The sequence below is a fragment of the Equus przewalskii genome, chromosome 15, assembly GCF_037783145.1.
Source record: "Equus przewalskii isolate Varuska chromosome 15, EquPr2, whole genome shotgun sequence".
NCBI classification, from domain to species: domain Eukaryota; kingdom Metazoa; phylum Chordata; class Mammalia; order Perissodactyla; family Equidae; genus Equus; species Equus przewalskii.
In genome coordinates this window covers 18123210-18189060 of record NC_091845.1, presented here as the reverse complement: position 1 = coordinate 18189060, position 65851 = coordinate 18123210, and the positions used below count along the sequence as shown (strand labels likewise).

Here is a 65851-nt window from a genome sequence, read left to right as displayed (position 1 = left end):
TTTAATTCACACGTCAGAAGTTAATTACTATTATTTCTCCCTTATGGGTCATTCTTTTACTAAAAAAGAATTTTTCTTAAAATTTATCTACCACAAATTTTTATTTATTTTATACATACCCTAACTACTTTAAGAGTAATTTCACTCAGTTTAAAATGAAACAACGGATATGATAAGACCAATCAATGAATATAAAAGGCAAAAATCTGAACGAGAAATGGATGAATTCGAGTGAGAATTCTTGCTTGAAGAAAAATAGAGCAACGAGCACAAAACTTAGCTCTGCGATTCCCGGCAGCCAGGGCAGAGAGGAAACACAATGGATGAAACAACGGATTACTTCATCAACTTGAAGAAAGCATTCTGGTTTGTTTCACTTACAGATAGCTGCATAACATACCACCCCAAACCTGTGGCTTAAACCATGCAATTTATGATTTTTCAGGGCTCTTTGGTCGGCTGGGTAATTCTTTAGCTGGTCTTGCTTGGGCCCACACACGTGGCCACTCATAGCTGGAAGATCACTAGAGGCTGAGATTGACTGGGGCTGTTCACTGGGATGTCTTGGTTTGTCGCCACACAGCCTCTTGAGCCTCCTCACAGCATGGCAGTCTCAAAGCTGCACTCCAATAGGACGAGCCTCAACATGCAAGTGCTCATCCAGTCTCTGCTCAGTCATGCTCGCTAATGTCCCATTGATGAAACAAGTCCTATGACCCAGCCCAGAGGAATGCAAGGTAGGAATGTCCGAAGGCACGATCATGGGGTCCATGGTCTACCACGGTTTCTTAGGACAGGCCAATTTGGAAATCTGGGACTTGTTGCCACCTGTTTGTTGTTGCTTTTTTTTTTGAACCGCTCTCTTTGTGTTTCATATCCTTTTTACTACTAAATCTTGCTTCCATGTATTACATTGCTTTTTCTATAGTGAGATCATCAGCTCCTATCACTTGGACTTCAAAGACGTTGTTAGCCTGCTGCCTCTGGCAGCTCTGGAGTCATTTTCTCTGCCCTTTTGGTAAAATAAAACTTTAGCTATAGTCCTGCACGTGTTGTCCATGGATTCAAACACTTCAGCAGATCTCCTGTGAGCTGTGATGAAGGACTGGCAAAAGTTTTATGGAGTTGTAGGAGGTGAGGATCAGACCAACTGGGGGGAACATCTGAAGTGCAGACTCCTGGGCCTATCGAAACTTAATCCACAGCAAGCTGAGAGCATATGGGGCATTTCATGAGGACAAATAAAGACTGCTCTCTGAACTATACCCTCCTGCCCTTCTTCTGCCTTCTGACACTGATTTTTCTTTCAGTATTTTAATGACTTCTCTTTGGCCTATTTTACCTCTGTGTATACGAGAAGGGGTGAGAGAGTGGGAGCTACAACCAGATGGCCTTGGGTTTAATTCTCCTCTCACCTCTTTTGATAACTGTGTGATTTGAATAAATCACTTCACCTCTCTGAGCCTCTGTTTCTATGTGGGTTAAATGGAGTTAATATTTCCCGCCTCATATTATCTCTGTAAAGTTTAAATGAGACAATATAGGTAAAGTACAGTGTCTGAAACATAGTAAGAATTCTATTGTTACTCTTTTTATTTTATTTTATTTTATTTTTCCTTTTTTTTCCCAAAGCCCCCCGGTACATAGTTGTGTATTTTCAGTTGTGGTCCTTCTAGTTGTGGCATGTGGGATGCCACCTTAGCATGGCTTGGTGAGCGGTGCCGTGTCCGCACCCAGGATTCGAACTGGCAACACCCTGGGCCGCTGAAGCAGAGTGTGAGAACTTAACCACTCGGCCACGGGGCTGGCCCTATTATTACTCTTAATACTGCTGCTATTACTTCTTCTGCTGCTTTAGGTTGTGCTTAAGAGTAAAGCCAATGCAGAGGAAAACAGAGTTGAGACACAGGAGAGCTACTCAATTCCTGATGACATTGCTTGAGCACTTGGATCCAGCTGTGCCTGAAGCCATCTCCCTGTTGGACTTTTTAGTTCCTAGAGTTGACTGGTTCCCTTTTTGCTTTAGGCCAGCTGGAATTGGATGTCTGTCACTTGCAACAGAGATGTCCTGGCTTATGCAGGACCCAAAACTGCTCTGTATTAGTTTCATCTGATGAATGTGCTTAAAAGATGCTTGCTTCAATCCTTGGAGATTCTGATTTTGTTAGCTTGGGGTAGGGCCTGGGAATATGTATTTTTAGAGGAGCCTAAATGACTCAGATGTCACCAGCCTATACATGAGCTTTAGGGAACTGCTTCCTTAAATTATGAGTTCTTTATTTGGCCACCCCTCCAGGACCTTGTAAAGGGTCTGTACATAGAATGTCTTAAATATTAAAAATCTTAGTCCATTAAAATATTCGTTGAATTGAATGCACATTCCAAGAACATGAGTAATGAGACAGGACAGATTATCCTGATAGGCTGATTATATGGAATTGGCAGGATAGTTAAAAAGAATCAAATTACTTCCAGAAATTTCTAGCATTTTGGGGTAGGTACCTTGCTTGAATTAATTTAATACAAATTTAAAATGCTGTTTCACTTTCTTTTTCTAGCTTTAATGTTTTGGTTGTGATCCATTCATCATATGGCCTTGGACCCGTTTCCTGACATAATTTAATACTGCATTTCGGGTTTTTTGTTTCAAATTAAGACCTCGTTGCTACATATAAAGATTTCATGTTAGAGTTGCCCTTTATGATAAATTTTATTTCAGCTGAATGATTGTCTAATACAAGTTTCGGTCTCAGTCCAACCACATCAAGAGGTTCCCAGAGAAAACAGTTTCATACCTTCAGGATCCTGATAAATGGGGTAGGAATCCTCTCTTATTAAAGACACGCAGTCAAAGGTGCTACTGAGGAAAGCATTAACAGCACACGCTATCAAAATGGGAAGGAAATCAGAGCCCACCTGGAACAGAATTTGGCTTCATGTATTTGATGCACACTTGGGCGATTTCACGTTCTTGGCCCCACAAATGTTACAATGGCTCCTTTGGAAAAATGCATCTGAAGGTCTGTCCGGATGGATTTTTAAGAGTTGTAGACTAGAGCTGACAACGCAACCACAGAAAAAGATTTATTCCAAAGGCTTTCAGTGGGAACCACCCATCATTTGTGCTGAGAGGGAGGCCGTTTGGACGTGAGTCCTGAAAGATTACTTTTAAAAGCACCATTGCATTGATGGTTCGAATTATAAAGCTGAAGGAGGCCAAAGATAACTATATTCAAACCAGTGGAATTAAGTTAGAACTTAGAAAGTTACAAGCCAGAAGAAAAAATGCATGCATTCATATATTAGGTCTCCTTCTGATTAGATGCCCATAAAATATCAGGGTGAGACACATCATCCCATTTTAAACATCGCGACAAAATTTATACCCCCACAGATATCACTCTACGTGATCACCATCACCAGCTCCATCAGAGCCGTGGGTTCCCTAAGTGGAAGAGGCTGAGGATTTCCAGTAGGGAGGAAAATTCTCCGTTCCTCCTGCTAAAATGACACATCTTTTGAGATGGAAGAAAACTTAAGCATCGTATAGCCCAGAAATCCTTAACTCTGATTTCAAAAATCTGTTGCAGGGTGGAAGGGCTCAGTGGTTCAGGTTTACAGCATCTTTGGAACCCGTGAAACGTATAAATAAGATTTTGTGGTCTGCGCGTATATAAGATTTTATTGGGCAGAAGACCCTGAGAAAGATTAGGAGTCGTGAATTTTCTCCACTAGACCCATTTTACAGATCACTGACGTGCCCAATGTCACACAATGAGTTACTCAAAGAATTAGCTCCAAGTCTTTGGGTTACAGCTGACAGCTGGGACCTGTCTGTGAACTTGAGGCAGATGGAACAGGAGTTGTGAAGTGAAAACCCTAGAGTGAACTTAGCCCACAGTCCAGCTCTGTTTCACCCGCACGGTGTTTTAATGCATTAGGAAAAGTCACCAATATCCAGCTGCTTCTCAAAAGTTGCAAAATTTGGCAAGAGGGAGCCCACATTTCTTGAGCATGTGCCCTCCGGTTTGATCTAGTCCCTTCCACTCTCTCTTATCGTATGCTCAGCTGCTTCGCTTATTTACCCTGCGCTGCCTGATCCGTGTTAACACCTGCGTTCATGGTTCTAGGTACAGAGACTCCTGACACCTGCTGGGGCCCGTGGGAGGTTTACAAAGCTCCTTTAGGTCTGGTTCTATATCAGGATGGTTGTGGTTTATATAAAAACAAACAAAACCCAAATCATGATGGCTTAGAACAAGTGTTTCCTTCTTGCTCATGCTCCACGTCCATCAGGGTTGGGGCAGAAGCCTGCTGTTATAGTCATTTGGGCATCCAGACTGATGGAGGAGCTACCACCTCAAACACCCCCAGCAAGACTTCTGGATGGTCTCACACTGACAATGAAATGCTTTGGCTTGAAAGTGACACACGTGGCATCTACTCAAGCTCATTGGTCAGCGCTAGTCTCACGGCCTCATCCAACCTCAAGGGGGCGTGGGGCTGTAATCCTACAACGTGTGCAGAAGGCAGAGGCTGAGGAACATTTAGTGAGCACCACTGGCTCCTTCTGTCAGTCTAGCTGTGGAAACCTGCCCTGGGCCGTGAGCAGAGGATTGCTTTGGGCTTTTCACGGACACCTTTTCTACAGTGACAGAGCACTCAGTGTGAGGGACGTGAAGGCAGCAAAGTCTACATGCGGTTCAGGATGTCCTGTGGACACAGTTGTCAGGCTTTTGTCCTGGATTCAGTCTGCAGGTGTTTTACTGTGTGATATTGGGTGAGTGTACCATCTCTCTGTGCCTCAGTTTCCCCATTTGTAACTTGGAGTAAGAACACCGTCTTATGGGTTTGCGGAGGTAATTGCGTTAAGTGAACTTAGTATGTGTAAAGTGCAAGGTCTCCATCAACTGAAGCTGCTAGTTTGGGAGGTGGTACCTCTTAGTGGTTATAAAAGTGGGCTTGCAAGTAGCTGGATGACATTGGGAAAGTCACTGAACCTCTCTAAGCTTCGATTTCCTCATCTTAAAAATGGGAACTCACTGTGCCTGCTCCTTAAAGTTGCTATGATGGTTCAATGAGGTTACATACGAAAAGCACCTCACACAAATAAAGCACTCAAGAAATGTGGCATCTGTATTTTAAAAATATTTTTATGTGTATTAGTATGTAGATACTGGAATTCTTTTCTTTAAAAAAAAAAGAAAAAAAACCACATAATCATCCCGCCCTGCTGACCAATATCACTATCACTTGATTTGAGCCTGTTTTTGGCATAAAATGTTCTGACTTTACGACTTTCTTGGATATAAACCGCCCTGGTCAGGGCTCCAGGCCTCCGTGGTGTTTTCTGATGAGGATGAACACTGTTCCGAGAATTTGGCAGCTCTGGCGATCTTTGATCCACATGCACGTCTGTGCAGCAGTCAGAAATGTACAGCATGGTCCAGGGAGCCCCTGCCAGCGCTGATCAGAGCCAAGCCGCTTAAGCAGAATTATGGGGAACCTTTAGCATTATCTACCCAAATCCTCCCCGAGAACCAGTGAACACATTGACCCCAGGAAATCAAGCAGATTACTTTTTCCACAGATCTTATGAGTATCCCCGACAAGTAGATGCAGTAAGATAAGTAAGATAAGTAAGATCCCCGACAATAAGATACTTGATGCAGGCAAAGAAAAAAAATCAGGAAGTCCAGAGAGGGTTGTCTATACCCAAAACTTGAACCCCAGTTCCCCAAATGTCAGTCTTCAATGAAGGCACCAAAGGATGAGAAAGCACATCTTTTGGAGGGCTACTAAACACTTTATTATTCTATTGAATTCTCTAGACACTGCGCTGTGAGGTGGTTCTACTTGTTTCCATTTTAGAGATGAAGAAACTGAGGCCCAGAGAGGTTAAGCAATTGTCCAAGGTCACGCAAGATACACGGCAGATCTCAAATTTAAACCATACCTGACTAGCTTTTTCTACTATAGCATACAATTTCTCCTGCCAGGAAAAAGTTAGCTCTCAAATGTCAGCTCAGAGTCCCTTTGAAATGTGGCCTAGAGAGGTTACTAATTTTCCCAGAGAGATCAAATAATTTGCTGACGGTCCCGCAGCTAGTTAATGGGGAGCATTGTCTCCAAAGCCCGCGTTCTTGCCCTGATTCTGCGCAGCCTCCCAAACCAGGCCGAAACTCCGTCCAAATGTTGGCTCCTTAGGCTCCCCAGTCACCAGGGACCTAGGGACTCATTCAGGCATCTTCCCAACTCACTTTAGAACCAAAAGACTTATTTCAGATAAATGCGAAGCCTGGCCAGTTTTGCTGGCTTCGGAATAAAGAACTGTGGTCACGTCTCACTACCCTCTCTCACATGGGGACCACATAACGTTGCTCCCAAGCTGCCAAGAGGCTCTGCATTTTGAACCAGTCTGCCAGCCAAAGATCACTTTAATTTTTCATCTGCTTTTTAAGGCAACTTTCCACTCCCTAGCTCTGATCAATACGAGGTATGACACCAACCCTGCCCAGGCAAGCCGCTTCAAGCGGACTGGAAGTGAGCAACCCTGGATCCTGAGCCAGGGAGAGAGTGATGAGGTCAGCACATCAGGTTTCAGCCCCCAGGTTTCTCGACACAGGAGGGACGGGTGCCCCACAGAACCTGGCTCTCCCCCTACCCTGGGCGTGTCAGAGTCCTTCAGCATCAAGCTGGCAGAGGCTCTGAAAGCTTTTACGGAGGGACAGAGCAGTTTTCCCAAGTGATGGGGAATTTGTTTCAGAGGTGTCAAGAGATCCAAACCAGGCCTGACGCTTTAAACCCCAGCTGGCGCTCAACTGAAGCCCTTGGGGGTGGAGACACGAATTGGTGGTTCCTAGCGCCGAGGAAATAAGCCGCTGGCAGAGTATGGGATTGTACAAGGCCCTCACTATGTCTTGGGCAGAGTTTCCTTCGGCGCCATTCCATCAGGAAGAAAAACGATGATGGTGGTGAGCAGAGAAGGATGTTTGGAAGTGACATGATTCTTCCTGACTCCTGATAGTTCCTTCCCAGACAGGGCACGCAACGGACAGAAGCTGTGCTGGCCTCTCTGCCTCTGGACTGCCTCCACCCAGCAGGGACTTCTCTGATTGGAAAATTTGGGAAGGAAAAACTAGATCTTCCTTTTCGTCCTTCCAGGTGTGAACCTATGAGTGGAAACATGAGTTCTTCTCCGCAACTCCATGCTGTAAATCTTATCTGGCAACACTGCCTGGGCTGGTTGTGTTAATCTACCTGGCAGAGGGTGGCGGGTTGGGGGTTCCCAATTCCACTGCACCCACTTACCTGAAAATACAAAACGCGTCTTCCATCCTAGCCTTTGCCTGTCATACAAGTGACAGTGGATTTTCCAAGCTGGAGCTCTTTTCTCTTATTTCTCTATTTGTTCAGAATCCAGGTGGGGAAGGGGGTCACATTTATTGGGTCCCTGTGATGGTTAATTTTATATGTCAACCTGGTTAGGCTATGGTGCCCAGTTGTTTGGTTAAACATCACTCTGGATGTTGCTGTGAAGGTATTTTGTAGATGTGATTGACATTTAAATCAGTTGACTTCACGTAAAGCAGATTAGCCTCCATAATGTGGGTGGGCCTCATCTAATTCGCTGAAGGCCTTAAGAGCAAAGACTGAGTTTTCCAGAAGAAAAAGCAGTTCTGCCTCAAGACTGCAACACTGGATCCTGCCTGAATCTCCAGCCTGCCAGCTTGCCATCCAGATTTTGTACTTGCTAGCCCCGACAGCTGCAGCCAACTCCTTAAAATAATGATCTCTCCATGTCTCTATTCTCTGTCTCTGTCTCTCTGTTTGTCTGTATCTCTCTCTACATGTGTATTCTATTGGTTCTATTTCTCTGGACAACTCTAGCTAATACAGTCCTTTTAACACACCAACGAAAAAAACTAAGAACAGTGGCTGACATCACTGAGTCTTCCCTTAATCCTCCAAATTACTTACACGGTCAGCAACTGCATTCTTCCTATTCTTAGGGCAGTTAGGTAACTTGCTCAAGGCCATGCAACTTGTAAGTGGAGGTGCAGCATTTGAATTCAAATTTTCTTGAAACAATAGCTGATTTTTTTTTTTTTTGGAAGATTAGCCCTGAGCTAACATCTGCTGCCAATCCTCCTCTTTTTGCTGAGGAAGACTGGCCCTGAGCTAACATCTGTGCCCATCTTCCTCTGCTTTATTTGTGGGATGCCTATCACAGCATGGCTTGCCAAGGGGTGCCATGTCTGCACCTGGGATCCGAACTGGTGAACCCTGGACCGCCAAAGCGAAACGTGCACACTTAACTGCTGCGCAACCGGGCTGGCCCAGTGGCTGATATTCTTAACCATTATACCACACTGCCCCCAGAGCAGGAAAGAAAAGCATAGTCAGAGTTATGATATGGTCTATAATTAAGGTTAAGTTGGATATACCCATTTGATTGTGGTCAAGTGACGAAAATCTTTGTCCATTGATCGTCTTGGGCTGAGTGTTTATATTTCCAGGCCCTCTCTGCTTCAGGGCTGGATGAAATAATTACATGCTAAGGCTGACACTAATAGCCCAGTGCCTGCTCCTCTGGCCGGCCTCCTTGGTGTTCACAGGGCCTGGTTTGGCATGTGACCTGTGGTTCTCAGTGTCCCTTTGATATTTGTTACTCTAATCTTCACCCAGAATCAACAGTTCCCAAGGCTGGCTACATAGAGCACACATTCCCTTTTTTTAGTTAGGTCCAAAATTTGCTATTATAAAAACTTCCAAAATTAGCAAGAATAATAGCTTGAAGAAACAAAGGACTCTTCCTAGATCAAATTCGCCTTTGAGGATTTATTCATCCATTATTCTACTCATAAATTAATAGTCAGCCAGAAAGGTTTACTGAGAATTTATTCTGTGCGTGTGTTTTACTTCATTTTTCGATTCATTCAAAGTAATTATGGAACTCATGCTACATGGTCTCTCTTCCTAGGCAGGCTCTCCTAAATTTCTCCATCTTTCTCACAGGAGCTGTGTCCTCTGATGACAAAGGACCCCCTCCTGCTCTGGCTTTTCCATATCCACCTCTTGAAAATGTACCCAGCTTGTTTCTACTCCCTCAGAGCCTTGCTCTCCACTTTCCGTGATAATACTTAATTTGATAAACTAATACGGAGAAACAGATTTATAGATCTTGAATAGCATAATGGTTACTCCTTCCAAGTAACATATATTCATTTCAAGAAAGATCTTTTAGAACTACACCATCACGATGCAGAAGGACTGGCTTTCATGATGGATGTTTCAGGAAATATATCATGGGTGGTTTTGGTCAGATGAGCTTTCTTAGTGTCCTCCCAAATTTTATGAGAAGTCAGCAATGTGTCATCCTGCATGATGTCATTCTACTTGTTAATTGCAGGATTTTATCAGAAAACAAAAAAGAATCAAGTAAGTATGTATTTGCATCAAGAAAATAATTCGTGAAATATTTACATAAGGTATAAGATAATGGTTAAAACAGACCAAGAGGTTTCAAAGTGTCTTCTCTCCAGGTTCAGGAAAGTTTACTTTACCCGTATGACGGACTGAAGCGACCCAGTCAATATTCACTCTTCTTGTATTTTCTAGTAAGTTAACCAACATTTTGGTTAGGATGCCAAAAATGTGTCTAGCTAAAAGACTGCATTTCCCAGCCTCCACGCATCCAGCCAATGGTGTGTGTACTGGTTAGTACCCAGCCGTGAGTTTCTTCTAGGAGGGTTCTTCAAAGAGAGCTGACTCAGCCAGTAGGTGTTTGCCTTTTGCTTTCCGCTCTCCCTCCCGCCCAGAAAGCAGACATAAAGGCCATAACGCCAGCAGCTGTTTTGGAACATGAAGCAACACGGAATTGAAGTCACATGATAAGACCATAGAGCATAAAGATAGAAAAAGCTTGGGTGAGTAGGGAATTATTCCATCAGTATTGGACTACTTACCTCCAGAATTCTTTCAGGTAAGATAGAAATGCCTACCTGATTTGAACTACTCTAATTTTTGTTTTTTTTTGAGTGTCCTATGTGGTTGAACATAATTATAACTAGAGCATCCCTCAGGTGTATTATTGAAACCTATAAACTGTGTTATTCTAATAATGTTTCATTAATGAGCCAACCTGGGATCTTGAGTTTACTCACAGCTGACTGTTCCAGCCGGTTAGTGTGAGCAGAAACCAAGTTCCTGAACATTCAGGTCCTGGGTCCTGCTCTCTTATTCTCAACAGAGACCCTCAATTTTCTTTGCTGCATTGCTATTGCTATTCATGGGTTACCCAATATATTTTCAAAGAAGTCATTGTCCAGAGAATGTAACTTTCACTTTAAGTGAAAAGCTGTTCATTCCTCTTCATTTTTTTTTCTTTCCTCTGAAGTGCAGTAAAATTATGCCTGGTGTCATTTATTGTAATCCCCCCCCCCGCCCCCGCCCCTTCTCCTATACCATATCTGTCTGGGAGAATTGTAAAACATTTGTGACTCTCACTTGTCCTAATCAGGAATTAAATAAAAAGACATTTTGAAATCTTGGAGAGATTGAGGGTTTCTGAACTTAAACTGATCTGTTAAACCAGTTAGTTGAGCAAGGCCGGATGAGCCCGCAGGAAAAAATCATGAAAACTAAATTAAACTGAACACAAAAAGCAATTTGCCAGCAGCAAACCTAATTCACAATTTGCCTCCTCCGGAGAAGAGTATTCCGCCTTGGCCACGTGCCAACGAGAGCTCCGTGCGATAATCTACAGGATTGCACAATTCCTCTTAGGACGGTTATGAAAGGAAAAATAACATTTGTTCTGCCAAAGTATGTGGACTCGCTGACATTTGCTGAAATACAGATATCAACTGAGCGAAAAGTGAACAGGATGTTATCCTTAAGGTGCTTTAGAGAGCAACTATGTTACACATCTTTTCCACACATACATAAGGCGGCTTGAATTTCTGGTAACTGAGAGCGCTTGACTCTTGCAACTATTTCCAAGAGACCCCTGGTAGCTTTGGGGCCTTGTGAAGATCATCCCACGATAGACTCGACCTGGCGAGAAAGTGTTCTTCACAATTTTCAGTGATGTTTGTCTATTTCTCTCCTCGTTGCAGTGGTGATTTAGGGGGCTAGAATCTGGAGCTGTTGCTGGGGAGGGGAGTCAGCACACTTTAAATCAAGTGTACCTGTCAACTGAATTGCCTGATTCTGGACTGAACAAAAGAAACATGCTGGGAAAGGATGGGGAAAAGATGCCGTATATTACATCCTCTGGAGAAAATGGGCGGAGATTTTTAAATGATGGAGTTTATCACCAATTTATACTGGATGCTTTCATGGGAGAAGGCTCCGGGCATGGATTTGTGGAGGGCAAAACGCAAGAAATTTGACAGCTAATGGCGAATCTGAACAGTCTTGCTTAGAAGATCTGTTGTATTTCACTTACTCCTAGGCATTTCACTGTTGAAAGATTCAAATCCAAAGTAGGCTTGGAGGTATGGAAAGGAACTCGTTGCAAGCTAAGAAATGGAGTATAATCAAAGTTAAACATAGATGCGTGGTACTACGCAGATGGTAAAAGCATCTCAGAGTGAAGTCTGTCGAATAGCTCAGAAGCAGAAAATATGAGCAGTGATGGACAAATCATTCAGTAACAGAGTCAAAAAGGACTTGGCCCACCGTCATCAAACTATTAGAGGGTCAAAAAATAATCCACAGAAATCAGGAGATGTGTTTTAATAATATCTATCCCCATATATTTTAAGGATGATAGATACACGGGTGTGTGTGCATGTATTCCATATATATATATATATATACAGAAACTTATGATTGAGAAGACAACTGTGGAAGATTTCATATATACACAGATTGGATTTGATAGGCTCAAATTCATTGTTGACATTCTTTTATTCACTAGTAAATACAAGCACCTAGTTTAGACTGCTGATGTGTGATGTTGCAAGGAAAATGGTAGCCTTCTCTAAGCTGGCAACTAGGGTTTGAAGCTCATTTATAGCTGGGAGTGGGGTCAGTTGGAGGCTGAGAAACTATTAGTAAGTGAAAATGTCATGTTAGAAAGGGCCTTTGCTATCACAGTGATGTAAAATCTTACAGTTAAGCTGGAATGTTGCAGTTATACAGCGCTTTTTGTGTAGATGGGGTGGTTAATGAGATGAAATATATAGTTGTCGTTGAATCAAATTCAATTTAATTCACATCAATAAATACACAGACTGGCCCGGTGGTGTAGTGGTTAAGTTCACATGCTCTGCTTCTGTGGCTTGGAGTTCACAGGTTTGGATCCCTGGTGAGGACCTACACATGGCTCATCAGGCCATGCTGTGGCAGCATCCCACATACAAAATAGAGGAAGATTGGCACTGATGTTAGCTCAGTGACAATCTTCCTCAAGCAAAAAGAGGAAGATTGGCAACAGATGTTAGCTCAGGGCTCACCAAAGACAACAAAAATTTATGTATACAGTGCCCACTGTATGCCAGGTACTGTGCTAGTTGCTGTGAAGCCAAAAATAAATAAGTTAGAGCACCTGTCTCTAATAAACTTGCAGTCCTCTGAAAGACACAGGGAAGACACAGAAGATATGAGAAATAAGCCAGAAAATGATGTATGTATGTAATGAGACATATACCATTCCAGGACATGTACAAGGTAGAGAAATAAAATGATAAGGGAACAAGTAGCATTGTCTTGTGGGTGTGACTTTTTCTTTAGGGGTGGAGGAGGTGGGGAAAGTGAAAGCTCAAGGGAGAAATTTCCACCTGAGCTTTTTAAAGATGAGGAAGAGCCAGTCAGAGACATTCAAGGATGGAGAAGAGGAAAATAATGTAGGAGCATCAATGTAAATGTGTGCTTATTTGAAGGAAGGGAGTTAGAGCCAGATTACTCATTAGCATCTCTTTTAGACCCAGTATTAAAATCTAGAATTTCACAGCTCTCATTAAAGTTTTGGGTTTGCATATTCATCAGTTTCATTTTTTACCTTTTTTTGACACAACTCAACCAACAAGTTCATCTCATGCTTACAGTTTAAAGGATTTGCAAGATCATCTTTGATTTCCCCATACATAGTTATTCAACAAATATTTATTGAGAATCTACTATGTGCCAGGCTGTAAGGCACTATTCTAGGCACTTAAAGTATATCAATAAATAAAAGAGACTGATATTCTTGCCCTCATGAAGCTTACGTTCTAAGAGAGTGAGAGACAGACAATAACTAACACACATAATAAATATGTAAATATTATAGCATGTCAAAGGGCGATAAATACTAAAGGGGAAAACCAGAACAGGTTAGGTATGGGGTGGGTGTATGTCTCTGTTTGCCCAAGGCAGGCTCAGTTTATTACCATTGTCCCAGCATCATTATTAATAGCACCCCCTTTAACTCTAAATGACGTCCCAGTTTGGGTCAGACACTATATAAGTGAGTAACCATAGTTCCTAATGTGTGTGCATGCGTGTGTGTGCGCACCTGGAGGGCCACGTTACGATATTTAACATGGTAATCCAGGTAAGTCTCATTGAGGGGGGGACTTCTGAGCAAAGACCTGAAGGGAGTGAGAGAGTGAGCCACCCAGACACCTCAGTGAGGATTGTTCCAGGCAGAGAAGTACACAGGGCAAAGGCCTGAAGACTTCCAAGGAATGCAAAGGAGCCAGTGCAGCTGAAGTGGAATGAATGGAGGAAGAGCAATCGAGGACGAGGTCGGGAGAAAAGGGGCAGGGAGCCAGATAGGGTAGGGCCCTAAGCCACTGCATGGGAGCTGAGTTTTCTTCTGAGTCCGCTGGGAAGCTATAAATGTAGGAACTCGCTGGTTCCTGTATCAAAAGGACATAATCTGCCAGATCTTGCAGTAGTAACCAACGATTCCTTACAGAACTAGTTCAACAACTCTTGGGTTTTGGTTCTAAATGAGCTCTTTTTTAAAACATTTATTTATTTATTTATTCAAGTAATTTTATTGGGACTATAATGGTTTATAACGTTGTGTAATTTCGAGTGTACATTATTGTTTATCAGTTTCTGAATACACTTCATCGCGCTCACAACCAGCAGTCTAATTTTTTCCATCACCATATGTTCCCCTTTATCTCTTTCGCCTATGCCCCCAACCCCCCTCCCATCTGGTAACCACTAATCTGTTCTCTGTATCCGTGTATTTGTTATCTTCCACATATGAGTGAAATCATGCAGTATTTGTCTTTCTCTGTCTGGCTTATTTCGCTTAACATCGTACCCTCGAGGTCCATCCACGTTGTTGCAAATGGAACAATTTTGTCTTTTTTATGGCTGAGTAGTATTTCATGTATCTATCTATCTACTCTATCTATCTATCTATCTATCTATCTTCTTTATCCGTTCATCTGTAGAAGAGCACTTGGGTTGCTTCCACATCTTGGCTATTATGAATAACACTGCAATGAACGTAGTGGTGCATAAATCTCTTTGGATCATTGATTTCAAGTTCTTTGGATAAATACCCTAACTGAGCTCTTAAAAAAAGGATCACTTCTCCCACTTTGCTTCAAAGCCTTGCCTTCCCTTTCAAAGCATCTGCAAAATGGTAAGTTCTGTTGAAGTTTAGTTGCACAAATAGCAGCTTCTGTCTCGTAAATCTTAAGGATGGTTCTGATATGGAGAGTTCTGATTAATTGCAATGTGGTATGTGCACTACACCGAAAGAGCGAGTTTTGTCAAACACAGGCCTTCTAAACAGTAACAAATAAGTAATCAATATTTTGAATGGTAAGCTTACATTTTGAAATGGTGAATATTGTTGATGGTAGGACACCAAGTGGTGACATATTACTGTGAGTGGCAGAGTGAAGAGTCAGGAACTCTGCCCATGTCACTAACCATCCCTTAACCATTTAACCACCTATTAACCTCTCTGAGACAAATGCCATTGGTTGTAAATGGAGCATTTTATTGTGATTGCTGCTCTGTGTCTTGATGTTCACTGCGTTTTCAGCTCTGACATTCTGCGACTCTGCAAGTACTTGGAAAGCCAGGTGAGGGGATCAAGGCTATTGGACAGACAATTAGGATCCTGGGCTCTCATAGCACTTTCTACTATTGTTATGGTTATCTCAGTCCTCTTCTTTGCGTATGTGTGCAACCTGAGTTCAAGAACTGACATCTTGTTTTCCCTTTTTATTGAGTTCATAATAGTTTACACTGATGTGAGATTTCAGTTGTACGTTATTTCTTGTCTGTCACTACATAAGTGCTCCCCTTCACCCCCTGTGCCCACCTCCCACCCCTCTTCCTCTGGTGACCACTGAACTGTTTTCTTTGTCCATGTGTTTGTTTATATTCCACATATGAGTGAAATCATCTGGTGCTTGTCTTTCTCAGTCTGGCTTATTTCGCTTAGCATAATTCCCTCCAGGTCCTTCCATGTTATTTCAAATGGGATGAATTTGGTTTTTTTAATGGCTGAGTAGTATTCCATCATATGTATATACCACATCTTTATCCAATCATCAGTTGATGGGCACTTGGGTTGCTTCCATGTATTGGCTATTGTGAATAGTGCTGCAATGAACACAGGGGTGCAGATGTCACTTTAGGTTGTTGATTTCAAATTGTTTGGGTAGATACCCAGTAGTGGGATGGCTGAGTCATACGGTATTTCTATTTTTAGTTTTCTGAGGAACCTTCATACTGTTTTCCATAGTGGCTGCACCAGTTTGCATTCCCACCAGCAGCGTATAAGGGTTCCCTTCTCTACACACCCTCTCCAACATTTGTTATTTTTAGTCTTAGTGATTGTAGCCATTTTAACAGGCATAAGGTGGTATCATAGTGTAGTTTTTATTTGCATTTCCCTGATGATTAGTGATGTTGAACATCTTTTCATGTGTTTATTGGCCATCTGTATATCTTCTTTGCAAAAATGTCTGTTCATATCCTCTGCCCATTTTTTGATTGGGTTGTTTGTTTTTTTATTGTTCAGTTGTGTGAGTTCCTTACATATTATGGAGATTAACCCCTTATCGGATATATGATTTGCAAATATTTTCTCGCAATTTGTGTGTTGTCTCTCTGTTTTGATCCTAGTTTCTTTTGCCTTGCAGAAGCTCTTTAGTCTGATGAACTCCCATTTGTTTATTTTTTCTTTTGTTTCCCTTGTCTGAGAAGACATGATATTCGAAAAGATCCTTCTTAAGGAAATGATATCTTTTCTAACAATGCATTATTCTCACAGGGCATAATCCAGAGATGCTCTTATCATGATGATTAAGAACACAGGTATGGAAAAAATTGGAAAAAATAGTAACTACATCCTAAGGGTATCATTCTAAAATATAAAAATAAGACAGATAATAACAATTAATTTATTATAACCAATGTTGATTAAAAGTTTACTGTGAGTAAGGCACTATATTAAATGTTTTATAGGAAATCTTTTATTTAATTCTAAAGAAAAAAACAAACAAGACTCTATGGCTAGTTACTCTTTTTAGAGAGGGGGAAGCAGAACCAGAGAGAACTGAGTAAGTGCCCAAAGTTGTTCAAACCCAAGCAGTTGGCCTCCAGACCCTGCACCATCTTAACCGCCATACCCGACTCTCCCCAGTGCAGAGAGAGTTAGCGCAGCATCTGGCAATAGTGAGAACTTAATAAATGGAAGCTATTCTGATGACAGTTATTATAGCAGTGGGATTTCAATACCTGCTGGGTAACTGAATGGATCCATGAGTCATCTCTACGGAGGCAGTGAGGTGATAATTGAAATGAGGAAGAAATGAGCTCATCCAGGGGAAGAGGGCAGAGAAGAGCTGAGGACTGAAATTTGGAGGATGGATAACCGTATGCCCTAATGCACACCTGGATGGTGTTCAACGTGGAAGTGACTGTTCTCATAAGCTGCAGCAGAAACAAATGTTTCCTCTAGGGCTGGTGGAGAGACTTTTGGATTCTGCTCCCAACTCTTTAAAACCATTTCTCCTACTTTGCTTCAAAGCCTTGTCTTCCCTTTCAAAACATTTATAAAATGGCAAATCTTACCGCCAAAGAGTCCACTGAAGTTGAGTTGCAAACATAACCGCTTCTGTCTGGCAAAGATTAATGATGTTTCTCATATGGATAGTTCTGATTAATTGCTGTTGAAACTCTTGAGCTGAACGTCAAAGCTGGAGAACGAACTCTTAAATGTACTCAAAAGACAAGAGGTCTGTGTATCCTTGAACGTAATCCAATCAAAGAGATTGCAAAGGAAAACACAAGAGACAGTATTAAATTCATGGTGACATGAAAAATCCTTGTTCCGTTTGTGAAAAAACCACCAGGTCATCACTCTCTAAGTGAATGTCCTTTGATATTGACCTGCCTGAAATACAAAAAAAAGTCTTTCTAAAACATGACTCTTGACTTCACTTGCTCAAAATAAATCAGTTCTTGTAATCCTGGTTTGCAAGTCCTGATGCTCAAAGTCATATTAAAAGAACCAAATAAGAAAATTCAGTAAAAAAAATTGCAGCACTCAATTGCCTATAATGCGGATTGTTAGGTAAGGGTTGGTATCATCTGTTGGCAAACTGTCATCCTATTGAGACTAAGACTTCAGTCTTATTAAAGTTGTCCCAAAGGAACAACAGGGTCTTATCCCTGGACACTGGCACCTGAGTATTATTGGATGGTAATATCATAACCAGGCAAAATTAACCCAAATCAACTGTTCATAAAGCTCGAATGGGACTAAGTTGAATGATGTTACGAGCATGTTACTTTAAAAACATCTACCAGCATCACTGGTTCTTTCATCCTAACTAACTACTATGCCAGTTAAAGTTACCAATGATAAGGAGTAGGCTAAGTTTTTTCTTATTGGGCTAGTGATGAATATTCAATGTTAAATGCTACCCACAGATTCTTCCTATCCCTCGTCATCCTTCCCAATGTTAGGTAAAATGGGGTTTGTCCTGTGCCAGAATCACCTAGGATTCTGGTGAAAAATGTAAATTTCTGGGCTCCATACCAGAAATAGTGAATTAGAATCTGTGGGAGGTAGGGACAAGAATCCGCATTTTAAACAAAGTCCTCTGTTGGTGCGCAGGCATACAAAGTTTGAAATCATTGGGTAGGGCACAAAGACGTACTTGACTTCAAGCTCTGCCTCTAAATAGCTGTGTGAACTTGGACAAATCACTTAATGTTTCAGAGTCTCATTTTGCTCCTGAATAAAATGGGGATATTAACACCAATCTTGTTTACAACAAAGAGGTGTGCAAGTTGAAATGAGGTTACAGATGTGAGACTGCTTTGTAAACTACGAAGTGTGGTGTATGTGTAGGATACTGTTGTTGTCATGGTTGTTGTGTAGCCTTCCCCTCCTCCTCATCCATTCAGTTGGCTTGTGATACCATGGGCAGCAATTACATGCAAAACATGGACAGAGAATTGCAGAGGTGTTTGATATCTTGACTCTAGAAGTCTGTTTTAAGCTCGTAATTGTAGATTACTAAAAGGGATGCATCTGTCTTCAACCCTTTCAATGAATGTTGACTTACAAAATTTTCCTTTGTGATGAAGTCCATGTTTTGAATCTGCTCTATTTATTCATCTACTATGTGGAAAATGAGGTATAAGACCTCAGATGAAAACTAATCTGCTCTCAGCCAGCCATGATGAATTACAGTCAATAGCAATAGCTCTTTTAAAAACAGGAAAATACATCTGCTTTATGTACACATAGCTTAGAACTGACAAATACAATGAATATTTCTTGATTTTAAACCGTATTGATTGGTAAACACATTTGGTTCAATAAAATCTCTTAGGGAAAAATATATTCCTGGAAAACTCTATATGTTTTACATAGATGTATCTTGATTTTTAAAACTCTCAACAAAATGGGTATAGAGGGAACACACCTCAACATAATAAAGGCCATATATGACAAGCCCACAACTAGCATCATACTCAACAGTAAACAACTAAAAGCTTTTCCTCTAAGATTAGGAATAAGATAAGGAGGCTCATTCTCACCACTCTTATTTAACATAGTACTGGAAGTCCTAGCCAGAGCAATTAGGCAAGAAAAAGAAATAAAAGGTATCTAAATCAGAACAGAAGAAGTAAAACTGTCTTTATTTGCAGATGACATGATATCAACATAGAAAACCCTAAAGACTTGACCAAAAAACTGCTAGAACTAATAAATAAATTCAGTAAAGTTGCAGGAGACAAAACCAGTAAAGAAAATCACTTGTATTTCTCTAAACTAATAACAAAGTATCAGAAAGAAATTAAGAAAACCATCCCATTTAAAATTGCATCAAAAAGAATAAAATATTTATGAATAAATTGAACTAAAAAGATGAAAGACCTGTACACTGAAAACTATAAAGCACTCATGAAAAGAATTGAAGAAAACAAAAATGAATGGAAAGATAGTTCATGCTCATGGTTTGGAAGAATTAATATTATTGAAATGTCCATATTACCCAAATTACCCATATTACCCAAAGATCTACAGATTCAACATAATCCCTATCAAAATTCCAAAGGCACTTTTCACAGAAATCAAAAAAACAATCCTAAAATTTGTGTGGAACTATAAAATATCCTGAATAGCCAAAGAAATCTTGAGAAAGAAGAACAAAGCTAGAGGTATCACACTCCCTGATTTCAAATTATATCACTAAGCTATGGTAACCAAAACAGTATTATATTGGCATAAAAACAGACATCTAGATGAATGGAACAGAATAGACAGAAGAGCCCAGAAATAAACCCAGAAGTATATGGTCAATTAATTTATGACAAAGGAGACAAGAATATACCACAGGGAAAGGACAGTCTCTTCAACAAGTGGTGTTGTGAAAACTGGAAATCCATATGCAAAAGAATGAAACTGGATAACAATCTTATACTAACCACAAAATCAACTCAAAATGGACTAAAGATTTGAGTGTAAGACCTGAAACCATAAAGCTCCTAGAGGAAAATGTATAGGATACACTCCTTGATATTGGTCTTGGCAATGCTTTTTCGGATTTGACACCAAAAGCAAAAATGGACAAGTAGGACTATAGCAAACTAAAACGCTTCTGTACACCAAAGAAAACCATCAACAAAATGAAAAGGCATCTTATGGAATGGGGGAAAATATTTGCAAATCATATATCTGATAAAGGGTTAATATCTAAAATATATTTAAAAACTCATACAACTCAATAGAAAAAAAACCTCAAACAATCAAAATAAAAAATGAGCAGAGGATCTAACTAGACATTTTTCCAAAGAAGACATACAGATGGCCAACAGGTACATGAAAAGCTGCTCAACATCACTAATCATCAGGGAAATGCAAATGAAAACCACCATGAGATATTTCACATTAGAATGGCTATTATCAAAAAGACAAGAGATAAAAAGTCTTGGTGAGGATGTGGAGAAAAGGGAACCCTTGTGCACTGTTGGTGGGAATGTAAATTGGTGCAACCACAATGGAAAACAGTATGGAGGCTCCACAAAAAATTAAAAATAGAACTACTGTATGGTCCAGCTATTCCATTTTTGGATACTTATCCTAAGGAAATGAAATCACTATCATGAAAAGATATTTGCACCCCCATGTATATTGCAGCACTATTCGCAATAGCCAAGACATGGAAACAACCTAAATGTCCATCAATGGAAGAATGGATAAAGAAAGGTGATATATATATATATATATATATATATATATATATATATATGTAATGGAATATTATTCAGCCATAACGAAGAATGAAATCCTGCCATTTGCAGCAACACACATGGACCTTGAGGGCGTTATGCTAAGTGGAATAAATCAAACAGAGAAACACAAATACTGTGTGATATCACTCATATGTGGGATCAGGGAAAAAAAAATTAAACTCACAGATACAGAGAACAGATTAGTTGTTGCCAGAGGTGGGTGTTGGGGGTGGGCAAAATATGTCAAGGTGGTCAAAAGGTACATACTCCCAGTTATAAGATAAATAAGTCCGGGATGTAATGTACAGCATGGTGACTATAGTTAATAATACTGTATCATATATTTGGAAGCTGCTAAGAGAGTAAATCTTAAAAGTTCTTATCACAAGAAAAAAAATCTGTAGCTATATTTGGTGGTAGATGGTAACTAAACACATTATAGTGATCATTTCACAATATGTAAGTATCTCAAATCATTATGTTGTACTCCTAAAACGAATCCAATGTTATATGTTTATTATATCTGAATTAAAAAAAATAAAGAAGGAAAGAAAAAAATGATTTAGCTAAAAAAAAGAAGAAATGAGGAGGAAATGTGATATAGATATAACCAGATTATAATCTAAAAAGAAAAAGAGGAATAAGAAACAGTGTCAAGTTATTCTCAGCCTTAGAGAAGAAGCAAATTAATCAGATCATCTCATATAAACTGAGATAGTTTCCAAATAGTGGTTGGAAGGTGATATAACATATATATTGATTGGGAAATACCATGTACGTGGTAGATTGTAGTATTTTTTGAAATATTCACTGTTTCTCCTTCTAGACCCATTGCTCTCAGGCCACCCCCTATGACCTGTCCTTGCTGGAGAATACTTGTGACCTTGCTGATATCAGCCTTGGCCATGGGACTCGCTTTGGCCAAAGAAATGTGAGTAGAAGTGACCTGTGCTATTTTGGAGCAGTAGCTTTAAAATTTATTGTCTTGTCCTGCAATTATTCTTATCCTACTGCCACGAGAGGGGACCAGCTTCAGAGAAGGGATATTCCTTCAGCTGGGATCACAAATGAAGACAACATGGAGGAGAGCTGATGTTGACTGCCATTCCCATCTCACAGGAGTGAGACATAAGCCTTTATTTTTCGGAACCATTAAGACTTTGGTGTTCTTACTGTAGCAGAACCTAGTCAGACCTAACTCATGCAGTGTGCTTATTCTATTCCCCTCTCTCCTGTTTCATCTTCAATCCACACTTATATAATACTGATAGGAAAGTTTGGCCAAAAGATTAGCTAGTTTGATGCCTCTGACCATGACATTTATCACTGAGTGGCTGGGAAACAGGAACCCTCTTTCATGTGTTCAGTATAAAAACATGTCTCTAACAGGCTGAAATAAATGGAACCCATCAGGTGGATGGTGGATCAGGACTGTGAATTCACGCTTTGGCAGAAAGGAATAAAAGTATACATTAGCTATGGCAGGCTTTGTGGTATATTTATGATAGATCCTGATATTTTCTGTTGGCTTTGTTTGTGTTTTGGTATACCGAACTATATTTTATTTTTCTCTTTATTGGCTTTTAATTATCCATTCTTACGTAATTCTTTCAGTGGTTATAGTTCAATAGGCCTTGTTGATTTATGACAGTCTATCTCAAATTAGTACTTTTACCACTTCCCAAATTATGTAAGAAATTTAAGAGTTTAATTTCTTTTATCTTTCTCCTGCCTTTTGTGCTATGGATGGTGTGTATTTTACATCATACCTCACGAGCTACACAAGCTGCTATCAGTATTAATGTTGTAACAGTCAATATTCTTTGAGATTTAGCCCTTTTTTCCCTGTGTGGTGAGCTTCATTCCTCTTGCAGTTCCGTGCTTTTATCTGGAACTAGTCTCTTCAGCCAAAGAACTTCCTTTATAATTTCTTGAAGTGGAAGTCGGCTGGTGACAAATTCTCAGAGGTTTTGTCTAAAAATGTTTGGATTTCATATTAGTATCTGAGAATATTTTTCTTAGATATAGAAATCTAATTTGATTTTTCTTTCTTTCAGCATTTGAAAGATGTCATTCCATTTTCTTCTAGGTTCTATGGTTTCTGTTGAAAATCCAGCTCTTAAGCTTATGGCTTCTCCTTCAAAAATAGCGAGTCTTTTTTCTCTGGATGATTTTAAGATTTTCTCTCTTCCTTTGGTTTTCTAAAGTTTGACGTCAGTTTGTCCTGGTGTTATTTTCTTTATTTATCCTTCAAGGGTGTCACAGAGCTGATGGAATCTGTGAATTGATGTCTTTAATATAATGTCAGTATAAACACTTTGTAACCGTCTCTGAGACTAACGCTCCCATGAAAACCCTAAGCCAATCTCAAAAATTGAGAATTAGAAAAGAAAAAAATGGATAAGCTGAGATTTAATCAAAAGCCGAAAACTTATGCTATTCAAAGGACACCTTGAAAACACAAAAAGGGAAACCTCAGACTGGGATAAAATATTCCCAATACAAGTATCTGACAAAAGACTCAACCCAGGATGTATAAAGAACTCGTACAACTCAACAGTAAGAAGATAGAAAACCCAGCTTAAGGGGCCAGCCCAGTGGCGCAGCAGTTAAGTTCACACGTTCCGCTTCGGTGGCCCGGGGTCCGCTGGTTCAGATCCCGGGTGCAGACCTATGCACCGCTTGTCAAACCATGCTGTGGCAGGCATCCCACACATAAAGCAGAGGAAGAAGTGCACGGATGTTAGCTCAGGGCCAGTCTTCCTCAAAAAAACAAAACAAAACCCAGCTTAAAAAAACGAGGAGAGATTTTGAACAGATATATAAATGACTAATAAGCACATTATAAAGTGCCCTACATTATTGTTCATCATTGGAAACGTAAGTTAAAACAACAATGGGATATTACAACATGTTCACTAGAACGGCTAAAATTAAAAGTCTAATGCCACAGAATGTTGGTGATGAGCCTTTCGGACTTGCATACACGGTTGGTGGGAGTGTAAAGTAGTACCCCACCTTGGTAGTTTATCATAGATATAAACCAAGAACGTGAGGATGTTATGAGATATTGGTAGAGGTTTAGGAAAAATCTAACGTGATTCTTTTAAAAATGGTATATCTCATTCTCATTTATTCTCTGTACACGGCTGTGTGTATTGTTTCCTGTTTGGGGCCATTATGTAGGAAGCTGCTATGAACATGCATGCACAAGTTTTGTGTCGACATATGATGAGGATATTGAAAAATGGAAACTCTCATAGATTGTAGGTGGGAATATGATCGTGCAATCACAGTGATGAGCAATATTTCTAAAAATTGAACAAGTGAAAGAATTGCAGGGAGTACCTAAAAAACTGACTAGTACTCTTTCCTTTGAAGTTTGAGGTTTGAGGTAGCCTTGGAGAAAAACTCAGAAAGCAGCGTCTCCCTTCTCTTTGCAAATGCCATCTAGAGAGATAAAGATATTTAACAGCTGCTCTGGCCGGGTCACTGTCTACTCAGAACTGGTGGCGGGCCTGGAGGCCTTCTACTGTGCCAGGTGCACTGTGCCCTAGCCTGCTGGATCACAAGGGGTCCAAGCACTCCAAGAGGTCCTGAGAAAGGGGCCAATGGCAGTAGTTCAACTAACCAGTATGAAAGCAATTTTGTATTTTAAGAAGTGGTACAATACAACAATACAACTTACATTTAATAAGTGGTACCAGTACTTCCTGGCTTAATATCAGCCCTGGAAACCTCCTTCTAGTATATTTGAGGGTGTGAGGAAAAAAGCATTCATCTGAGGTTTGTCCTGAGCTTTACTCTCAATTCTTCCTGGGCCTCTGTGTTTTTCATTCTCATTGGATACTACTTACTCAAGACTATGTTCATAGTAGATAGTACTTCAGTGATATCGGATGACCTTCTGTCATTCATAGCTAGGAACCTAAAAATTGACCGTTAGATATTTCTGTCTTTGAAGGGCCTCCAACTACCATCATGGCCTCCACTGCGTGCCCACACCAGCTGTCATGTTGCCCATCCACCATCTTTACCCGTTACTTACGCACCATGCTTTATACGCTGTTCTGCTTGCATTAACTCCCAAATTCTTGCTTTTTTGAGAAGAAAAGTTTAGTTCTCTTTGTCTCACCTTTCCACCGTCCCAGCCATGAACTTCAATCATTAATACATCTACTCACTCAAGAAATATTTGGGCCCCTTCTAAGAACCTGGCACTATGGAAAAATGAGCAAAACTGTGCTGGGTCATTACTCTGATGGAGTTCATAGCCTTATTAGGGAAACAAATGTTAAAGAGACAATTACACTAGAAATGCCAGATTGAAACTATGTGAAATATGGGGGCAAGAGAGCAAGGACAGAATATAATAGGGAGATGGGGACGTGAGGGTGGGGAGCGACAGAGCGGCTTCCCAGATGAAGTGTTGATCACCCTGAGATCTGAAGAATGAGTGGGAGGTGGTCTTAGCTGGAACCCAAGCTTACTGACACTCCCTTAGTAGGCATAAGAGGCTGCAGATGGAGTAAATTGAAATCTTTCTTTATACACATAGCCAAAATACCTTAATATATGAAACCAGTGTCTAAGATGAGCCAGCCTTATTTTGGACTCCACACTAAGTGAGGTTCTTCTGAATTAATGATGATCGCTATTTCTGGCTTCATTGTTCCTCTGTGGGAGTTAAAGACTTATTGAGGAGACACAGACACTCATAAATGAACAAAGCAATTTAGCTCTATAGCCTGGGGATGTTATTGTCAAAATGCACTTAAAAAAAATTTAAGAGCAGCTTTCTTCCTCTTCCGTTGTATGATGGTGCTCCATTCTCCCAAGCCCTAACCCAACACACCACTCAAGCTTCTGAAACAGCTTAGTTCCTCTGGTCTTAAAATAAAAGAACTGAAGGGGGTGGGGGGCAAAGGACTTGAAAATTCTCTAGTAGGCTAAAATAATCTACTTATTAAGGAATATATTGGTATACATTTACATTATTTTTTTTAAAGGTAATGTATGTATAGGTTAGAGAAAACATAGTCAACAAAAATCGTTGCTGAACGTTTGGGAATTCCTAATGCGTTTGGAGTTTTTGGGTAATATGAAAACAGGAAATGAGTTGACCATTTGTGATGATGTCAGTGGGTTAATGGTTAACCTGACTACATAATTAATTTTAAGGTGACACTTCTAACTGCCTTCCAGATCAACCAGGTTATCCTCTCAGAGTTGACCTAGATTGGTGGGGCAGACGGAGCCCTCATTCACTTTTAGAGGTTCTTAAATCTTTAATTGCTTCCTGTCACATACTCTGGACCTTGACTTATTTCTCACTGTGCCATGTTTTACTCTGGGTGCTTATGAGATGCCAGAGGTTAAGCCTCAGTGGTACCCCTCAATGAGACCAGCCATTATGCAGGATACCGTACAGCCATAGCTTAATATGTGACCAGATTTCATTAAGATAAAATGGAAACAAGATTTTACACTTAAATATTGTGGAAATAAAGACCACCCAAACGAGAACAAGCAAAAGCTATCTATTCAGAGCTTACTAAAGCAAGAGAGTCAGCCCCCATCCCTTGTGTTTTGGCAGACTCAAAGGCAGGCAGAGGAAGGGGAAGTTTAGTAGAGGAAAGGAAGGCTTCAGGTGTACCCTGATTGGAGGCTGGTGGTGTGGAGAAGCTGTCGGTGAGCTAACCAGAAGATGGGCATCCTATCTGATTGCTTAAGGTGCACATTTAGCTTTTTCTGATTGTTCCAAAGTTGGAAGCAGGGATAAAAATTAGGGAAACTGTCAGTAAAAGCAAATAATAATAACAAGAATCAAGTCTTGACCATTTTAGGCCAACATTATAGGGGTTATTGTTTGGCTTCCTGGATTGTTACTGGAGATAGAAGTCTGACTTACAGATAGCCAGCTGATTTCCTGGGCTGGTTGCTGCAGATTGTGAGTTGGAGTTTTATTTTTATACATGGCCTGGCCAATCTATGTTTGTATATTCCATATCTCAGTATATTTACTGTGCTCTGTTGGTTTTATGAGTTTTGCAGTTCAGATACTTGAAGTGTGCGTGTGCTTTCTTTACACAATCCAAACACTGAGATTGGCTGTACCTCTGGCTTTTGAAAGTTTCCTGATACCTTATCATACAATTTAGGATATTTTAAGAGGTAGGATAAGAAAGTTTTCATTTTTATGGGGCCAGCCCCATGGCCGAGTGGTTAAGTTCTTGCCCTCTGCTTTGGCGGCCCAAGGTTTCACTAGTTCAGATCCTGGGCATGGACCTAACACCACTCATCGAGTCATGCTGAGGTGGCATCCCACATAGCAGAACTAGAAGGACCTACAGCTAGGATATACAACTACGTGCTGCAGGGGTTTGGGGGAGAACAAAAAGGAGATTGGTAACAGATGTTAATGCAGGGCCAATCTAAAAAAGAAAAATGTTTGCACTACAAAACCCAATTATTTAATCATATCTGGGCACCGGTAGGCAAAGCTAATTAAAATACAGCAGGATATAGTAGAATGGGAGAGACTGAAACCCTGATACTAAACTGAGCGCTGGGTGGACCAGGCTCTGCCAGGGGATCCAACTTTGATAAAGATCTGGGATGAAATCTAGTCTTAGAAGCAGAGAAAAAAAAAAATCAATGCTTACATTTATTAACTATTGTTAAATATGCTTTTACTTTATGCTAAGTGCTATATTAAGCATTTTTCTTTCACTCTTTTGTGTATTCCTTATTAAAATCCTATAAAGTCAGTTTTTAGACTATCCCTTTTTATAGATGAGAAAATTAAGGCTGAGAAAAATTAAGTATTTTGCCCAAGTCCCTACAGCCAATGTGGAGTAGAGCGGTACTGGAGACCAGCAGGCCCAGGCAGACTCCAGATCAAATTCAGGTTCCACCCCTTTCCCCTGCCTCCTTAGCTCCTGCTCCCAGTGGCCCATCTCACAGCCTAGAGCTGTAGGAGTTTCTTGGTTGGCAGGCAGCCCTCTTGGGTTCCTTAACAGCAAAGTGGCTCAAATTGTGGGGACTAAATAATCATGTCATCTTTACCCAAATTTCTTCTCCCTTGAGCAGAAAGAACAGAAAGAAACTTCAAGTGCATTGCCTATGCAAACATCATACCGGAGTAAGAAATTCCAGTCTCCCCCTCATTTCACGCATTCCTTCTCTCTATGAGTGGATGTGTCAAAATTTCCTTTCTCACTTGCATGTGAGTAGAGTGTGAAGTTCCGAGGGAGAAGAATGCAGAAAGGGACTGGAGCATTGGGGAAAGTCTTTGGCATCTGAATTTGACTTTCTCTCCACCCCTTTCCTATTATGACTTTGTTAAATTAACATCTGTTAAGTGGAGCACAGGGTGCTGGATGGTGAGCCATGGTTCAACAACAGACCACAAGAGAAATTAAAATAGAGAAGTTTATTACTCACAGGTCCTGGATGAAGTACACAGCATGCCTCAAGGGGCTAAATGAGGAGATCAAGGCAGAGTACAAAGAGAGAGCCAGAAAGAGGCAGGAGCTGGGGCACATGCCTTTATTTGGATCCGTGGGTGGAGTGACCTAGGGCTCCTAGGCTGGGGCCGGATTGGTCAATTCAAACCAAAAGAGCAGGGTTTTGGTAAGCCCCGCGAAAGTCTCATCTAAGTGGTGCCTAAGGCACACAGGTGCTGGGAGGCAGAGGAGATTGCTGATTGCAAGGGCTGTTGGAGAAGTCATATCAGGAATTTACATTTGCTTGTTACTCTGCAGGCTGCTAACTAGGACACGGGCTTACATGAGGAGGCTAATGTCAGTTTAAGGTCTCTGCAGGCCACTTGGCCAAACAAAACAGATACTGAGGCCACAATAGCATGTAGTAGCTTAGCTAAACTCCACATTTACCCCCTTTAGTAATCAGTTTATGTAAACGGAAACTAGCCAGTTGAGTTGGTTGACTGTGGTAGGGACTTTTCAGGCAACTGTTGGAAAGTCTGAGCTGCAAGTTGTTGTCCCACACTGTTGATAGCTCTCTTTAGATCGTGCAGTACTTAGAGTCTGTTTTCAACTGTTGAATTTTAATAAAATGATAAAATAAAGTTGAGCACATAGAGGTGTTTAGGGGTGGGCAGAGAAGAATGCTATCCTCTTTAATTTGGGAGCCTCAGTAATGAGACGATACCTGCACCAAGTCTTTATGAAGTGTACTTAAACAGCAAAAGGAGATTGGAGAAAAGCATGTGCATTGTGAAGAAGGGAATGACCAAAGCATGGAGGACTGAATAAGGAGAGGGATCATCCAGGTGAGAGGATTATAAGCAATCTGGTGTTACTAGAGTCAAAAGCTGGAAGTGGATGGTAATATCAGACTAGAGCTCCTTAAACACCCTATACTTAAATTCAGGATTATTTGTAAGGAAGAAGGGATGTTGAGAATGCAAGGAAAATCAAATGATCCCAAGCACTGTCAAAGGCAGCTGCAGAGATCAGCATTAAAACGCCAGGCTTCTCAGTGGCCATCAGCACTCTACCTAAACTAGCAAACATTCCTCTAGGCAAACTTCTTAAGAGGAGGGCACATTCTTAAATAAAAACATATTTCCAAGTGCTTCATCAAAATCAATGATCACTATCTTCCAAGCTGTTTAAGAGACTCATCAACAAATATAATGATTCCATACAGAAATTTTTTTGTCTTTGTAAACTCAGATTTTTTTGTTTTTGTCCTTTGATCATAAGTGAAGACTGTAACCACGCCTGGTACATTCAACTAGTACCAAGGACAATGCCTGGAACATTGGACACTGGGAAAAAGTTTTAAAAATGTCGAATGAGTAAATAATGATCTTTTTACTTCTCCAAAGGAAAAATTCTTGATGATGTCATTTGATTAATGAAATTACTTAAAAAAAACTAACATGATATATTTATCAGGAATATTTTATCCCAGTCTGTGGCTTCTTTTCATTTTTTTCAAAGATCTTTTGAAGCTCAGAAGTTTTAAAATTTTGATTATAGCCCAATTAATCAACGTTTTTCTTTTATAATTCTCAAATTTTGAGATTGACTTATGGTTTTGAAGGTGGAGGGTAGTCTCAGAGACAGTTGCAAAGTGTTTACCTTAACCTTCTAGGGCCTCAAATTTTAGGCATTGAAGTGAATGCTTCTACTTCCAGGCAGGATGTAGTCACTCAAAGCAGGCCAACACTCCCACTGCAAGAACTAACGAAGACAGGTAAGGTACCAAAGACATATATTTGAAGATCTAGGGGAGCCATAGAAATAACAAGGACGAGAGAAGCTGGAGCTCAGAGTAGGGTGGAGGGAACTTCAAATGGGAGCTGAGAATCACCAGTCCTTTTTTTCTCCTGGGGTATTTGCCGATTTAGGCAGCAGTCAGGCTAATGCTTTATCCAAACAGAGAAACTCTAGTTGAGGAAAGAGCAGACTTGAAGATCTAGTACTTGTGGGTACTTGATCCTGGCTGATGAGTTGGAAACTTGAGAAGGCCCGAATGGGGTTGGTTTTCCCCACAAGACAGACAGTGAGTTCTGGGGTGTACATGGGAAGCTGGGAGACTGCACAAAAGGATCCTAAAGTCAGAGTGAAACTTATAGTAATCTTGAAGACAAGTTGGAGAAACGGGGCTTTCTTGAAACACACAACCACTTTCTTTTTGTCAAAATTTGCAAGTTTTGAATCTTTAGAGATAGAATGTTAAAGAGCTGAGCGCAAAACTCCCAAAGAGCAGGATTGAATCTCCTGCCATTTTTTTAGGCCTAAAAAGTCAGGCTTGCAAATAAACATCAGAAAGGCCATGCCCTAGGAACAAGGATGAAGCAGCAGAGGATCAGATCTTACTGAGAATGCCGTTACAGTAGTGAAGTCATGGAAACAACCTAAGTATCCACCGATGGATGAATGGATAAAGAAGTTGTGGTATATATATTCAATGGAATATTATTCAGTCATAAAAAATGAGGACATTATTCCACTTGCGACAACATGGATGGACCTTGAAGGCATTATGCTAAGTGAAATAAGTCAGAGAAAAACAAATACTGTGTAATGTCACTGATTTGTGAAATCTAAAACAAAAACAAAAACAAAAAACTCATAGAAAATGAGATCAGACTTGTGGTTACCAGAGGCAGAGGATGGGAGGAGGGAGAATTGAAGGAAGATGGTCAAAAGGTACAAACTTCCAGTTATAAAATAAATAAATACTAGGGATGTAATGTACAACATGATAGCTATAGCTAACACTGCTGCATCGTGTATAGAAAAGTTGTTAAGAGAGTAAATCTTGAGTTATTACCACAAGGAAAATTTTTTTTCCTTTTTTCTTTTCTTTTTATTGTATCTATATGAGAAGATGGATGCTAACTAAATCTATTGTAGTAATCATTTCACAATATATGTAAATCAAATCATCATGCTGTATGCTTTAAATTTATACAGTGATGTATATCAATTATTTCTCATGAATTTGGAAAATGTAAGTTGTAACAAATTTGCCAAAGTACAAAAATTAAGTTAATATTTTCCCATGTCCATATCCTCTTTCCTTCTTCCTTTTACATAAGTTGATGGATAATTTATATACAAGAAATCAATCTCAAATGTAAAAAATAAAATAAAATATCAGAATAGTTTGTAATGTTTATCAATATGAAATATTTAGTAGAAATGTAAAAGCATATGTGGATAGGAGAATTCACAGGGAGGGCTCAATTATATCCTGTTTAATTCTTTAAGATAATGAACAAGTGAAATAGCTTGACAATGTTGACCAGTGGACATACGGGCATTCCTTATAATTTTGTTTATTCTTACCTGTATGTTTGAAATATCTCACAATATCATGTAAAAATAATCAAGGATCTTTAGTGCTTGGAGGAAATTAAACATGTGTTTCCAGGGATTTCTTTTCTTTTTTTTAAATTTCTGATGGTGGTAGGGAATGTGTGATTTAGCACTTTTCCAGTTATTTTTAATGCCATCCTGAGCTCAGAGCACCGCCTGTTCAGTGGAGCTATCCATACAAGTGGATTTGGCTGCACAAGTAGAAAATTGTATTTCTGTTTCCACTTGATCTAGAAAGTCAGCAGAACTTGTGAAATGCTCAGCTGACAAGAAAAAAACTCTACTCAAAGACTCCCCTTGAAAACTTAGGGTTTTATTTATTTATTTATTTACATCATTCCTAAATTGAGTTGCTTTTTCCTTTGGCATCTTTGTTCTGGAAGGAAATTACTTCTCTTAGTACTGGGTGACATTTCTGCCAAGTTTATCAGCCAACGCCCTCTTTGCTCAGAAACTTTTAGGTATTGCAAGAAAAGAAAGCTGCTTGCTGGGTGTCATCATAAAACTTATTTTCAGATGTGCTCTTTCCAGATGCCTAAACTTAATCTGACTGCATGGGATTGTTTCGCGTGATGGACGGCCCCCTCTAACAGCTGCAGGCTGCGAGGATTATCTGAAGTTATGGGCAACGCCAAACCCCACACAGAAAAATGAGTAACTTGTATTCATGAAAGTGGTTTTACTTCTTGCACAAATGGCCAACAATCTGTTATGTTAAAGGGTGTTGTGTATAGACTCATCAAGGGGAGAAGGTCATTTAAAAGAAAAAGAAAGCCATCAACTTGGAAATACGAGTATGGGGGAGGAGCAAGGATGGAAAGACATTAGTAGCAGCTTTTGAATTTACATTCCATGCTAACGACTTCTGTAATGCCCCTTTTATCAACAGGGTTTCCAAAATTTAAATTATTACTTTTCAAAGTTTTAAGTAAAAAGGTAGCTAGAATACCTGTTTGTTTTAAATGGGCAGAGAGAAATTTTATTATTCATTTCTGATTACTCAGTGACTGAGATTAGATGAAGATTTTAATGATCTAAAAGAGGAAATTAGATTCGATTACGCTGCATTTATCATGCCTCTCAGCAAAAACAGACCGAGGCCCTTCCTTTTTCTTTCCTCATCTTTTTCTTTGCCTGGGAAGAACATTTTATAGTAAAAATTTATGAGTAAAGACATAAAGCTGCAACCTAAGCAGATGATGTGGTAGTTTGACCTTAACTTTCATTTTAAATCAAGTTCAGATCACTTGAATGCCAAAAAATAGTAAATTGCAACTTTTTCCCCCTGCTCTTTATACTGAGTCACACATATATCTCTAAATACTATCATTTCCTTGGGACACAAGGACAATTCTGTACTTGCTATTTCCTTCTTGACTTGGGATCGAAATGGATAGCATTCTTTGTTACTATGGGAAGATCAACCCAAAATGTCATCAGAAATCTGTTAGAGGCACTCTTTACTTCATGGGGCCAGCGAAACTCTTCTTCCCATTACCAATAACTAGTTGGACAATAAACACAGGGAAAAGAACCAGTGGACTTTATCAAACCAAAGATAGACATTATCAAAAGTAACAATGGGCCCTTTAAATGATGCCTTCAACTGATGATACCGTATGTGGCAAAGATGAAGGAAAAAGAGCCCGTTTAATCACTGCTAAAAGACACAAAGTTACCAATTAGAAAATTTGCTACAGGAACTTGAATGGTGCCTGTGTAAGTAAGGGGCCCCGAAGTTTAAGCTTCATAGGACATCACCTTCTGCTCAAAAGCCTTAAAATGTGGATACCCTTTGGCCCAGCAAACTAATTCTCAATAGTATTAAAAATAACTATTCTAATAAATGTGCAAAGCTACACATTCAAAGATCACTCACAGCCTTGATTATGATATTGCAAGGTTTGGACCAACCTGAATATCTACCAATAGAAGATGGATTAAATAAATTATTACACAGCCATTCCAATAGAATGTCATAGTTACGAAAATGATAATGCAGATCTATACTTTAATAAGGTCCATTATGAACTGCTAAGCGCATAAAAACTAGGTTACCAAATATAAAGTATGAAAATACGTAAAATGTGATTCTATTTTGTAAATATTTATCCTCTGTGCAAGATGATGGGAAGAATAGATTTTGACTTAAATAGTTCAGAGGAGAAACAGTCTAAGTAACTGAACAAAATCTGTGCAGGATTAGATATCCATGAAAGAATCTTGACTAGCACTTCACACCAAACATAAAAATTAATTCTAGATTGATTTGGGATCTAAATGTCAAAGATAAAACAATTAAGCTTTTAGAAAAAAAATAGGAGAAGTTCTTCTTGACCTGGAGTAGGTAAAAATTTCTTAAGCAGACACAAAAAGTGCTTTTATAAAAGAAAAAAGATAATTTGCATTACATTTAAAGAACTTATATTCATAAAAGAAATACCATTGAGAGAGTGAAAACACAAGCCACAAAGTGGAGGAAGATATTCACAGAACCTAAATAAGAGAAAGGACTGGGAACCAGAGCATACAAAGACACTCAAGAAATCAACAAAGGAAAAAGCAGATGACATAACAGAAAACTGGGCAAAAGACTTGAACAGGTAGTTGACAAAAAAAATAGAGATACCCAAGCATAAGAAAAGATGCTCAGCTTCAATAGTCATCAAGGAAATGCAATTAAATGCTAATGAGATGTTGTTTCACACAACCAGAATGGCTAAATTAAAAAGAGAGATAATACTAAATATTGGTAAGGATATGGAACAACTGGAACTTTCATGTAGGAGTGCAAATAAGTACAATCACTTTGGAAATTCTTTGTCAATATTTACTAAAGCTAAACATAAGCCTACCCTATGACCTAATGATTCACTTCTATGTATGCAACCCCACAAAATGCATAAACTTGTTCATCGAAAGGCTTGTGCTAAATGTTCATAGTGGCACTGTTCATAACAGTCCCTAACTGGAAGCAATCCCAATGTCCATTCATAGTAGAATGGATAGTGCCATAGCTGTACAATGGAATCCTAGAAAGCAATGAGAATAAATAGAGTAATGACATGGGAAAATCTCAACACAATGTTGAGCAAAAGAAGCCAGACACCAAAGAACACAAATTGTATGAGTCTGTTTATGAAGAGCTCAGAAAGAGGTGAAAGAAATCTCTGGTTTTAGAAGTCACAGATTCCCTGTTGGAGGACAGTCACTCCCTGAATAAGCTTGAGTAGACATTCTGGTGCTGGTCATGTCTTATTTCTTGATCTGCGTGCTGGTTACATGGGTATATCCACCTTGTTAAAAAGAAATTGAGCCCTATCCTTACACTGTGTGCACTTTTCTGGTATATAGGCTATAGCTCTATAGAATGCGTATTTTAAAAAGGGGTTGTAAGGCCTTGAGATGCTACATTAACATACTGTTTCCACAACTCTAGTATTGTTAGTCTTGAAATAGCAGATGATATAGCTTACATGTTAAGATCAATTAATTCAAAGAAAGTAAATACAGCTCTTAAAAGAACAGAGAAAAATGTTTCTAATGACTCAGTTCTTTCTATTGAGGCGTTTGTCTACAGTGAGATCTAATATGTGTTCTCATTCTTGCTTTTGTCAATTGGAACCTCATTTGAATGTTTTCCACCTTTCCATTTTATTTTTTTCCCCATAGATCTTCTCTCTTTTCAATGAAATATTTGACTACATTTAAGATGACTTCATAAGTTGGGGACTATCACAGGACAAAGAATTACTAAAGAAATAGAGATTGATGGATCTTACCACATTCTGAATTTCTGACATTTCTAGGTTTCTTTGCAATTTTTAAGGGTGATGTCTTACATCAGAGAGGCAGTGCCTGAAACCAGATACTCTATTCAACGATTAGCTGCATTAATTATTAGCTTGTGCCAAGATACCAGTGGGCACCAGAGGAGCCAGCATGGTCCATCCCATCAGGGGTCCAAGTGGGGAGGAGTCTGAGAAAGCAATTAGGCAGCAGATAATTTTACCCAGTGGAGAGGGCCAAAGACCTCTAATAATACGACATATAAAAACAAAACTGCAGACAGGGGTCTGCGGTTTGCCAAAATGAATAAATAATATTATATTTCCAAAAATGACTGGTCAAATCTAACCTCGTGGAGAAACTGCTGGTGCTGATGCACAGACATTTCAAGTCATCTATTCTTCCTTCTGCAACATCCTCGGCTGCGAGCCATCAGGAAGGAGGCTGGTCATTCAAACTAATGTGTTTTTGGAGTAGCCGATTGGAAATATCTAGCTGGGTTAATGGTCCATAAGGAATAAATTGGTAGTTCAGGAGTCTGCTGATCTGACAAATACTTTAAGGCAAAGACTTCTCTTTTTGATAGGAATTATTATACTAGAAGGAAAAAAAAAAACTTCAAGTAAACACAGACTCATGCCAAAGTTATTTTTTAAGGCTCAGCAAATAATTCCTTCACTTCGCTGTATCTCATGGTCCTTGGTACACAAGATTGTAACACACAGGGGTGTCTTTAGATCCTTCTAGATTCAGATATATGGCCATGCCACGAGGGTAATTACAATAACTATTTTTAAAAGCATCTCCTATGGTCCAGGTTCCTTATACATAGATGTCATTTAGTTTTCAAACAACCCTGAAACTAACAACAGTAGTAAGAGAAGCTTTAAAAAGATCGCTCCCCATGCTGAGTGCTTGTGACATGCCAGACACTGCACTGGGATATAATTTAATATACTCTCAAGGTGTGATATATGTTTTTAAGAAAAGAATATGTTGGAATCCTATCATTAATGTGTTCAACTGCCATGAATTAAACCCCAGTCCCTTGGCAAAGTGAGAGAGGGAGAAAGGGAAGCCCAAGGAAGGAGAGGAGAAAATGACTCTTCAAAGTGACTTTGCTCTCTGTTCTCCAGAAGGATCTTCTGTTCAGGACTTGGTGTGAAGAGGAAGGTGTAGACCTGCCATTTCTTCCACCAGTCTGTTTCTTTGTTCCTCTCAGCGGGTGGGAATCACACCGGGGTGAGGACAAGTCAGGCATTTAAAGATGCGTTTTTTTTCCCCCACACACATGACCGCTAAAAGCAAAAAGTCTTAATTTACAACTGAAGAAGTACAAACCTTTAAACGATGGGCACTTGAAATGATGTTCATTTTCGAGAGTAATTTTAAATACCGTTGATTTTAGTGTTATGGTCTGACTTCAAAACCTTCCCTTCACTCTCACCCCACCCCCATCCACCCGTACTCTCTTAGCATGAAGACACTACTCCACTTGCTGTACTGAGTATAAATGCCCAAGTTGAGAAAATTACTCAGTGGCGGCATCGAGACGCTAACAAAATCCATTGGCTTCAAACCCGGCATGTTCCACTCACTGCATCTCTAATATGAGGTCCTCCTTTGGTGGCGCCGTAATTGTGGGCCTGAGGGCAGTGGTTCTCTCACTTAGTGCACACCCAGGGCCTTGTTAAGGAGGCATATATCTGATTCAGCTCTGGGGGCAGGGGTTGGAGGGGGGTGCTCAGCTAAGTGGTGCGTGGGATAAAATGGCTATACGTTGAGGAACATGGAACTGAAGACTCCAGAAGAAATTTTCTTAAACTGAAAAAAAAGTATCTCATCATCTAAGAAACACAGAATTATGATTTTTCCTACCCCCCTCCTGGGAGGATGTCTGAACAGAATCTCTGTCTTGCAGTCTGCTTTTCCCAGCAGACTTAAAGCAAACTTTCTTCCCGTTAATCTAGTGATACTATAATTTTATGATGCTGTCATTAAGGCACTGTTGCTAAGGAAAAGTTACTTGTGAATTTGTTAAACCCTCCTTCATTAAAAAGATGTGAACCCAGGCATTAACCACAGGAGGCATGTCTGTTTTTCACCTTTTCTTTACTGTAATACACTGAGAGGCATTTAAAGATGGTGGATGGATTGAAGCTTGAGTTGGGCAGCATGAGTTGTGTCTCTGAACCGGCCTCTAGAAGATGTGTGACCCAGAGAAGTTATTCTACCTCTCTCTGCAGCTTATTTTTGTATCACTCCAATCTCTGCCTCTGTCTGAAAATGGCTTTCTCTTCTTCTCTCTGGGTATCTCTAGTAAGGACATTTTCTATTGTATTTAGAGCCTGCTGGGATAATCTAGGATGATTTCATCTTAAGATCCTTAGCTTAACTTATAATTGCAAAGATCTTTTTTCCAAATAAGTTCACATTCACAGGTTCTGGACATTAGGATGTGAACACATTTTTTGGGGGACTACCTTTCAACTCACTATGCACCCTATTTTGTAATAGGGTCTTGTGTTTTTAAAACAAATAACTTTCATATACACTGTCTCACTTAAAATTTTAATTATCACAGCATCCCTGTGAATGAGGATGATGCCAGTAATCCAGTGAAGACTATGAAACTACTATGAGAGAGGGGGAGAGAAGGAAGAAGAGAAGAGAGAGTTCATATATGGGGATATTGAGAAAAATTTTCCTAGAACAAGGAAAAGCCTAAAATGAACTTGAAGGATGGGTGGAATTTTCAACCTTAGGTTTCTTTTCTATTTAACAGGGATAATTGGGGGCCAGCCCCATGGCCGAGTAGTTGTTTGTGCACTCCGCTTCGGCGGCCCAGGGTTTCACTGGTTCAGATCCTGGGTGTGGACCTAGCACTGCTCGTCCAGCCATGCTGAGGTGGCGTCCCACAGCACAACCAGAAGGATCTACAACTAGAATACACAACTATGTGCTGGGGACTTTGGGGAGAAGAAGAAGAAAAAAAAAGATTGGCACCAAATGTTAGCTCAGGTGTCAGTCTAAAAAAAAAAAAAAACAGTGATAATTCACATTATAGGCTTACTCTGAGAATTGAGAGACAGAATCAATGTAAAGCAATTAATACATAGCCTGTCATATAGTAAGCATTTAATACCTATTTATAATAATTATTATTAAATGTTGCTTTTTCAAGACCTGCCAAATAAATTATCCAAATTGCTAATAACATTCCTTTTCCTGTGCAGAATGTTGTACCCATTATACTTTAAAATGTTTTCCTCTCTTTACTTAACATACAAACCAATTTTGATAAATTCTTCTGAAAGGTGTCAATTATTTCACAAGATAAACAGAGATGACATTTATCCTGGAATATTCTGCCACCTGCAGGTAACCAGGGGCTACTACAATTCTCACAAAAACTAGCTGCATCCGTTAAGGTTAAATAAATGGGTTTCGACGCGGGGGGCCTTTGCTCAGAATATAAGAGGGCTCAGAATATAAGAGGACTTGTTACCTTCTTGTTAATATATTATTCTCAGCATATTTTAGTAAAAAACACTCCTTTAGGTAAGATATTAAAAGAATATTAAAAGATATTTATGGTTCAGTTCCATGCTCCTGATTTTTGAATTTCAGAAAAGACACACAAGTTCAGCCGTTAATAGATTCTTGGATCATCTAAATAATTGGTTCCTAACGTTTTATTCCTGGATCAGCAGCAGCACCTGGGACCTTGTTAGTAATGCAAAAACGTGGGCTCCACCTCAGACTTAGGAGGCAGAAACTCTGGGGGTGGGGTTGGGGGATGGAGATGGGGCGGTGCGAGGCTTGCCAGGTGGTTCTGCTGTGTGCTAAAGTCTGAGAACTGGGGATCTGGATGCTCGGAAGTGGGGTTTCTATAGAGTGGGTGGAATGGGGGACGAGGTAAAGCCGGGGTGCTTACAGAAGGGAAGAGAGAAGGAAAAAGCAGTGAGAAAAACCTGACTCCACTGTGTGGCTTCATAAATGGGCAAACAGAAGATAGTTATTTCTGATAAAAATAGATCTCATGGAGTGGCAACAATATGACTTCAGTATTTCTTTTTTCTGGCTAGGGAGTTATAATTTTTCTATCAAGGCTTTAAAAGAAAGGAAACATTGGCTTAGATTTTCTTATATTTTCTCTTACTTTAAAATCACTTATGAGATTAAACTAAATCCCTTAAATAACTAAAACTTTATTCACACACGTAGCTAAAACCCAAACTGCAAATCCTTTAGAGTTAAAAAGACAAATTATTCCACCTTGCCTCATTTAAAATCAGTGAAAAGTAATAATAAAAAGTAGGTCATTATTATCAAATATCCTAACATACACTAGGATGTGAGACCTTATTTGCAAATGCAGATTTGAAATCAAGTCACGTCCTTTGATTATGTCGGGATCTCAGGATTTTTTCATACCACAAAGTGATAAATTTGAGCTTTTAAGTCTCTTTAGCTAAAAAGCATCATGGGGAGGGTGAAAAGGCTGTGAGTATACGCGGAGAGCTAGTGAAAGAAACATGAAGCGTCGTGGTAGAGAAAGAAAACAGAGCATCAGAAGAACATTTCTCCTACCTGGTGGCAGCACCTGTGGGGTCAAGGATGACAGAACTCCATTCAGTTACACTGACTTGGTTCCTCCCAAGAAGGCAGGAGAGGACTGTGGAAGAGGAAGTTGGGGCTCTGAAGTCAGATTGCTCAGGCTGGAGCCCCATCTTCACCACTGACTGCGGCCCGAGGGACTCAAGCACCCTTAACCTCCCTTAACCTCTGCTTCTCGCCCGTAAAAAGTGGATAACCTAAACTTACCTCCTGAGGAGGAGGCAGTGAAGCTTCTCAAACTGGTTCTGGAGCTGGCACTGGGTCTCAAACTTGGCCGCACATTGGAGTTGCCTGGAGACCTTTAAAAACGACTACAATGAGGTGTTACAAGGAAAATGCTTAGTGTAATGCGTGCCCTATAATAGGAGTGTGAGCCTATTAGCAATTATTACTGCTGCCTGTAAGGTGTTATGGTCATTGGTGACCGCAAGCCAGGGTGCACGTTAAAATCACCTGGAAAACATTGACACCTAGGGCCTGTTTGAGGCATTTGGATGTATCTGATCTGGGTTGGGGGCATGAACATTTTTCGAGCTCCCTCAGTGACTCTAATGTGGAGCCAAGGTGGAGAATAGAATTGCTGTGCCAGCTATTGAAAGATGAATAAATTAGGAGTCTTCCCTTTAATATGTCCACGGTCTCATAAGGGAGACAAACAAAACTGAAACGGATCATGATAACACTAGGCTAAGACTTGAGTGCTTAACTATATGCTACATATCACATCTCTTTATGAAATCATATTCTAGACATCACTTCTCTTTATGATATATTTTAGATATCTCATCTCTTTATGATAACACCATAAGATGGGCACTACTGTTATCACCAATACAAAAACAAAGATAATTTACCCACTACTTTTTAAGAAGCCGAAGAGTCCCTTGTTTCATGGAAATGGGAGGTGAGTTTGGGATTGCGTAGATGGATGCAGGATTGTAGACAAGGCTTCTATGCGTAATCGGGCCGAGGGGTTTAAAATGTCTGAAGAGGCCAGTAGAGGGAAAATCAGAAATGCAGGGGTTGAAGCGCTGAATGAGGGGTTGGAAGGGGAGGAAGGGTGAGGGGGAAGAAGGCTTCGGCAAGGCGGCAGAATTTTCAAGAAGGCATGCTCAAGTAAAATAGGTGTTCCGAAAAAAGTATAAATGTCTAAAATGCATGGTGTGACTGGATTTCTTGCAGAAACCAGTTTGTGAACTAGTCAACGTCGAGCTTAAACAGTCAACTCCTATGGACACGGGGACAGCTGACACTTGAGTGACACACTCATTAGAGAGGTGAGGAAGATGTGGTTTAACAGGTTAAATAAACTGCCCAAAGTTAAGAGCTGGTGAAACTGACTCCCAGGCCTGAATTCTTACCCATCTCATCCCACCAGGTAGACGGTGGCTGAGGCCGTGTTAAAGTGTTATGGATAAATCTCTCTGCCAGCCCGCGCCCTGGGAGGAGTCAGGAGGGACTGAAAACGAAGACACTTAAGAGGGAAGGATGTCTGGCTTTGGACAAGATGGGGTAGGAGAGAGCAGGTTGTGTGGAGATAGTGGGTGGGCAAGGATGCCGTCCTGTGAAGTACCAAGCGTCTTTAGGTGACGTGAAGCAATCTCATAGGGCTCAAAGCTGGACCAATGTCCGTGGATGCTGGGAAATCATGGGGACAAGGGAGGCCCCAAGTCAAATTGCAGAGTTCTGCATTTTTGAGGCTAGGATTCAATTTGTAGAACAGTAGGGAGCAACTATGGATTTTTTCAACAGGAAAATGACACATTAAGGGAAATGACCGCATTTTAAGAACATGTCTAGCAATGGTGAGTTTTCTTGCTAAAAGTCCAACCACAGAACTTTTGACCTAAAAGAGATTTAGAGTTTATTCGTCCATCAGTTTCAAGCTAGTGGCCCCTGGGCCAGCTAGAGTGCAAGGGTATATTTTGTTGGGTTTGGTCCCCATGGTGTGGTTTATCTTTTCTTTTTTTCTTTAGTGTTTAGCCTCTGATTTGTAGTTTCCTATCCTGGTGTGACAATTGAGCTTTGTGGAATAGCCAGGTGGAGCTGGGAGACATGAAGAAGCCTTTGCCAAATAATCTCAAAGCAAAGTTCTGACCAAAGGAAAAGTATTATTGGGTGTGTTTCATTCCATTCCAAGTCAAATTTCAAAGGCAGGTTATTATTTTTTTAAACAGCCATGAATCTTGTGTAACCGTGGTCAGTGAGAACTCCCACTCTAAGAACCTGCGTAACAACCCAGAACCGTCTTAAAAAACAAAGGATTCGAGTCTTGGAAATTGACAATGTGTCTTTAAGCCAGACCTTAGCTGTTTATAACCCACCATCCTTTGTAGAGGGTGGACTTTTTACAGCAAATGCGTAGATTCCCCATGCCGCTTTGTAATTATGCTGATTGATTTAATACCAGCAAGTTCTCATTCCCCCAAAAGGGGCTGGTTTTCCCACAAGAATGTCCTTTGTTTATAAAGATGTAAAGCATAGAAGAATTGGCATAAATATAATGAAATACAGTTTTTTGATTGTCTCCTTTCCCGAGTCCTTGCCACACCTTGTCCTCTTCCTGTTCTTAAGTAAGCCACAGGCTAATTGTCCAGAATTTGCATAAAACTCTTCATTTCAGAACACAAAGTACTTTGAAGGGGGAAAAATAATCTTCCACATTTTTAAATTGCAAGCACCGTCTTAATGATTTTTCCATGGTCAGAGATTGAAAACCCACAATTTACTAAATCATGTGAAGCACAGTGCAAAAAAAAAAAAAAGCTTTGTATTAGGTTTCTCAACCTCAGCACTATTGTCAATTTGGCCCAGATGACTCTGTGGTGGGGACGGTCCTGCGCACTGTAGGATGTTTAGCAGCGTAATGCTGTCTACCCACTGGATGCCAGTAGCACCAACACCCCCAGTCACGACAACCAGAATGTCTCCAGTCATCGCCAAATGTCCCTCAGGGGGGCAAAACGTGCTCCCCTTGAGAACCACTACTTTATATCAATTTTAATTTTGCTTTCCTGTTTTTCACCCCAAACTCTCTAGGCACCGTAGTTGATAAAAATATAAAATTTGGCAATAGGCAAATCAAAACAATAAAATCAAACACATTATAATCTTTTTTAGTTAAAAGTTTAAGAGCATTAAAATGAACTTCCAAAAGTTGTAAATGGATGACAAAAATGTATTAAAAAAGACCCCTAAATATTCAGAGGAGCTGAAAGGAAAAAGGAAAGGTAAAGAAAACTTCTTAATACTTGAAAATGATGCTTCTCTCCAAAGGAATTAATGGTGATTTTTAATGTTACTTTGGTGTTAATAAGGTAGGGAGTATATGAGTAATGAATATTTTTCTTCCTTGTTTAGAGTAATTCCGGTGGAACATCTAAATGTTAACTCTAGAAAGGTTTCTAAGCTTGATATAGGAACTGGTAACTAATAAGATAGAGAAAGGAAACATAAAAGTGACAAAAGCTATGTATATTTTTTCTTTTACGATGATTATGTTTGGAATAAGCAAACTGAAATTTATCTCTAAGTTCTCCCATGGCTATTAAAAGAAGGCACAGAAATAGTTGAGGTTCTCATTTGCTGTGGTTATCATGTTTTAATGTGTAGTAGTTGTATTTTGAACATATAATTTTCATGTTGTAGCTGTCTACACATTTAGGCTAGACTTGTGTAAAAGTTAATGATTTTGGAATTAGGGCACTGTCACATTGACAGAAGCCTAGAGAATACTTTGTCCAATAGTTCTTAACCCTGGGTATGGATTTCAAATGCTTAAAGAATTTTTTTAAAAAGATGCAGGTATCCAGGCCCTATGGACAGATATTTTGATTTAGTTGGTATGGGAGGAGGAGTCACTATTATTTTTAATATTTCCCAGAGTGATGCTAACATTAAGAACCACTGGTCTAATCCATGGGTTGCAAACCTAAATGGTTACAGGGACCAGGAAATTAATATAAAGTAATTGGGTGGTCTCAGTGTAAGACAACAGGGCATGGTAAGGACTGTAGTGGACTGGAGAGTGGATGCCCTGCCTAAAAACATTTTGCTGCTCAGTTTTAGCCATCTGGAAATGCTGCCCTGATTTTTATCAAAAGGCAGACATCTAGGTATTTTAGAAAAATTTCTCCAATTTCTTTGAACACTTGAAAGGGGCCGAATGAACCGTATCTGTAGGCTGCCAGTTTGCAAGCCTAAATCCGGTCCAATTTGTTTGCTTCACCAATGAGGAAACTGAGAACCAGAAATTACAAAACTGCCCACAGTTAGTGGCAGAATAGAGATTGGACCCAGAGCCTGACTCCAAATGCAGTGTTTATTTGTTAGATTTTCCCAATTATCCCACATTGCTATGGTACACTGTTCATGATAATGAGAACGTTTGTTAAGTGCCTACAGCATGCCAGACACTTTGCTAAGTGAAGCACACATACTATCATCTCTTTTAACTTCTCAGGGAATCTGTGGAATAGGGATTAATATTACCCCCATTTTACAGATGAGGAAATTGAGGTTGAGAGACATGGACCCACAGAGGTCCCATAGAGCCTAGTATTGAATTCAAGTTCACCTGATTGCAAAGCTTGTGCTGTTAACTCCTTGCATCCTGCTTTCCTGGGCGTTTCCTTCTATGTTGTGTAAGGAGTCTCTCTTGATACCATTTGAAAGGTACGCACAGAGCTCTAGTCCCTGGAGCATAAATCAAGCCCAGCCCAGCGATGCTGTCCTGTGCTGTGCCCATCTTTGGTGTTTATTATTAAAGTGGATCCTGCTCGGGGTGTGAGGGCAGCTCACTACCAGGTCTGCTGGAAGCCCAGGAAAAATGACAGCCCTAAGGAAATGCTCCCTAAGTGAGACCCTGTCAGGCTTGCCACTGTTATGCACAATTGGCCTGTTTCAGAAGAGATGGAATAAATGGAACATTGGCTTCTCTGTCCCTCCCTGGACTCTCAGTCAGACTGTGCTCAAAGACAAAGGCTTCCGCTGAAAGGCACCCTCAGGACAGGCCTGCTCTGCAGGGGAAAAAATTGTGTTTAAGAAGAATGTGGAAGAAGAATGAAGATGGTTTAACTTTACAAGTCAGTCAGAATTAAGGAGCATATTGGCATAACTGATCCAGCGCTAATGTCCCTCTCTCTCGATTTTGACCTTAAGCTAACATTATTTCAATGACTGACAATCCCAAAGTGTACAAATATCCTTCAGACTTTCTCCAAGTTTTAGATGAGGACTAAAAAATTCATCATCCTCAGTTCTAAGCATGAATGTTCGAATTATAGACAGAAACAGAGAGTTCATTCATTTAGTTTCTAGTCCCTACTCTGCACAGCGCTGTGCTCAGGGCTAAGCGGCTGACACCTTGGGGTATCTGACCCCGAGGAACTCAGGGTGAATTGGAAAGGAAGCACATATTGAGTGGTAAGGCCATAGAAGTCACAATTATTGTTGTGAGGTCAGAATTGCTGTCATAAATTTTAAATTGTTTTTACTTCACCGGAAACACAATTTAGTTATAGGAAAAAATCTTAAAAAATAGAGACGAAAAAAGCAAAAAATTCTCCATCTGTCATCCCTCTGCTCCAGAAATACCTACCATTAACATTTTGGTGTGTCCTTTCTATATTTTTGATACCCATGTAAGTGGCTTTCTTTCTTTTTTAATGCAAGTAACGTCATAAAGTGAACAGTGTTTTATTCTTGTTCTTCGTTAGCACAGTAGAAAGAGCTGTGAGAGGAAGAGAAGAGGAGCTCGAGCTGTTCCTAGCCTGTGGCTAATTCATAAGGAAGGAGTTGGGTTCGTAGCCATTTTGCTTGGGCTGGAGCTGTATGTACTCAACGCACACGTGCGCATGGAGACCATAGCAAAGCTGTGGCTGTGGGGAAACAGGGAGCCTGCGTTCTGGAGACAACACAGAATGGAGCAGCAAATATCACGTCACTCCCTTCTTACTTCAGCAGAGATGTGGGAAGTTTAGACTAAACTTACCTTTATACTTTGCATTACGAATTCCAATTAGGTCAACAACTGAACAGCATCTAAACTGACAAACAGCAGCAAACTTGACTGTTGCTATTGCCCTTTACTACTTTGATTATCTTAGACTCCTCTCAGGGAAGCAAGTATACAGTGCCTTCACTCATTGCTTCCATCATTTATCCACCGGTCCACCCATGGGTCCACCCATTCGTCTATCCAATCATCCATCCACCTCCACCATTCTACAGAGGCTTATTGAGAATTAACAGTAAGCCAGGCCCTGGCGAGATTACAGAAAACCAGAGAGAATCTTTGGCTTCAAGAAGCCTGTAGACCAGTATGGGAGAAAGGCAAGGCAGCAGTTTTTAGACAGAGTGATTCGACTTAGCATAAGAGAAGGAAATGGATACTACGGGAGGACAAAGGCTAGAAGCCAAATCAGACTTAGGCACCCAGGGGAGCCTTCATGGGAGGAAAGACACCTAACCGATTTCAAGAGACTTCACTTAGTTGAGCCACCTATAAGATGTCACCTTATCCTTGGGCTCCATCTGACTGAGATGTATATTCTATGCACAGTTTCTCTTCGGCTCCTTTCTCCTACCGTTTTCCCAACGGGTCCAGTATTGTTTCCACCCTTAGGTTCCCAGGCTGCCTATTACACTTCTAGACACTACTTCCTGCCTTGTTTCTCTTGAATAACAGCATTCCAATAATGAGGGCCGTCCCCTCGAGTATCAATGAGCTTGCAGTAATCCCTTTCCAATACCGTAGCACCTGACATGCTGCAGTCGCTAAATAAATATTTATTAACTGCATGCACAGAGAGTTGATAAGTAAGGACGTCCCATGTCAGTCTCTTGAGCAGAGTAGCTTTATAGCTGCGTTTCCCCCTCAATAATGATTCCTTGAAATTCCAGCTTTACCATTCATTAGTGCTTCATTGCTCATGAAATGGCATCTCCCCAAAGGCAAGCTCTTGGTATTTTTCTTGCCTGCTCCTGGAGAAATTAAATAATGCAAACTTGGAGTAGTGAAAAGTCTCTGAATATCATAACAAACCATGGAAATATTTTCTTCTTAACATATTTTCAGTTTCATAACTTTCAGGGATAGAAGAGATTCATATTCAAGGCATCAGATCACTAGGTCTAAAATTCTCTTTCTTGATTACTTCGCGAGTAAGTCCATGAAGTAATCATCTCTGGTTAAAACGTGTGTGCAGAAGCATAGACCAAAAAGAAAAGAGGGAAGACAAAGGAAGCAAAACCTAACAAGGTAGCTGTGACTTATAGAGAAAAGCTAAAGATTCAGAGCTATAGGAGTTTCTTTGAAAGTCAGCTTAGCATTCAAACTGATGTATATTGGAGAACTTTGGGGAGCAAAAGGGAGAGAAATCTTGGCTTATGACAATGGTGCATCCCATTGGAATGGTCTCAAAGGTCTCTGCTTCTGGAGGAAATCTAGCCTATGTAATACTCTCTGACTTAGGCACAGAAGGTTACATACCTTAATAAGGAATTAGAGAGAGTAGTTGGGAATTTTATATGCAGTCAGTCTGACACAGAGTCTGTGCTCTCAATATGAGTTGATTGAATGATTCATGCACTAGTATCTTAAATACATTATTTTATTTATTATTGATGGGGTAGCAGTATTTCAGATTTGTAGGTGAGAAAACTAAGACTTAAAGGGATTAATTACCCAAGGACATAAGGCAGGTAAGAGAAAGAACCAGAATTCAAATGTAAATCTGAATTTATGTCATATTTCAATTTTCACCTAAGAGTTTTTGGATATGGTTTGTAAAAATATAATATTAGCTATTGTTTATAGAGTTAGTGTTTAAACTTTATCATTTAATCTTTACCACTGTACAAATTTTCATTTCCTTTTTTGTTTCTTTGCTGAGGAAGATTCTCCCTGAGCTAACATCCATGCCAATCTTCCTCTATTTTGTATGTGGGTTGCCACCACAGTATGGCTGCTGACAAGTGGTGTGTAGGTCCGCATCCAAGAACCAAACCCAGGCCACCAAAGTGGAATGCACCGAACTTAACCACTAGGCCGTGGGACTGGCCCCTGTTTCCATTTTAAAGTTAAAGAAACTGATGGTTGGAGACATTGAGATACCGAAAGTCTCACAGACAGCACAGAGGAGAGCAAATGTGTAACCAGGTATGTCTGACCTCGCTTTCCAGGTATGCCCAAACTCTCAATCTGCACATTTTTGCCACTTTTCTTCTTTTGTGTTCTGCTTGCTTCTCCATGGAGATTGGAGCTCACGCTCTAATTCCTAAGTAACAATGAGACAGCTGTTGCACCAAGAAAGTTAATAAAAGGTGAAACTCAGCTGCCACTGCTTACAAGCATCTCTTGTAGCATCCAGAATTTAAATTAGGAGAGAATCTTACAAAAACTTCAACATATCTGGCTCTGTTTTTTTTAAAAATCTTTTTCATGTGCATAGTGGGGATGTTGGCCAAGAGCCTTAGTCAGAAATAACAGAAATTAAGGATCTTGAAAGGGATACAGTGAAGCCTGGAAACAGAATTTTTATGAGTCATATTCAACAGATATCCCAGAGAAGCTGGAATAGGCCAGCCCACATCAACTGAAATAATGGCATCTTGACTGTCAATATCTCATAGACCTTTGGAATAGACTGTTGATTAAGCAAATCAACATCGAAATGTGTATTAGACCTATTGCCAGCGAGGGAGACGCCACCAGGGCAGAGCCTAGTAGCATTTCAGAATGGGGAAGTCAGGGAAGGGTGTTTATAAGGTTTTAGGCCAGGCTGAATGCTTTTAAGGTGGGTCTTGCAAGGTGGGCAATAGTTGGGATTGGGCATATTTTATGACATATTAGCTGTCCTCCATAGGTAGACACAGAGAGGAGAAGGTCTTGAATTAAATCTTAATGAGCAAGCTACAAGTCGTGATAAATAAGCTGTTTTAATTTGTAGGCAGTCCTAAGTTCCATGAGGAAATATGTCCTTCCGGGACCAGGCAGTCATTTACTTTTGCTTGTTCTCAGTATTGTTTAACACGTGCACGGGAAAATATACCCCGTCCCAGAATTGTTCACCAGGGACAGGAAATCAGGCTGGTTTCAGCACTCAGACAAAAAGTATCAGCAACGTTCAAAGGTAGGCCAAGGCTCTGTTAACCTGTGTTAGTTAGCCACAGGCCTCTTTACAGAACCAACGTGACAGCCAAGAGTCCTTCCTTCAATAATTACCAGATGATCAGGCAAGTCTCAATTTGCATTTTCTTTTCCCAAAAGCTCTGAAGAGACACAAGTTTCCTCTGGATCTTCAGAAGTGTTTTTTCTTCTCCTATAATGAAAGCACTTCTAAGTTAAAGAGATAACAAGGCTGAGAGTGATCCAGTTCCCCTCTGATAAGCATTTATCCTTAAACTTTGGTTGTGTAAGAGTTAGTCAGAGAACCTCTTAAATGTGCAAATCCTGGACCCCATCCGAGAAGGGCTGTGGAGTAGGGGCCAAGACTGAATTTTCAATGAGCATCTCCTCCCCTGCCCCCAACCACTTCCACTGCCAGCACCATTATCAAATGGTGCTTGCGTAGAGGTCCCAGGACCACACTTTGAGAAACACTGGAAACTGAGTTTTCCTGGGCAGTGTAGTGTTTGCAATTGCCACCTGCAAGTGGTGAGTGATCTCTGTTCTCTCTGGAGTTTCCAGGGGGTCCATTGACATCTCTGGGCCTTACAACATGGCCATGTGCTAAGGAACTAATTGGGCTTACTTCAGTTCTCTGGTAGGTTATGTAAGAGATTGGTGTCCCAGAATCTATGGGATTTGTTGAGAAAGGCAATTCATTCTGTTCATTCTGTTAATTATCGCACTCCTTGTCAACTCTGATGCTTCCGTGGAAGATTATCACACTGAGGGTGATCTTTAAGGGGAGTATTTTTGCACGTGCATATTTGGGAGAATATAATCTCTGCTCCTTCTTAAAAAATAAATGGATTTGTTTATAGATTATTTTTAAAGAGATGATACTACAGAGAACTATAAAGAAGCACATAAGACATCTAAAATTCTACCTTTTAGGTATCCTAACATTTGTGCTAAGACTTTTTTTTCTGCAAACACAAAATTTCTATAAAACTTGGATTAAACTATAATACCTTTTTTTTGCTTCTTTAAAAAAACTTACTATGTCATGAACATTGTTTATATTAATAAATTTATTTGAATGCTTAATAGTTTTCCCTTTTTTTATTACAAGGAATGCATTCCAGGGAACATTCTTATACACATATTTTGGGACAATTGTTTTAAAAACTGCTTATGTTAAATTACTACAGGTAGGGCTGCTGGCTCACACTTAAGATTTAAACACATGCTGTCAAATGGTCCTCAGAGAAAGCTTATAACTGTCTGTTTTCCATACTCTCAAATGTTGCCTGCTCAGAAAAGCTTTCCATGACGATATCAGGCTAAATAAAATAAATAAAATTCTAAATAAAATTAAAAACCTCTACCCGAGCGTTCTTTATCCCATGACTGCGTTCACTGCACTTATCATCACTTGGCATATTAGAGATTTCTTTGTTTGTTTATATTCTCTCTCCTCCAGCAGACTATATGCCCCATGAGTGCAGGGACTTTATTTCTTGTGTTCACTACTATATCTCCAGCTCTTAGAACAGCGCCTGGCAAATAGTTGGTGCTCAAAAAATATTTGTTGACTGAATTAATGATCTATTTCTAACACAAGATATTATGTTCTTTATTCTCCTTTGCAAAGAGCCATATTCCAGTTGAATAGGAAGGTGAAGTACGGTTACATGAGGGCAGCTCAGCCAATGAGTGTTTTGTGCTATACCTGCTCCCCATCTGTTCAGCCAGCTCCTCTTCAAAAGTCCCAGATTTGCTTACTTCAACTATGAAAACATTACCACTGTCAGGATGACAACATTTTTATCCCACTCACGTAGTGGTCACACCTTTAGATGGGGGGTTGGCAAACTTTTTCTGTGAAGAGGCAAGTGACAAACGTTTTAAGCTTTGCTGGTCATTTAGTCTTCATTGCAACGCTCAGCTCTGTGGTTGTAGCATGAAAACAGCCATAGACAACAGGCAAACAAATGAATGTGGACGTGTTCCAATAAAACTTGATGAACAAAAACAGGTGGTGGGCTGGGTTTGGCTCATAGTCTGCAGTTTGTTGACCCCTGCTTTAGGATCAAACTCTTAGTTTTCATTGACTCAATGTTATATAGAATTTAGAATAGCTCTGTCCAATAAAAACATAATGTCAGCCACGGATGTGAGCTAAATATGTAATTTGTAAAGTTTCTAGTAGCCACATGACAAAAAGTAAAAAGAAACAGGTGAAATTAATTTTAATAATGCACTTTAGTTAGCCAAATATAGGTAAAATAGTTTCAATATATAAATTTCATTGAAGATATCATTTACATTTTCGTATGCAGTTTTGGGAATCTGGTGCGTATTCTGGACTTAGAGCACATCTCAATTCATTCTAGCTACATTTCGAGAGCTCAGTGCCCTTACGGGGCTGGTGGCCACTGTAGAGGACAGTGCAGATCCGGAGCAGGCTTTCTTAACCTGGGCACCACTGACGTTTTGACAGGAACATACTCGGTTGAGAGGGGCTATAACAATTCACAGTAGGATGTTTAGCAGGCATCGCTTGCCTCTACCTGCTACATTTCAGCCATGCTTTCTTAATTGTGACAATCAAAAATGTCTCCAGACATCACTAAAAGTCTCCTGAAAGGCAAAATCGCTCCAGTTGAGCACTACTGATCTAGAATAAGCTTTCTACAACCAGGTTAATGAGCCCCCTGGAACTGAACACGACATTTAGGGCCTGTGTGCTTAGGTGCGCTTTTTGAGGAAGTGGTGAAGAGAGAGAGAGAGGGTCAACAGCTTTCTATAGTTTCTCAAAGGCATCTGTGACCCAAAACAGACTAAAAATCACTGATTTAGTGGAAAGAGATATTAAATTATGCAATTAGATGTATACCATTGACGAATTCACACCACAAATACAAACTTCTATCTGTGTCCTTTCCAAAGAAAATCAGTTCAAGGAGGCTGGCCCGGTGGCGTAGAGGTTGAATTCGTGTGCTCTGCTTTAGTGGCCCGGGGTTCGCAGGTTCCAATCCCGGGCGCAGACCTAGCATTGCTCATCAGGCCATGCTGTGGTGGCATCCCACATAAAATAGAGGAAGATTGGCACAGATGTTAGCTCAGCAACAATCTTCCCCAAGCAAAAAAAGAGGAAGATTGGCAACAGATGTTAGCTCAAGGCCATTCTTCCTCATAAATAAATAAATAAATAAATAAATTAATTAATTAATTAAATAAAATCAGTTCCCATGATGAACCTAAACACTTCAGTCTTAAACTGTACCATTGCTTTGCCATCTTAATCCTTTAATGTTGGGAAACTGATTTTGAATGTTTCATTTCTGGTACTACTTAGCAAGAAAATCCACGAAGGAATAGAATCTAGTCAAAATATCACAGCAATAAAGGGGGAATGCATGTAACATTTTAGCCACTGGAGAATCATTACTATTGAAACTTCAAGTTAGCAAAATGTAAAGGTCATAAGATCGAGAGTTAAGAAACCTTCCTGTAAACAGCTATGTGACCTTAAGCTGAGGAGCACTGGCCCACATGCTTTCTCAGATTGCATAAGAAGAAAAGGACATGACTGACATAGAGAATATTAAGATTATTGTCTCCTTAAAACGGTAGTTTTGATTTACACTGAAAATTTTTCTTTACTGCTTATATCTATCTGCAAACACAGGCTGGAGAAGTTCAACTGATGACAAGGACGATAGAAGTAAACTATAATTAGCTTTTCCTATTTCCTCTAGATGCTATAAATATTCAAAAGAGTTGATAAAACCATTAGAATATGAACTATCCCTAGTGGACGTGGCATCCAGAGAGAGAGTTCCTCACCCTCTGCTTCCATTTTGAGGTGATTATGATCTGGTCACGATACCGCCCTCCCCAATCTGTGGTGCAGAGGTGGGGGCTCCATGTGCTTTTCATCCAGCTAAACTTCACAGGCTTCAAATCTGAATTCACCAAGGATTGTGTGGGTGGGTGTTACTAAGAGACCATCTAACTCTCTCCCTCGTTGAAAGACTTTCCTCAATTCCGACTTGTTCTTGTGCACGAACTCACTCCCTTGTTTCATTGCATAGAAACACTCTGCTTCTCTCTCGTCTCTGGGAGAAAGCTGAGCCTTCCTTTGGTCCACATCACATTCAGGAAGGGCTGAGACTTTTGATGTTACATAGTTTTAGACTTTTGACACTATCATATCCTCACTCAGTGAATTTATACTTATTGTTAGAGAGATGTAGTGACAGGATTGAAGGAGGATGGTGTGCTTTATACGCCTTTACAGCTGTCAGCTTTTACCAGCTCTCCTTTCCGTGGTACACTAGGAGTCACATTTTTAAAAGTCCCACCAGTAATCTCCTCAGGAATAATACAATTATATTGCATGTTAAAATTATTAATGGGAAAATGTATTCCAATTATGGAAGTGTTAGAATATACCAGAATTCTGCTATATCTATTGTGGCATTTCTTTATAATATACCAAGAAAGTCAAGAATATAGGTACCTTAGGCCTCTCTTGATGTCTGACAGGCTTTTCCACTTCCTCAGATCCAAAGAGAAGTGAAGACGTGGACACTTGTTGGAAGGAAGACCCTGGAGGAAGGTGGGAACAGTCTGTGGGAGATCCAAAAGAAACCAGGCAGGACCCGGAGACAGCCTGAGGAGGTCAAGGCAAAGCCTTTAAAATAAGAAGAGAAGTAAATGACCCAGAGTGTGACTAGGAAACCCAAAGCTAGACATTTATCAGGTGACTGTGTGGCCATCAGCTTCCTCATGGAACACCCACATCAGCAGGCAGCATGGTCGGTGCCTCTAACAAGAAGCAAAGAGTTTGTACCCCTATGTGAGGACCCGCTCTTTCCAGGATGTGTGAATGCCTTCAAGCTAAAAGGAGTGTCATAAAGGAATGTGATAAAAGGGGGATCCTTCAGCCTGAGGATTTGAAAATGCCTTCCCCACATCTTCCCAAGTCAGTTGAAATGGAGCACCCTTTTGCCAGCGAGTAAGTCAATTTTACTTTAAAGGCAAACAAACTACTTCCTTCACTGGCACCTTATGATCCTACAATGTAAAACCAAGTCCGACCCGAGGTCGTGGTTTTATTCTTAACTATTGGGCTCTCAAATGGTTTGGGCTCATTCGTTCAAAAAGCCTGAGACGTGAAATAGAAGGTACCTTGAATTTTCCTTGACTACAAACTCCCTCCTGTTTTGCCACTGGAGGGCATCAGTCGACAATATTACTCTCCCACCATGATTTTTCTTATTCCTTTTTCCTTGCTAACTTGCCAAGGACTAAATAAAGTCCTGTTTCACAGATTAAATGGGAGCTGCTTTATCCTTCTATAAGGCAGAATTTCAAAGACCAATTTCTTAGGATAATTGGAAATTATAACATTTCCTACTCATTTCTGGGATCAATGTTTTTAGCCCAGTTCACATTAACCTAGGAGGGTCACTCTCAAAAGAGATGACACGGAAATATTTACTCCTAATCACTCAGCGATTATTGTTTATCATAAGAGTAAATCTGCAGGATCTGACCACTGAAAATGTGCAGTTTAGTAACATTTAAAGAACAAGCAAATCCAATCTAAATACCTACGTTCATTTTAAAAATCTTACTTTCAGCTTGTTTCAGAAATACTTGGAGAGACCTTGAACTAGATATTTGAATAGACATTTTCCCCCTTGATTTGAGCACTCCGGTTGTATCATTCTTGTGCATTAATGTTCTTACAGGAACAATCAACAATCAATCATCTGTCTCTACACGCACCCCGTGGTTCTCTCTTACCATCAAATGCTACTGAGGCTGAAGTGAGTGAACTGAGGGAAAATAACTTCTGTGGGGAAAGCCATCTTTCAGAACCCTACTTTGAACCAGAAGAATCTATTCTCTTGAGACTATCTGCTGTGGAGAAGGTAGCCTTATGAAGTTCAAGTTTTGAAGTGCAAGTTACACAGATTTGGCTTTTTCCCTTTTTTTATTCTGCACCCCCACTCCATTTCTCAGCTGCCTGTTTGGCTGCTGTTACTATACTCATCATTGTTCTGCTTGTTATTTCTGCTCACTGGGCTTCTTGGCTCTCGCCAGTTTTTGCTATTCATCCCAATCTGAACTCGTATAAAACTTGGACAGACTCACACTGCACACTGGGATCATTTCATTCACGTGAGTTTGCCAACATTTGGGTATTAACTGGCAAAGGTGGCTGAAGATGGGGATTTGGGTATTAACTGGCGAGGCGTCCGCATGTGTGCTGTTTGCAAAGCTTTGCTGATAACATTGGCTCTTATACACTCGATTTCATCCTATATGAGAAATTCCTTTGGGTCTACACTCAAGAACTTTGTCTTCAAAGAAAAAATTTTGTCACCTCTCAAATACCTCACAGGGATGTTTTGACATTAAATGAATTACGTTAAAGGGTCAGTGCCAGCATAGCACCAGTCACGGAGACGCTTAATAAGTAGGACTTTCTTCTCTTCTTTCCTCCTTCCGTTTCCTTTTCTCTTAGAGCCTAGAGACAGATTTTATATCCATCAGAGCAACTGCATTGATCAATTTGGTGACTTACTTGCTTTACTGTTTTCTCAAGCCTGCTATTTTAGTAATTTTTTTTTTAATGAGGTGGGCCTACATTTTTTTTAAAAAGCCTTGTAAATGATTTGGGGCAGAAATGAGTATCTGAAGAAGAAATGCAGTGGTTCCTCCTGGGATGTCATATTTCTGAACAATCCCCAACATTAGAGATGTTTAATCAGAGATTGGGTTACCGCTTAGTATTCTTTTAGGGAGATCTGAGCTTTTGAATTAGGATGGAGACAGACTTTTGCTCTGGCATTTACAAGTTGGGTGAACTTGAGTGGGAGAGAATTAAGAATTTTGGAACTCCTCTCTCTCAGCTATAAAATGGAGAATGGGGCCCGACCCTGCGGCTGAGTGGTTGATGTTCCATGCATTCTGCTTTAGCTGCCCAGGTTCACGAGTTTGGATCCTGGGCACAGACCTACTCCATTCACCAGCTATGCTGTGGCAGTGTCCCACAGACAAAAAAATAGAGGAGGATTGGCACAGATGCTAGTTCAGGGCTAATCTTCCTCAAGCAAAAAAAAGAGGAGGGTTGGCAAGGGCTGTTAGCTCAGGGCGAATCTTCCTCAGCAAAAAAAAAAAAGGAGAATAATAATCTTTAGCCAGTGGTATTGCTAAGAAGATTAAATAAGATGATAAAAATAAATGTGTTTGATATCATTATTTTTATTACTGTTATTACTCAACTAGATGCTTTCCAAAGGATCTTCAGATTCTAAAGATTTCATGAATTGGATTGCCTAAAGTAATAGGTTTCTGCGTGTGATGCCTTACACAGTCCCTCTGCTTCACCCAACTGCTCATCTCCCTGGCCATCCACACACTCTACACTCGCCTACACTTGTACTTCAGTTCACATCATTCTTTTGCATTGGAATCTGCCCCACATTCACCCCACCTCTTCCTTATCCTTCCAGGTCCAACTCACATCACACTTTTAGGAAGCATCCTTGGCCCAGAGCAAGAGGACCTGATCTCTCCCTCCTCCAAATGTTTATCATTCTTGCCATTTCTTCTTGCTGGGTGCAGCTTCCCTGGTTCCCTGAATGCCAGGATGGTATTCCACTGGTTGTCGGACATGACTCCAGCGAAGCACATATCACAAGACTGAACTCCTTGAGGGTAGAGTCCCTGTATCCCCAGTGCCTTGTTCAAGGTCTAGCACGGAGTCCCTCAACAAACACTGCAGGAATGAGTGAGGAAATTGCTTATTTGGTATTACTATTATATTTTTGTATATATTTATTTTATGCCCTCATAAGAGACTTAAAAGTTCTTTGAAGTCAAAGACCTACGTAGAGCACTGATGTTAAAATAAAAATTGGGGGGGGAGAGAAAAAACAGATATGTGCTTCCAGATGGAAGAATATACCACCACCTTTGATAAGAAGTAGTCTTATCGAAAGAATTGATCCTGAACCCCTCATTTAGATCTAACCACAACTTATAGGAAACACAAACAATAGAGGAACACGTTAATGACACGCGAGGCTGCGATTAGCACAGAGCAGACTGTGAGATCTTCTACGATAGACATCTGTCCGCGAACTACGGCCTAGGTCTTGCTGGTGTTTGTACACTCTGGAGCTAAGAATGGTTTTACATTTTTAAAGGGTTGAAAAAAAAATAAAACAAAGAAGAAAATGTGACACAGATGCCTGCTCTAGGAGACTAATGACCCAGTTTTTTTTTTTTTTAACAAAAACATTGCAAATGAAAAGAGAGAGTGACGAAAAGAGACTGAAGTCTTACATGAACTGATCGCAATGAAATGATCATATTTGATTCTGATTCAAACAATCTATAAAATAGAAAAGAAACATCTATAACAATTATGACACAATTGATATTTAGTGGTATTAAGATATCATTGACGATATTTTAACGTGTGATAATGGGTTGGGAGTTATGTTTTTAAAAAACAGTCCTTATATTTTAGACATATATTCTGAAATATTTATGGATAATCCTGTGTGGGATTTACTTCACAGTAATAAATGGAGGAGGAAGTGGATTGGGTTAGGAACGAAACAAGATTGTCTGTGAGTTGGTAATTGTTGTTACTGGATGACTGATTCGTGAGGATTATTGTACTCTTTTGTCCAATTTTAATTATGTTTGAATTTTTTATAATAAAAAGTTAAAGAAAAAAACCTAGATTTTGGAGTTCTATCTGGGGCTGATTCCAGTCAAAAGACCTCTCTCAAAGTACTTAGCTTTTCTGATTTGTTTCATTATCTGTAAAATGGAGCTTAGAATAATGCCTTCTTCATAAGGTTCTGGTGAAAACCATATGAGCTAATGCATATGCAGAGCTTACTTAATGCCTTGCACATAATGAAGCATTCAATTATTGACAGTTAGTGCTGCTGCCACTGTTGTTAATTTTTTCTTTTAAAGATTTTAGCTTTTTCCTTTTTCTCCCCAAAGCCCCCCGGTACATAGTTGTATATTCTTAGTTGTGGGTCCTTCTAGTTGTGGCATGTGGGACGCTGCCTCAGCATGGCTTGATGAGCAGTGCCATGTCCGCGCCCAGAATTCGAACCAACGAAACAGTGGGCCGCCTGCAGCAGAGCACGCAAACTTAACCACTCGGCCACGGGGCTGGCCCCTGTTGTTGTTATTTTTACCTCGCAGTACGTGTTGATATTTGTGGTATTTGTCAATGCGATGGTAAAGGACGACATGACAGTAGACTACTGTATAGAAACAGGGACTGGATGGGCATGGGGCCGTGGGGGAGTATGGGGACTACAGAGTCCCCAGTAACTTGCAGGTTGCAATGGCTACTATGGATGAGTTGTGTTAGACTTTATAATGGTGTAATGTGGGACAGGCTCTCTGGTCGGGCACTGAGGTTTTTCACTCATGCATATTGTCAGGGACCTAGCAACACAATCCAACACTCAAATCAGACCTTTGATACTTCGTAAAGCTCTGCTTTACAATAATTTTCTGTCACTGATGAGAGGAGTTTGGCAAAAATAAAGACTACCACAGGCTTAAGAGAAAAAGCAACTTTACAAGTATTATCACATTTTCATTGAATATCAGCGTTTCATGGAGGCAATACACCACAGTGATTAGAGCAACCCCATCCATAGTGTTGGTCTTTGATGAGATAAAAAGCTTGCTGCAGAATGAAAATCCACACGTTGCTTCCTTCATTGAAAAAGTCTTGCTATTGAGAAAAAGTCATTGAAAGTAAACAGTTCTTAGTGACATAGTTGATTTGCATTCTGGCACAAGCTTCTTATGATTGCAGTCTGGGAACTCGTGCAAGGTCTACATTTTTTAGTAGCACTAGCTCAGAGCAGTGGTTCTTAATTGGGGGCAATTTTATTCCCCGGGGTCACTTGGCAATGTCTAGAGACATGTTTGGTTGTCACAACTGAGTAGGAGGTGCTACTGGCAGCTGGTGGGTAGAAACTGGGGATGCTGCTACATACTCTACAGTGTACAAGACAGCCCCCCCACCACAAAGTGTTATTTGGCCCAAAATGACAGTGCTGAGGTTGAGAAATTCTTTTAGAGCATGGCTTTAGCATCAGACAGAGGTGGGGATCAAACTCTTGCTCTCACTTACCAAAAGTGTGACCTTCACCTAAATGTTTAATTTCTGTAAGCTCCACTTTCCTCCACTGCAAAGCATCCAGCTGGTGAGGTGGTTGTGCAAATGTAGTCGCACATGTAGACAGACTCTTTAGCATAGACCTGGAGGAAAGCAAGTGCTTGGTGTAGAGCAGATATTATTACTATACTCTTTAGACATAGCTCTTATCTTGGTGACCCATGAATTGTCTAAATTCATGGGCCAAGACATAGTTTTGCAATCTTTCATTTTGAGGACCTAAAATGTAAATTTCCTTTCTTGATGAAGATGAATGCAAAACAAAATAAAACAAAACCCTGAGTTAGCTTCCTTAAAAGATAGACTTTATCGTCAGAAAGAGCTGCTCCATAGACAGAGCTGGGAAATTCGTTTGAAATTCCTCCTTTGTCCCTCAGGATGAAGTATGATGCATGCCCGGGAGCTTAATGGCTTACCAGTTGGGACTCCCACTGTGTCTTTTTTCCGCTGGTGATTTTATGATTTTCCTACACACAACATGACGGATTCTCGAGTATCCTGAGCTTTGAATCTGTACCTTTTTTTTTTGGCAGCTTGAGTGAAACCCTTCAGGCAGAGCTGTGAAGATGTAGCTCTTAAATAAAATATTTTTCTGCTGTGCTAATAATTCAGACATTCTCCACATTTCTCTTCTATTCTCAGAGTCAGTGGGATACGTCCCTTTCTCTTAATTCTATCTTGCCTGTTTTTCTCTGGCTTCCAAGAGCTTTTCAAGAAAGCACAGCGTGGCTTCTTCCAGGTGCTGGTATTTGGGGAGGGCTGAGGTCTGTGGAGGGGGAGGGGACACTTTCTTATTCTTTCGCATCACTCTATTAACAATAGCCTTTTAATGATTTGAAAATTCTTCTTCGTAAGTGACCTAATGTGAAATATTAGCATTACAAACCCATGGAGGAGACACAATTCAAACAATAGAGGCAATAACACACTTTCCTCCTGCTTCTGTTTTAAGGGAGTGTATTTTATTGCGAGCCAGTACACCTCCTTTTCCTCACCAGAGAAGCCACGTACTTGCTGGACCGCTAAATCTCTACGGAGTTGACATACTTCATTAAAAACCTGGATGTTTGGATTTCTGGGGTGGGGAAGATTGTGGTGTCAGAAGTGAAGATGTTACGCATTTTAAGTGTGAGCATGCGATCTCACTTATGTACATATGCCATCACGCTCTACTGGGACCTGCCGGGCAGTCAGGAAACAGGGCGTCTGTTTAAGCCTCTGCCTTCTGTAAGATTTTTGAACAATACGATGTAGCCCAGCTAATATTGTTCTTTAATTAAAGTGCAAGAATTGTATTTGAGCAAATGAGTGACTAAACAGTACACAATTGGTATACTTAAAAAAGTTTACTTTGTAGATTCCAGGAATATAAGATTCTCTAAATATGATCTAAAGCTTATTTTTCTTAGCATATGTATCATTTCTTAAAAATCTGGCATTAAAACTACAGAAGTTGGAAGAATTGTGTGGCCTTTCTTCTGAGCTCTCATCTCCTACGGGGAAGTGATTTAGTTTAGCTCTCATGGGCAGTGCTTCCAAATGTCTTTGCAGGGATGACCCTTCTCTTCTGCTTTCTGGGTTTCTTCTTGTTCCTCCCATACAGGAAATATTTCTTTCCTTTTAGGTTCCCTACAAATCAGGACATCTTTTTAAAAATCTTCATACAGTTTATTTCTTGTGCCATAGATTGCTGTCTTGTCGTACAGTTAAAAATCAATACTCTTCATTCATCATCATTCATTACAATTATCTCCAAGGACTTACTAAGGCCAAGTAATCTGTTAAATCACCCAGGATAAGGTATACAAGTCACGGATCAAGTCATCAAGAAGCTTCAATCTACTGAGGGATTTAAATTATACATGTTGATAAAAAGAATGTAAAATAAAAAGTAAATTAAGAGAGGTATACATAAAATGCCGTGGGGAGATCAAAGAAGAGGCCATACTGATACTGGCTCAACACAAGGTTGACAGAAGGGAGGCCATATTGTAGAAAAGAGACTATATTGTAACTTTGAATGACCTCTAATTAACTAGCCCAGCTGGCTATGCACCCTCTAGGAGATATACATGCTCTGTAGATTTTATCTTCCCTCCCAGCTGCCATAAGATGATAACTTTGTTCCTTTGAGTTCCCTAGGAACGTGATGACCCCTGGACATAGATTCTATGCTATATCCATGACAACTGAAAGATCTGGTGTGGCGACTCCAAGTCTGTAACACCAGAGGGTCAACATTCCTAACCCCCTTCCCTATAACCCACTGGCTCATATAGCTGTTTCAAGATTCTGTGTCCCCTTTAAGATGTTTATTTTGGACATTAGTCCTCCAACTTCCACCTTGCTAGCAAGCTGTAATAAAACCTTTCTCTCCTACCACCTTCCCTCTCAACTGTTGGTTTGTCTTACAGCAAGTAGACGACCCCCTTTTGGTAGTAACAATAATTGCAGCTGGGTTAAAGGTAAGAAGTCTTTTAGAGAGAGAGAGAGGATTTATGTTGGACCTTGAATGATGGGTAAAATTTAGACATGAGATAAAAGAATGATGATATTTAAAAACAGCATTCCAGGTCAAAGGAACAGTGAGCATACATTCAGGAAGGAAGAAAACCTGGAGTTATTAGGGAATAGTCATCTACTATAACTTGAGATGTGTCAGGAAAGTCGGACAGAAAGCATGGAGCAGGAGGTGTAAGCTAATAAGCAGCTCTATTCTGGAGAGCAGAAATGAGGTTCTTTTGGTGTTTGGTCTTTCCACAAGTTCCAGTTCCAGTTGTGAAGGATCAGAATTGCCTACCCCTAAATGTGTCTCTTTGGCTCGATTTTTTTTTTTTTTTGAGGAAGATTGGCCCTGAGCTAACATCTGCTGCCAATCCTCCACTTTTTGCTGAGGAAGACTGGCCCTGAGCTAACATCTGTGCCCATCTTCCTCTACCTTTATATGTGGGATGCCTGCCACATCATGGTTTGCCAAGCAGTGCTATGTCTGCACCCAGGATCCAAACCAGCGAACCCCAGGCTGCCGAAGTGGAACTGTAAACTTAACAGTTGTGCCACTGGGCTGGTCCCAGGCTGGATTATTTTTAACAACAGAAGACTCTGAAAGAAACTCTGACCTTCCAGTTAACTGCCTAAAAGAAGTTAAGATAGGTCTGTTCCAGGAAGCAGCTAACACTGTAAGATTAAACTATAGTATAACGTAAAATGGGTGGGATAGAAAGGCCCTAACAAGCCCATTTTTATGAAAATTCTTTCTCTCTGGTCAACTTGCCTATAGATGGCCCAGCAAACACTTGTTTAACAAACATTTGCATTTCCATCTCCAAGTAAATTGCCTTCCTCCCCTTTGGAGTCTGAAACCACTACTTCTAACATCGTCCTTTGTCTTTAGCTGAAGATACTATTTAAGGCGGCAGCTTCAGCCATTCTGGCAAGTTCCTCAGTTTTGCTGGGTTTCTCCCATGTATACACGTTATTGAACTTTGTTTGATTTTCTCCTGCTATTCTGTCTCATTCAATTTAATTCTTAGACCAGCCAGAAGGACCTAGAGGGTAGAGGAATTGTCTTCCTCCCTTACACAGTATTAGTGTCATTTCTCATTAAAGAGAGAACACTCAGGATTTTATTAATTAATTCATCTAAAAAATTTGTAGTCCACTTAATTTAAAAAAATAACTCAAGGGTGAGAATGAAGGTTAGATAGTTCTCTGGGCACATGGTTATCAATCCCTAATAGTAATAATAGCTTGGGTTATGCTCCAACTCTCAAATCTCAGTGGTTTAGGACAGCAAAGATTTATTTCTTACACTAGATGTCTACTGAAGGTGAGCAGAGCAGTTCTGTTTGGCTAGGGAATTTCAGAGAACTGAGTATTGGCAATTAAATGCTTCCCTGCAGAAGTAAGAGGTCATCTTGGTCCACATTTCAATGGGCAAAGTAAACTTCTTGGATGCATCTAACTTCAAGAGGGCAGGAAAATACAATCCTTTTGTGAACTTAAAAAATGGAGAATGGCTTTAATGTCTGCTACAACATCCTTGGGTGGTTTCCATAAGACTATGTCTTATTTTAGCACTACAATGCATTCTCCTCTAGAATATCCTCAAAGATTATTTCATTTATTAAGTGTTTAATCGGTATCAGGTACTGAGCTAACTTCTTCATGTGAACTTTCTCTTTGAATTCCTACAAGAATTCTCTGATGTTGGTTTTAGCATCCTCCTGATTGGTCAATTCAAGGCATTTCTCTTCTTCCTCACAGGATGCATAAGACTGCCTGTAAGTGGTTCATCATTAGATGCAGTCTTTTAGGAGCTTCTGAAAGATTACTGAATGAGCAAGAGAGGATGGAGACTGGACCTCTAGTGCTGTTGCTGCCACCACCATGGCCACTACCTACATACTCATGAATCCTCATATTTACTGAACATTCTCTACAGGTCAGACACTGTGTTCTGCACCTGTGAGATAGGTACTATTATTTTCCATATTTTACAAATGAGGAATCGAGGTTCAGAGAGATTACATTACTTGCCCAAGATCACACAGCTAATAAGAGGCAGAGATGGGTTCAACCTGAGTCTAGCTTACACCAAAATTGATATTCTTAACAACCATGCTGTATTACTAGAGGGGCTAGATAGGAAGGGAGAAGAGATGAGAATTTGAATTATAATTATGAGGCTTAGGTTGGATGGAAAAGAATGTGGAAAACACCGGAGAAATGAACACCAACCTAGAGTATGAGAATCGGGATTGGGAAAAGAAAGAAAGATTTGAAGTGTTTTATACATGTGGAATTCAGAAGACTACGGAAACTGACAGAATGTAAGAGAAAGAGAGGAAATGAAAATGACCCCAAGTATTAGCATGACACTTATAGCTGGGGAAAAAATTGAAATGAAGATCTGGCTTGTGGGAAAATAAATTGTATTGGATTTATTGAATTTTTCTATGCAAATGAGATATTTGTACGAAAGTGTCTATTCATTCATTCAGTATGTAAAGAACGCAGATCTATGCCAGGCATTAGAGATACATAATAAGCAAAACCTAGTTCCATATATGTTTAGAAATGCATGGATCTGAAAGATAACAGATTTGAACTTCATTCATTTATTCATTAAAACATGTGTTTAGTAACTTTTGAAGAATGTGATAGATAAAGCAAAGGCAATAGAGGAATTCATGAAAATAAACGTGATCATCAAAGGAAACAGTAAAAGAGGAGAAGGTGAAAGATGAGACATGAGAGTGGGCCTATATTAAGGCGTATGGGAAGGAGGAAGAGAAATTTAAAAATGAGTGGTTGTCAAGGAAGGAAGGGACCAGAACAACACATAGTCCAGAATTTAATGCATGAGAAAGATTTGAGGAAGAAAATCATGCGGACTCAATAGGACCAAATACCACAGGTATGTCAAGAATGGTAAGCAGCACTTAAAGAGGTATTTTAAAAGATGAGAGATGGGGCGAATGTAGAGAAAGCATGCACGTTTATTCTTTTATGAAGCTTGGCAGGAAGGAGAGAGAAAGAGGTGGTACTTTAGAGATAATAGGGCTATAGGAAGGTTTTTTTCCAGGAGAAGCAATTTTACAAAATGAGCTAGTGAAGAGGGAAAGGCTTTGGATGGGGATTGGGAATGGGGGAGATGGGTATCTTACTAGAATAAGATCATGCAGTAGGTGGAAGAAAATGTCGTGGAGGCCAAGGATGGTGCCCATGTCTGACTTCACGGATTCCTGTGTCTTATCCTACTCAATAGAAAGATAACATACAAACACCCAAACTTCAAGTAGGAGAAACAGAACAGGTCAGAATGTTCATTTTTGTGTTAACCACTATACTTATATAGCATATACCCATTTATTTACTCATTCAACAAATACTTATTGAGTGCTTACTATTCATTGTAAACTGTTCCGGGATCTGGGATACAGCAGTAAAACAAACAAACAAAAACAGCTTTGTTCCTTATAAAGACTGCAATTTGTGAGGAAAAAGATAAACAAATGTATAAACATACAAACACAGAATATGTCTTACGTCTTCTCATAGAGGAAAGCAACCACTTCATTAAGGCCTAGCATCCCCCTTCATCTTGCATATACAAATAAGCTCTTGTCTTTGTAAAGCAGTAGATTTTGAGAAGTCTTTGTGCAATTCTTCTCTGTGTCCAGAGAGAGTTAAAACATGGCTGGTACCACAATGAATAAATTGATCAAGAAGTCCTTCAGAAATATTCATGCATATAGAAGTGAGAAAGTGAGAGAGGATGTTGGAAACATTCTTGGTACAGTGTGGGATGCTTATGGTACACTTTAATCCTTTGCATTTTAGGTCAACTTTCTTTGGAAGGAATCAGAACATTAAAAAAGCAACATGTGTATTTGAGTAATGAATACAGCAGTCCCCCCTTATCTGCAGGGGATATGTTCCAAGACTCTCCAGTGGGTGCCTGGAACTGTGGATAACAGTGGAAACACTATATACACT

The 65851-nt window shown here is 40.0% G+C and overlaps 1 long non-coding RNA gene across 2 annotated transcripts; it reads left to right on the top strand.

The window, feature by feature from the left end:
- Nucleotides 1-9739: 9739 nt before the first annotated feature.
- On the top strand, nt 9740-57864 carry LOC139076119 (uncharacterized). 2 transcript variants are annotated; one of them, XR_011527397.1, is made up of 5 exons: nt 9755-9985; nt 21551-21655; nt 41175-48153; nt 53674-54127; nt 54867-57864. It is a non-coding gene; the product is annotated as an uncharacterized lncRNA (long non-coding RNA). The 2 variants fall into 2 exon arrangements; XR_011527398.1 differs by lacking the exon at nt 41175-48153 and having other exon boundaries at nt 9740-9985.
- The last annotated feature ends 7987 nt before the right edge of the window (nt 57865-65851 follow it).